General features: G+C 45.0%; 1 protein-coding gene across 1 annotated transcript; it reads left to right on the plus strand.

Annotated features, from left to right (window-relative positions):
- The first annotated feature begins 7905 nt into the window (after positions 1–7905).
- NYAP1 (neuronal tyrosine phosphorylated phosphoinositide-3-kinase adaptor 1) lies at positions 7906–36320 on the plus strand. Its single transcript, XM_075206187.1, has 8 exons — positions 7906–8006; positions 22524–23454; positions 25800–25961; positions 26685–26965; positions 29895–30971; positions 31101–31289; positions 33526–33605; positions 35307–36320. The coding sequence occupies exons 3-8, from the start codon at positions 25840–25842 to the stop codon at positions 35556–35558; spliced, it is 2001 nt and encodes a 666-aa protein (XP_075062288.1). The 5' UTR covers positions 7906–8006; positions 22524–23454; positions 25800–25839; the 3' UTR covers positions 35559–36320.
- Positions 36321–72089: the final 35769 nt, after the last annotated feature.

Here is a 72089-nt window from a genome sequence, read left to right on the forward strand (position 1 = left end):
CTGAAAAGATGGTGACTCTGTAAACTCTGGAGATCTATGGACACTGCCGGTCCTGAGTACATACAGACTGCAGGATTGGAACCACGTTGTTCCATCGTTGAACGAGATTTTTAGTTCGATTTTAAAATCAAATGAAACGATACAATGAGCTTCGGGACAATAATCGTTCATCTTTGGAGAGTACACACTAATGCGATATCCGGTGGTAGTTAGCGTATCGATTCTGACTACCCCGGCAAGACTTCCCCCGACGTGTTCAGAGCAAATGTCTCCTTCCGACTGCTGTGACCAACGACTTGAAGGCATCGCGTCGAATGCGGGCATAGGCAATGTACTTTGCAAAGCGTTGTACATTGTCTGTGGGCGCATACTTACATTACCCCCTTAACAGCACCGATAACAGCGTTGCTGTCCCAGGTGACGTCATCAATTGTCGCGATGCCTTCAAGTCGTTGGCCGCAGCAGTCGGGAAGGAGCCGTTCGCTCTGAACACGTTGGGGGAAGTTTTGTCGGAATAATGATTATCGTTATTCCATATCCCAACCGTGATATCGGAGCGGACGGTTGTTTATTGTGTGATTGGCCCGATAATTGTCTGAAATCCCTGTAGTGGCTACGCAGCCTAACACTGCACTAACCACACTGCTCTGTATAATAATACTGAGTACACACTGCACTAACCACACTGCTCGGTATAATAATACTGAGTACACACTGCACTAACCACACTGCTCTGTATAATATTACTGAGTACACACTGCACTAACCACACTGCTCTGTATAATAATACTGAGTATACACTGCACTAACCACACTGCTCTGTATAATAATACTGAGTACACACTGCACTAACCACACTGCTCTGTATAATAATACTGAGTACACACTGCACTAACCACACTGCTCTGTATAATAATACTGAGTACACACTGCACTAACCACACTGCTCTGTATAATAATACTGAGTGTACACTGCACTAACCACACTGCTCTGTATAATAATACTGAGTATACACTGCACTAACCACACTGCTCTGTATAATAATACTGAGTATACACTGCACTAACCACACTGCTCTGTATAATAATACTGAGTATACACTGCACTAACCACACTGCTCTGTATAATAATACTGAGTACACACTGCACTAACCACACTGCTCTGTATAATAATACCGAGTATACACTGCACTAACCACACTGCTCTGTATAATAATACTGAGTATACACTGCACTAACCACACTGCTCTGTATAATAATACTGAGTACACACTGCACTAACCACACTGCTCTGTATAATAATACTGAGTATACACTGCACTAACCACACTGCTCTGTATAATAATACTGAGTATACACTGCACTAACCACACTGCTCTGTATAATAATACTGAGTACACACTGCACTAACCACACTGCTCTGTATAATAATACTGAGTATACACTGCACTAACCACACTGCTCTGTATAATAATACTGAGTATACACTGCACTAACCACACTGCTCTGTATAATAATACTGAGTATACACTGCACTAGCCACACTGCTCTGTATAATAATACTGAGTACACACTGCACTAACCACACTGCTCTGTATAATAATAATACTGAGTATACACTGCACTAACCACACTGCTCTGTATAATAATACTGAGTATACACTGCACTAACCACACTGCTCTGTATAATAATAATACTGAGTATACACTGCACTAACCACACTGCTCTGTACAATAATACTGAGTATACACTGCACTAACCACACTGCTCTGTATAATAATACTGAGTATACACTGCACTAACCACACTGCTCTGTATAATAATACTGAGTATACACTGCACTAACCACACTGCTCTGTATAATAATAATACTGAGTATACACTGCACTAACCACACTGCTCTGTATAATAATACTGAGTACACACTGCACTAACCACACTGCTCTGTATAATAATACTGAGTATACACTGCACTAACCACACTGCTCTGTATAATAATACTGAGTATACACTGCACTAACCACACTGCTCTGTATAATAATACTGAGTATACACTGCACTAACCACACTGCTCTGTATAATAATACTGAGTATACACTGCACTAACCACACTGCTCTGTATAATAATACTGAGTATACACTGCACTAACCACACTGCTCTGTATAATAATACTGAGTATACACTGCACTAACCACACTGTATAATAATACTGAATACACACTGCACTAACCACATTGCTCTGTATAATAATACTGAGTACACACTGCACTAACCACATTGCTCTGTATAATAATACTGAGTACACACTGCACTAACCACACTGCTCTGTATAATAATGCTGAGTATACACTGCACTAACCACACTGCTCTGTATAATACTGAGTACACACTGCACTAACCACACTGCTCTGTATAATAATACTGAGTATACACTGCACTAACCACACTGCTCTGTATAATAATACTGAGTATACACTGCACTAACCACACTGCTCTGTATAATAATACTGAGTACACACTGCACTAACCACACTGCTCTGTATAATAATGCTGAGTATACACTGCACTAACCACACTGCTCTGTATAATAATACTGAGTATACACTGCACTAACCACACTGCTCTGTATAATAATACTGAGTATACACTGATAATGATCACACTGCTCTGTATAATAATACTGAGTATACACTGATAATGATCACACTGTATAATAATACTGAGTATACACTGATAATGATCACACTGTATAATAATACTGAGTATACACTGATAATGATCACACTGTATAATAATACTGAGTATACACTGATAATGATCACACTGTATAATAATACTGAGTATACACTGATAATGATCACACTGCTCTGTATAATAATACTGAGTATACACTGATAATGATCACACTGTATAATAATACTGAGTATACACTGATAATGATCACACTGTATAATAATACTGAGTATACACTGATAATGATCACACTGCTCTGTATAATAATATTTTATTTCTGTTAGACTTTAGCCACTTTAGCTTGTCTTTTGTGGTCATAGAAGTCACTGTAAGGAGTTAAAGTTTGGAGATCACTAAAGAACATTTTTTCCCTGGGGTAGTGGTATAAACAGTATAGTCGATGCAGTACCACCCTTGTCCAGCAGATGGCTATGTAGCACTGTTCTGTTGCCTATGTCAGCCATTCACCAGCTGACACAGGGCCTCACCCTGAGTGATGTCCATTCATTGCAGAGCGTACAGTGGCAGGTGTGCACAGCATTGCCAGGGTTTTCTTAGGGTAAGGCCAGGGGGTCACCACACCACTAATGTTACATGGCATGCCCCCTTCCTGAGCCGGCCCCACGGCAAAACTCATTCTGAGACCAGGTCTCTTACAGTTCATTTAATTGGTTGCGGAGGTGTTTCCAATGAGTGAAGCACAGGCAGTATATTGAGGTATGGTAGAGGAATTTCTCAGGTGCATTGGGGCAAAACGAAGCTGTGAATTGCAGAGAACATCCACTATTAATGAGACAGTGTCTTTCCCCTGATGCCAGCTACTTGTCACAACGGGAATCTTCATCCAAAGCTGTACGCAACCATGGAGTGCAGCTAGCTGGTCATGGTAGTGTAATACAGGACCTGGAGGCCTATGGATGGTGGAGGAGGGGATTCAGCCGGGGTCCGTAGATGGTGGATCGGGGTACAGCTGGGATCTGTAGATGGTGTTAGGGGATACACCCGGGCTCCGTAGATAGTGGATCTTGGAGTACAGCCGAGGTCCGTAGATGGTGCATCAGGGGGTACAGCCGAGGTTCATAGATGCTGGGTCAGGGGGTACAGCCAGGGTCCGTAGGTGGTAGATCAGGGGATACAGCCAGGGTTCATATATGGTGTATCAGGGGATACAGCCGAGATCCATAGATGGTTGATCAGGGAGTACAGCCGAGGTCCGTAGATGGTGGATCAGGGGGTACAGCCGGTCTCCTTAGATGCTGGTCAGGGGTTACAGCCGGGGTCCTTAGATGCTGGGTCAGGGGTTACAGCAAGGGTCCGTGGATGGGAGATCAGGGGGTACGGCCAGGATCCGTAAAATAGATCAATGGGTACATCCAGGGTCCATAGATGGTGGATCAGGGGGTACAGCTGGAGTCCGTCGATGGTGGATCATGGGATACAGCCAGGATCCATAGATGTTGGACCAGAGGATACAGCTGCAGTCTGTAGATGGTTGATCAGGGGATACAGCCAGGGTTCATACATGATGGATCAGGGATACATCTGGGGTCCGTAGATGGTTGTTACAAAACTTACCTGCTTCACATTCCTGTGCTGCTGATTTCCTCTGCCTCTGTGTGCAGGTCAGCACTTCCTGGTTTGGGCAGTCACATGATCGTGTCTGGGAGGCGGCATATTCACACCTGCAGAGTATTTACTCTGACATTGCAGCTGTGTCAGACCAACAGCTTTTCATACCCAGACTAACTCCCTGTTATGCTGTATTGCTGCTGACCTTGGCTTTCCGTGTGATTCCGTTTTGAATAGTACTTCTGCCAGTTACCCTTCGTCTACCAGTCATTGCTTGTTTTGACCACTCATTCTCGGATCCTGATTTTGCGCTGCACTATTGACTGTGTACCAGGTCCCGGCCTGTTATTGGACTTCCCTTCTGTATACTGATTTTGTACCTCACTACTGCCGGTGTACCAGTCCTCAGCTAGATGACCTGCTTTCGGATTTCCTTTTCTCTCTGCTGTGTTATGCCTAGTGGTCGATCAGAGGGCTGCGACCTTCATATACCTGTCCGCAAAAGTCCATCCTGCCTTGCTGCGGTTCTTAAGGGTAAAGCCTGACAGACCCGTTAGATTCCGCGCCTCTGTTTTTCCAGCGCTAAACCAGGCTAAGACATGTATACATCACTCCATGGCTCTCTTCATTACAGATAAAGAGACAATCGTTACAATGGTGGATCAGTGGATACAGCTGTGTACCATAGATGGTGGAGCATGGAATACAGCTGGGATTTGTAGATGATGAAACAGCTGGTCCAGAAATGGTGGATGAGATAATGTAGCCGGGGGTCCATAGATGGTGAATAAGGGGATACAGCTGGGGTCTGTAGATGGTGGATAAGGGGATACAGATGGGGTCTGGTACCAAAGTGGCAGAAGACCCCCTGCCTGGACTATGTGTCTTCAGATTATGAGAGAGGGCTGAGCCCCCAGTCTTTGGACTGTACTCGTACAGGTGGGTATATACACACCCGTGGGACTATAGTTAATGGACCCTCATGGACAGATAAGATGAGTTAGCATGGATCGGACAAGAGGGTTTAGGGCTGGTCTACTTTCTCTCAGATCTGTGTAAAAAAACAAGGTAAAAGAGGGCTTGTAGCCCATGTAACCTGCTACGTTTTGTGGTATACTTGTATATTCTAGAAGACTAATTGAGCCAATTAACGCAATTCTTGTACATCAAAGCCACCTCCACGACAATTCAATTGACTACAACCTAAAAATAAGTCCAAGAAAATTTAAAAAAAATCGGTATAGCCTCTGAAAAATATTGCTAATAAACCTTCATCCATAGTAACAAATTAGGAATAGAATGTGACTTTCTAGAGAGCATTCAGCTTTGGATACCTTCTGTTAAACTGGGGTCTAGCAACCACTCTAGTAAAGGGACACCATGAATATAAAGACCAGGGAATCTTGAATTCTGTTTTTCATTGAAGCAGACCCCCAGCTCTGTACCTTCCTGTGCCTTGAGGTGCTGGATCCTCACACATCAAAAGGTCTCATTACATGAGATTAACATGGGTCCTTTTTTCAGACAGATGCAGAATACACATTTCTAAAGAAAGTCACAACACCCCAAACAAGTCACTTACCCACATCAGGATACACAAAGGTTTATTATATCAGATATATACCTCAGACAAGAGTGCATTTCCTCTAGCAAGGTTAAAACAAACGAGTTTCTTCCCTGGTCTCAGAAATAAAGATTTCCTTTACCAATATATACACAATATCAAAAATAAGTGCATTTGCAATGATATAAATAAGCGCCCTATGCTATTTCCTTTAAATAACTTTATACCATAAGTTACGTATACGTGATCCAGTCACAGCTAACCTCTTTGCCGTGCCAGTCTTAGCAGATTTGCTAGTTAAAGTAATAAAATTATATACTTTAAAAATAGATACAAATTATTTCAAATTTATTTAATTTTTATTTGAAAAAATGAAAAACATGTTGTTTAAAACCTTTAGCATTTTATTATGATTTTCACCTGTTATCGCCATCACCAGATGGTGAGACCACAGCAGGTATTGTGGCAGTAGGAGTACGAACGGGCTAGTGCTAAATAGGCTTCCTCAAGGTTTGTTCACATGGATTTACCACACTTTTAACACACAAATACACAGTGACACACAGGTACACAAATATTGACAATGCAGGTGCACATGATAGTAACACTGGTACACGCAGACACACACACTGGTACTCAGGTACACACACTGATTGGTACACACACTGATACACACACAGGTAACACTGAAACACAGGTACACACACTGATTCGTACACACACACACACTGGTACACATACACATCCACTGATACACACGAATACACACTGATACACATATGCACACACATACACTGATACACAGGTACACACACACACAGGTAACACTGATACACAGGTACACACACTGATGATGGGTACACACACACACTGATACACAGACACATTCACTGATATGTACACAAACACACACTGATACACAGGTACACACACACACTCTGATACACAGGTATACACACATACACAGGTGCACATACACTGATACACACAGGTAACTCTGATACACAGCTACACACACTGATACACACACACACACACTGATACCAAGGTACACATGCACTGACACACAGGTACACACACACACTGATACACGGGTACACACATACACACTTCCACTGATACACAGGTACACACACACACTGATACACGGGTACACACATACACACTTCCACTGATACACAGGTACACACACACTGATACACAGGTGCACACACTGATACACATGTGCACACACACTGATACATAGGTGTGCACACACACAGGTGCACGCACACACTGATACACAGGTGTGCACACACACACTCACTGATACACAGGTACACATGCACACACACACACTGATACACAGGTGCACACCACACAGGTGCACACACATACACACACACTGATACACAGGTGTGCACACACTCACTGATACACAGGTACACACACATACACACACACTGATACACAGGTGCACACACATACACACACACTGATACACAGGTACACACATACACACTTCCACTGATACACAGGTACACACACACACTGATACACAGGTACACACACTGATACACAGGTACACACTGATACACAGGTGCACACACTGATACACAGGTACACACATACACTGATACACATGTGCACACACACTGATACATAGGTGTGCACACACACAGGTGCACGCACACACTGATACACAGGTGTGCACACACACACTCACTGATACACAGGTACACATGCACACACACACACTGATACACAGGTGCACACCACACAGGTGCACACACATACACACACACTGATACACAGGTGTGCACACACACACTCACTGATACACAGGTACACACACATACACACACACTGATACACAGGTGCACACACACACACACAGGTACACACACTGATACACAGGTGCGCACACACACACACACACACACACACACACTATGCGTGGAGATCAGACAGCCGCAGTGTGCTCCATCTCCCCCTCCCTTCATGCTCTCCCCACACCCTCCTTCACACATCTCCCTCCCTCCCCCCTCATCCCTGCTTCCATCTCTCCGCCTGCCGGTAACGGAGGTAAGAGGAAGGGGGGAGACCAGAAGGAAAATGGGGGAGAGCAAGCACTGGGAGGAGACAGACAGACAGAGAGGTGCGTGAATGGAGAGCAATCTGCTTTATTAATGATAGTCTGCCAGGCCTGTGTGATCAGTGGGGGGAGACTGTGTTATTCTGGAGGTCACCTGCTCTCTCTCTCTCTATATATATATATATATCTGTATAATACTGTGTGTGCTGTGTGCAGAGACGTGTGTGAGGGTGGGTATACGTGTTCCTCTATACAACGTGTGTCTATGTCTATATATGTATTTATTATAGAAACAATTACATGAGAGTCATCAATAGACCTCTATGCCACTTCTTGTTTACCACACTGGCGCAAAGCCCAACGCATCTCAGGGTGGCGATTTCACAACAAAATATTTATCTTTTAAATGTTGTATTGCTTTTTGGGCGTATATATGTTTTATGTGTTTTTTTACATATTTCAAATCATTTGTTTATCTCTTTTGGGGGGGGGGGGGGGGGACAAACGGCTCCAATCTCAATTTTGCGCACAACTCTGAAAAGTGGCCCCGACGAAGAGATAAATGAATGTTTGCCGCTCCAATATTTTTTGTTAAATAAAGGTGATAAATAATAATCACCGCTATTAGGGCACACATGCTAAATAGACTCTCATGCCCCCCCTTTTCTCACACATCCCCCCCACAGTACCCTCCTGTTGGCATATGACCCCCGATTCCCCAACATAGATGTTGAGCGGTAGACATTTTACAAAAGATGCCTAATTCGGAGAGCATAGCGATTTCTTTTTAATGTTTTTGTGCTGTTGATGTCATCGCAGGATGATGTAAATATGACAATAGCATTAAAATATCAAGGTATCGCCGCTGTACTATTTATATAGATTTCCCCATGTAAAGGGGATGTTATCACCCCTAGAAACCCTTTCCATGTCACCGCCCCCCCTTTAATGTGGTAAATGGCTCTGTGTAAAGCGCCAGTAGCTCCCACCGGCGCTCTGCACCAACCACCCACATCATGGAACAGCAGATTGTGTCGGACAGTTCAGCACTCTCCTCCACCGGATGCCGCTGCAAGGTAAGACAAGATGAGGGTGGATTGAGAGAGTAGCGTGAAGCGGGACATACCGCCCAACAAAGTGCCAAATAGATAGGGCTCTGGTCAGATTCAAACCCATAACTTTAGTGCTGTGAAGTAGTAATGCTAACTACTGTGCTACCGCCCATGTTTTAATATTTAGGCCTCCTCCCTTCCCACCAGTCCGACATTAATCTATAGCACCGTCACATAATAAATAGGCCTCCATTCCCCTAACCAGCCCTGGATTTATGTCTTTAAATTATTATCCTCTACAATTCATACAGAGACCCCCACATTGCATTATTAGCCCCTAAAATATATTAGTAGACCCCACCAGCTTCTACATTATGTTAATTCCCCAATATTTAATCAAACAGAAACACCATATTACATTAGTAGCCCCACCACTTCCACATTACATTAATACCCCCACTACATTACTTTACTAGCCCAGCAATACCACACCTATCATCATCATCATTTATTTATATAGCGCCAGCAAATTCCGTAGCGCTTTACAATTGGGAACAAACACTGATAAGACAATACTGGGTACATACATACAGACAGAGAGGTAAGAGAACCCTGCTCACAAGCTTACAATCTATAGGACAATGGGAGTTAGAAACACAAGGGCATGTGCTACATAATATTGCACAATGGACCAGTCAGACTGCAAAGATAAAAGTACTGAGTGGGCTGTGTCTGTTGCAATGTTGGTCAGAAGGTTGTTGTCTTGCGTTAGCAGTGTAGAGGATGGCAATAGGGTAATCTAGGGAAATTAAGATGATGGTTGAGGAATATCATAACCTTGTCTGAAGAGGTGGGTTTTCAGTGAACGCTTGAAGGTTTGAAGACTAGAGGAAAGTCTTACTGTACATGGGAGGGAATTCCACAAATTAGGTGCAGCCCGGAAAAAAATCCTGTAACCGAGAATGGGTCACCTACCTGCTCTGCAGATGCTTGAATGCTGTGAGAGGCCTCTGTCTGGTTCCTGGGCAGTCTGAAGCCAAGAACAGTAGCCACACATGTGCTAAAGGATGTAGAGTGGGGTTGGCCCACATGGAGAAGAGGAACGGGAAGGTAAGGGGAGGAGCAAATGGTAAGGAAAGAAGTACGGAGGAGGTGTGAGCAACATAGTCCAGCAGGTGGAGCGGGTGAGACCTTTGCACTAACCGGCTGGTTGTATACCATATCTGGGAAGGAGCTAAGGTCTGGGTAGAGGGCTGCTCCTTCCTGTCATCAGTAGGATATTTGACACAGTACCTGGTGTATAAGGAGGAAAGACCAGGTAAGACCCCTGAAGGCAAGGGTCAGCCCCCACACTTCCCATGCCAGTAATGGAAAAGAAAGTTTAAAAAAGAAAACAAACAGGGCCGGTGGGACATAAACTGGAGGCTAAGCATCACAGCTGTTACCGCTAGTTCCAAGACATACCTCCGTCCCGATTTTGGCTGGACTGTCCTTTTTTTTTTTTTTACCTCAAAAGGAGAGTGGCCTTGTGACAGCATGTTGTTTGGGTGGCTCTGGGGCGTGGTTTAGGTGGAACATGAGAGGACCTTATTTGTGTCTCGATGTTGTTCTTAAAATGGAAGTTATGACAAGATGATGTTAAAGTCTGAACCCTTTGAATGTTGAATAAGCCCTGCAAGGCCTCATAAATAAGTGAACCTTTAAAGGACTGTAGGACTGTTAAACCATTATATTGAAATGCTTCGATATGAACCATGAAGGTAACATCAAGGTACAATATGCTGTTCGTTGTTCCACTCCAGGGCAGTGTAAAATCGGCTGTCGTGGTTCGGGCCTAATCACGAGTTATTAAAATAAAAAATGAAATTATAAATGTTCCCTCCCTCAAGAGAGAGGTACCTGTGACGTGTCTGGGTGCAGGTATATCAGGGGTTAATCTAACTATGCTAACATCACCAATGGCCATTTACCCTCTGCTAGGGATGTGCTCTGCCTGGGTCCTGAGTGTTATGTTCAGGTGACTTACTGACTCCAGACTCAGCACCAGCTCTCCAAGATAAGAGTTTATTGCCCTGTCTTCAGAGGGTCAGAGTCCTATAATATCACTAGTAAGGAGATGTATACATCAAAGCAATATTTATATTTGCTAAAGTCTCTACACCACTGTATGATTAGTGCGATAAGGCACATCTAAAATATCAAACATCATCAACATTTATTTATACAGCGCCAACATAATCCGTAGCGCTTTACAATTGGGTGCAAACACAGTAAACTAATAAACAAACTATGTAAAACAGACAAAGAGGTGAGAAGGCTGCTCGCAAGCTTACAATCTATGGGACAATGGGAGTTTGATACATGAGGTTAAGTCTACATTTTGCATTTCGGCCCAGCCAGACTGCAAAGGTAAAAGTGACTCATAAGATAAATGATCCTGTCACACAACAATGTTGGTCAGGGGTAGTTGTCTTGTGTGAAATTGTGTAACAGGTGGTAATAGGGTAATGTAGTGAGGTTAAGAGGGTGGTTGAGGAATATTATAAGCTTGTCTGAAGAGGGGTTTTCAGAGAACGCTTGAAAGTTTGTAACCCAGAAGAGAGTCTTATTGTGCGAGGGAGAGAATTCCATAGAGTGGGCGCAGCCCGAAAAAAGTCCTGTAACCGGGAATGGGAGGATGTAATGAGGGTGGATGAGAGACGCAGATCTTGTGCAGAACGGAGTTGCCGAGTCGTGAGATATTTTGAGACAAGAGAGGAGATGTATGTTGGTGCAGCTTTGTTGATGGCCTTGTAGGTTAGTAAAAGTATTTTATATTGGATTTGGTAGAAAACAGGCAACCAGTGTAGAGACATACAGAGTGATTCAACAGAGGAATAGCTATTTGCAAGGAAAATCAGTCTTGCCGAAGCATGCAAAATAGATTGTAGGGGTTTGAGTCTGTTTTGGGGAAGACCAGTAAGGAGGGAATTGCAGTAGTCAATGCGGGAGATGATAAGTGCATGAATTAAGGTTTTTACAGCGTCCTGTGTGAGATATGTGCGAATTCTGGAAATGTTTTTTAGTATGTAACATGATTTAGATATAGAGTCAATGTGGGGAACAAAGGATAGGTGTGAGTCAAGGATTATACCTAAGCAGCGAGCTTGTGGGGTGGGATTTATGGTCATGTTATCAACAGAAATAGAAATGTCAGGTATGCTCTTGTTGGTGGGTGGGAATATTATTAACTCTGTTTTAGAAAGATTGAGTTGAGTTGGTTTGAGTTTCATCCAAGATGAAATGGCAGAAAGACAGTCAGTTACACGGGACAACACAGATGTCAAGAGATCAGGAGAGGATAGATAAATTTGGGTATCATCCGCATAGAGATGATACTGAAATCCAAAGGAACTTATTAGATTTCCAAGAGAAGCGATATAGATAGAGAACAGCAGAGGACCTAGCACAGAGTCTTGCGGTACTCCCAACTGATAAAGGAAGCGGAGCCCCAGAGAAACTAACAGTGAAAGAGCAATTAGAAATGTAGGATGAGAACTAGGATAGAACAGTGTCTTGAAGACCTAGGGATTGCAGCGTTTGTATGAGAAGAGAGTGGTCAACAGTGTCAAATGCAGCCGAGAGATCCAGGAGAATTAGGAGAGAGTAATGGCGTTTAGTTTTTGCAGTGATCAGATCATTGACAACCTTAGTCAACACTGTCTCTGTGGAGTGTTGAGAACGAAAGCCAGACTGAAGAGGATCAAACAGGTTGTTTGCGGAAAGGAAGCGTGTGAGGCGAGTGTAGGCAAGTCTCTCTAGAAGCTTGGAGGGGCATGGGAGCTGAGAGATGGGACGGTAATTTGAGAGAGTTTGAGTCGGAATCTTGTTTTTTTTAGAATAGGAGTAATCACTGCATGCTTGTATAGTGATGGAAAGATGCCAGTATAAAGTGAGAGATTACAGATTTTAGTTAGAGGTGAAATGAGCCCAGGAGACAGGGATCTACCAATTTGCAAGGGAATAGGATCAAGAGGACAGGAGCTAGAGTAGGAAGATAAGAAGTGAGTAGAAATGTCCTCTTCATTTGTGGGGTCAAATGAAGAGATGGTGTCAGTGGGTAATGAGAAGGAATTGAGCTGATTGCTTGTCGAGGAAGAGAATACCATTTCTAGTCTGATCTTATCAATCTTGTCCTTAAAGTAGAAAGCAAGATCCTGGGCACTGATAGTAGACGGAGGGTTTGGGGTGGGAGGATTGAGAAGAGATTTAAATGTGTTAAAAAGGCGTTTGGGGTTAGAAGCCTGAGCATAGATAATGGATTAGAAGTATGTTTGTTTTGCAGTGTCCAGAGCATTTTGATATAAAATATATGTGAAGAAGTCATTAGAGGTGCAAGATTTACGTCAGTGACGTTCTGCTTTACGGGAAAGTTTTTGAAGATTTTGCGTTGTTGTAGTGTGCCACGGCTGACACCGAAGTCGACGTGTAGTATGTAGTGTCGCTGGAGCCATTTGATCAAGGGCTGTTGCTAAGGTTTGGTGAAAATGAGGTACTGCCAACTCAGGGGAGGAGAATTTAGAGATAGGGGAGAGAAGGTGTTGGAGAGAGATGGAAAATTGTTGAAGAGTAATAGAATTAAGATTTTTGCGGGTATGATGAGCCTTGGTAGAGTTAGACAGTAGAGAGGTTAGAGCAGTGGGGGTGAGCGTGTAGCTGATAAGGTGATGATCTGAGAGGGGGAAGGGTGTGTGAAGGAAATTAGAAACTGAGCATAGTCTAGAGAAAACAAGATCAAGGCAGTGGCCATCCTGATGAGTAGATGATTCAATCCACTGGCAGAGGTCAAGTGAGGAGGTTAGAGAGAGTAGTTTGGAAGCAGCTTTGGAAGGTGGGTTATCAATGGGGATGTTGAAATCACCCAGGATGAGGGTGGGGATGTCTGACGATAAGAAGTGAGAGAGCCATCAGAGAAATCCTCAATAAATTGTTGGTGTGCTCCAGGGGGACGATAGATCACCGCAACATGTAGAGAGAATGGATTAAAAATGCGAATAGCATGTACTTCAAAAGATGTGAATGTGAGTGATGGGACATTTGGTAGGACTGTGTATGTGCACTGTGGGGAGAGAAGTAGTCCAACCCCACCTCCTTGTCTGCCTTCAGGTCTGGAGGTGTGGGTGAGATGGAGGCCACCATGTGAAAGTGCTGCAGGTGAGGCAGTGTCTGATTGCGTGAGCCATGTTTCTGTTATTGACAGAAGGTTGAGGTTTTTTGAGAGGAAGAGATCATGAATGGAGGTAAGTTTGTTACAAACAGAGCGTGCATTCCAAAGGGCACATTTAAAGGACTTTGGAAGAGAGGGGAGACAGGCGATGTGTTTGAGGTTTGCTATAGAGCGGTAGTGTTCTGATGTATGTGTGTGTGAGGAGTGTGGGGGACCTGGATTAGGTGATATATCACCAGCTAATAGAAGCAGAGTGAGAGAAAGATAGGGAAGGGGATTGTAAGATGTGTGACCTTTTATTTTCTGGCGACAGGTGGAGGCTGTACTTGTTAGAGATAATAAATAGGACAACAGTTCATGGGTGTTAACTAGAGGTGAGTGGAGTAATGAAGCTGCAATGTGGACAAATGTTTGTGTTGGGGGAGGGGTGAAAGATGACACAGTCCTAAAGATAATGCCATGAAAAGAGACCATAAAAAGGAATTTGTTAAACATTTTGATAAAAGAGTTAAAGCCAAAAAGTTAGGGGATTTTTAAAAATTACTTATTTGCAGTGTTCCGTATAGATAGACAAATAATGCAGAAATAGGCTGTGGTAGACATAGCTTATTCCTGGAAGTAATCCAATGTTGTCCAATGTTTGTCCATGTGTGTTATCTAACTGTGCATTTTCATACACTTTGTGAGAAAACCCACTTAGTGCAGAAAACACACATACGTCTCACCCCACATACGTCACCCCATAGACTGAAGCTAATATGTAGTCAGGCTAATTTAGGAATACACTAAATTATCTCCAAGGGAAACCATAGTAACCTAATATCTCCCTTATAGATTTATATTTTATAGTGGTGTTTCATATCTACATGTAGATAAACCTGTACTCTGTAAATTGTATATATTATTATGATTTTGTGATATTCAAAAAGAAGCTTATGGTCGGTATAAGAATTTCTGGTTATTCTTGACTATACTGTGTGTCATACCTAGGTGTGAAGTTTGCCCCTATTAACATATACACTATCCATCTAGGTGACCTCTGAGGGGAAAGGGGGTGATCTTTGAAAACCATCACCAGGGTAGAGTATCTTTGTTCATTTTACCTGGAGACCAGTCTGATTGGGTTTATTACCCATATTTCTACGTTCTTCAAAAACAGAAATAAGAAATTTAGTGCGTTTTTCAGTTTCTGTATTCTCTCCCTTTTTATTTTAAGAAACTGTTATACATAATGTTACTGTATGCAGTTTTGTTGTCTTATTTGTTATATACCTTATGCATTGTGACAATTCTGCCATATTAAATTCAATTTAATAAATTTTCTGGGGGGTATTCAATTGTTAGCGAGACCGCTAAAATACTCGCGCTACAAAAATATTACCGTTAATACGGTAATATTGTGTGTAAATACCGTTAATACGGTAATTTACTCGCTGGATTTCAGCAAGATATTACCGTATTAACGGTAATATTTTTGGAGCGTGAGTATTTTAGCGGTCTCGCTAACAATTGAATACCACCTCTGTGTTCTTCACAATTTCATGTGCTAGTTAAGCTTGGTCATTAATAACGCTACATAACTGAAACACAGGTTATTATTTGGTTAATGAAAACTCTTGTTTGATTTAAGCTATGATCATAGTTTTAGATATTTCAGGGAGCAACCCAAGGCTTCCTGCAAGAGTATCAGCTCTTGAAACAAACCTTGGTGGTTGCAGTATGTGAAATTAGTAGTGAGCATGTGATATAAAAAGGGGATTGTAGCTAGTGTTTGACAGACCATGTAGGTTTGCTGTGATTAATTTAAAATATTTTAAAGACACACAGTGCATGCAGATACCCCCCCCCCCTTTTTCCCTCATTTTTTTTGTTATTTGGCATAATACCGTGGAATTTGGCATAATACCGTGTGAATACAAATGCCAAACAAAGGATTTACTTATTGCACAATGTGAGGAGAGAGGAATTCCAAGCACTGTCAAAATCAAGGATCAATTAATAGAGGCCCTCTTGCACAAGGATTGCACCCAAACAGGGGACTTGTGCCAGGAAGCCCTACTGCAGAGAATGGCCTTACAGTGGAAATTACACCAGGCACTTAAATGTTGCTTTCAGAGGATTCAAACAGGTCAACTACAGACATTTATTTACAAACTGCTCTAAAATATTTGGGGTCCACTAACATTACAACATACACAGCAGTTTAAGGAAAGAGAGATTGCAGAGATACAAGTTGCAGTGGGCTACAGAGAGACAACCAGAGGATAGAAGAAGATACTAGTTAGACGTTACTAAACTCTCCGGCCAGCGAGAAGCAAGGGAGGTCATTAGTGCCAGGCCTCATCTAGAACATTTCACTGTTCTGGAAAGAGATGAGGATTTTTACATTTTTCTGCAGGAATTTAAAAGAACCTGCAAACAGGACAAACTGTTCCCTAGACAGTGGTCCCAATAATTGACCCCTGGAATGAGAGGTCAAGCCATGAAGACATTTGCAGATCTTCCAGAGATTATGAGGCTATAAGAAGAGACCTACTAATGTGCTTTAACATCACCCCTGAGGTGCATCTACTAATGTTTTTGGATTTGAAATACAATGCTTCTGACACCTAATCAGGACTTCTGGCTCAATTGCAGACTACTTTTCAACAGTGGATTGGAGGGTTAACAATTGACAACTTTTAGGGTCTAAAGTATTTCATGATGTACCAGAAGTTTCTCATGGTGTGCTCAACAGATGTGTAGGAATGGGTGATGGATTGTGACCCTGTATCATCTCGGGAGGCAGGTGCTTTGGCTGAAGTTACTCAGGCGTCGGCAGCTAAACACATCCTCCTCTGTCATGTCACCTGATGTTTCTTCTGCTTCTCCTGGTAGGGCAGCGACAAAGCCAGTTTTTGGGAGACACCTGACGGTGTTTTTTTTGCACCTAGGTGGGGCAGTTCAGTACCACCTGTCCCATTGTGGATATACCTTCCTTAAGATCTTCCCCAAATTACAACCTGCAATTAGTCACCAAATTACTGTGGGGTTTAGAGACATGGGCCCTGCGGTTACACTTGTGAGATCATTGGACATAATTCTGGAGAAGGCTATTATTGTCGCCCTGCAGTGCCCACAGCCCGGATAAAACTAGATTGGTGTGCTGGGAAAGGTCTGCAAGAAGTAGGCTTATTGGAAAATATTCCTACAAATGTTTTGCTGGGCAATATGTTTCTGGTAACAATGCTATTGTTTCTGTTGTGTTGTTAGACAGGAAGGTAGGGCAAAGGGAATTGTATTTCCATCTGGGCCAAAACTCGCTGTGTTGTCCAAAGCTGTAACAGATGAGGTGGGTCCCACATCACTGAGTCCAGTGGGGAGGGAGGTGTTTTCCCAGCTAGCCCCAACAAGGAGACCCAGGTAGGGGGTAACTGGGAGGTTCACAGGGGTGTGACCCCAGGCTTAAACCTGGACATCTGTATTCTGGGGCCTGGACGTCTGCACTTGTGTCTTAGGATGCTTTGTCTACTGCCTTTCGAGGTTCACAGGGATTCCGGGTCTGTGGGTACTCTTTTTAGGTGTGGTGTCTCCGTTGGCGCAACTGTGTTTTTATTACTTTATTGCTTTCTTGTTGTTGCTTGTGATGAGATAGTCATTTTTTCCCCATGACCGTCTCTTTATCTGTTTGGGAAAAAAAGAGGGAAGGTGTGGGATGGGAGAGGATTTGGAGACTGTTAAGATTTATGCGGATGGATTAAGCAGTATACCTAATAGCTGCTCCTTTTAGGTAGCTGGTGTTTATAGTTCTTTTGCGGTTTTGTAGGGGTTGTAGTTCTTTTGCCTCTTTGGTATACTGTTGAACCGCTGTAGCAATATACCTCAGTGTTTGTAGCTCTGGTAGTTTATGCTCTTGGCGATAGCCCTTGTATTATATAGTGATTATAGCTCTAGTGTGATAACTCTTATGTCTTGTTTGGGTTTAATGCTCATGGTGTGTCTGGTATGCTCATATGCTTAATGTACATGTATACTTGAGTGGTGATATGGTGTTAGTGAGGTATGATGGGTGGAGGTGGTTGTGGGTGGTGTGTGTGCGGTGGCTTGTGGTTTCAGCTGTGTGTGTGTTAAGCGCGGTGCAAAGATCTGAGTTTGCTCTTATAAGAGCACTTTGTTATGTAGATTTGGTGGCCCCACTCGGTGGTCTTTTTTGGGGAGGAGAGAGGGTACTACTCTATTGAACCTGGACATGCCACGGAAGGTGTGGCAGTGGTACTGTCAGAATGTTGGGAGACTATGACACTGGGAGGTAGGGCAGAGTGTGTGGAAGTACTTCTGTACCACAACTGGTGGGTTCCTATGTAACTTAGTGTAGGAGGGAGGCAGTAGTATTCCAGCTAGACCTCTAGAAGAATCTACGGTAATGATAGGACAGGAAGGTAACTCCTGTGTTAACCTTGTACATGCCAAGGAAAGGGTGGAAGAAACATTACATCACCCTGTTGAGCAGACTAAGGTGCCAAGGTTAGCTGGTTCTGGGATTCAGGGTCATTTCCTCTCCGCATATCTCAGAGACAGCTATGTGCCCACCTCGCCACATGGGACAACGGACCAGGCAGCTCCCAGCTGCCTTCCACTGTCCCCAGACACTGATCAGCAGGTGAGCAGTCCAACCTTCCCTCAGGCTCAGCAATTAGACCCTAGTGTACACAATCCTTTCTTCACTACGGTACATCACGGTGCAGGAGTCCTGAGTGGTATAAAGGACCAGTCAAAGTTTCCTAAAAGAGATGGACATAGATCAGAGAATTCTGGGTATGGGTCAGTGGTCTCGAGATACTGGGGACCATCAGAGCTCTGTCCTCTCTGTAATGTTTGCGCACCACAAGCAATAAATATAAACACATGGACAACACTGTATATAATATACACTATATGGACAAAATTATTTGGCCACACCTGTTAATTATTTATTTGAGGTGGTTCAATATGACTCGTTGCCAGAGGTGTATAAAATCAAGCTCCTAGCCGTGCAGTCTCCACTTACAAACATTTGTCATACAAAATGTTTATTTTGGAAGCACTCGGTGACACCAAGCGTGGTACTGTGATAGGATGCCACCTTTGTAATAAGACCGTTCATGAAATTTCATCCCTGCTGGAAATTCCACGGTCAACTGTAAGTGATATTATTAGACAGTGGAAGTGTTTAGGAACAACAGCGACTCAGCCACAATGCGGAAGACCACGTAAAATCACAGAGCAGGGTCAACGACTGCTAAGGCGCATGGTGCGTAAAAGTCGCCAACGCTCTGCTGATTCCATAGCTGAAGAGTTCCGAACTTCCACTGGCATTAATGTAAGCACAAAAACTGCGGCGGGAGCTTAATGGAATGGGTTTCCATGGCCAAGCAGCTGCTTGCAAGCCTCACATCACTAAGACCAATGCCAAGCGTCGGATGGAGTGGTGTAAAACACACCAACATTGGACTGTGGAGCAGTGGAAACGTGTTCTTTGGAGTGAGAAATCACACTTCTCTGTTTGGCAGTCAGATGGGCGAGTCTGGGTTTGGCGGATGCCAGAAGAACACTATCTGCCTGACTGCATTATGCCAACTATGAAGTTTGGTGGAGGAGGGATAATGGTATGGGACTGTTTTTCAGGGGTTGGACTAGGCCCCTTATCTCTAGTGAAGGGCAATCTTAATGCTTCAGAATACCAAGTCATTTTGGAGAATGCCATGCCTCCAGCTTTGTAGTAACAGTTTGGGGAAAGCTCTTTTCTAATCCAACATGACTGTGCCGCAGTGCACAAAGCAAGAACTACAAAGACATGGTTTGATGAGTTCGGTGTGGAAGAACTTGACTGGCCTGTACAGAGCCCTGACCTCAACCCCTTTGAATACCTTTGTGATGAACTGGAACGGAGATTACGAGCCAGGCCTTCCAACATCAGTGGCTGAACTCATAAATGCTCTACAGACTGAAGTGGCACAAATTCCCACAGAAACACTCCAAAATCTTTTGGAAAGCCTTCCAAGAATAGTGGAAACTGGTAGCGCTGTAAAAGGGGGACCAACTCCATATTAAAGTATATGTATTTGAATACAGTGTCATTACAGTCCCTGTTGGTGTAATGGACAAGCGTCTGAATACTTTGTCCATATAGTGTATAGCCTATATATGTTTTTGTACATAAATTGCTAAATATTGTTTTATTGATTGTATTAATTAAATATTATTTAAACAGTATCCAATTTATTTAAAGTACAGTGCATTGATTTATTTAAAGATTAAATGATTTTTTTAATGCTTATGTTCTGGTAACACTATTCTGAGATATAATACATATTATAACCAGTATTACCCCCATTTTGATAGATAGGGCAATGTGGTAATGAGTAGCTGCTCCACTGTTCTTCTACTCACCGACTTCTCTTTTCTCAGCCATTACTCTTCTTCCGAGCTACTTCTGTTATCTGCCCCAATCCTCTTCTACCCAAATACTCCTCTCTTCCATTAATCTCCTCCTCAACTACTTCTCTCAGCTGCCCACTCCTCTTCTACCCAACTATTCCTCTCCTCTCTTCCATTACTCATCTCCTCAACTACTTCTCTTAGCTGCCCAATCCTCTTCTACCCAACTACTCCTCTCTTCCATTACTCTCCTCCTCAACTACTTCTCTCAGCTGCCCACTCCTCTTCTACCCAACTACTCCTCTCCTCTCTTCCATTACTCATCTCCTCAACTACTTCTCTTAGCTGCCCAATCCTCTTCTACCCAACTACTCCTCTCCTCTCTTCCATTATTCTCCTCCTCAACTACTTCTCTCAGCTGCCCACTCCTCTTCTACCCAACTACTCCTCTCCTCTCTTCCATTACTCATCTCCTCAACTACTTCTCTTAGCTGCCCAATCCTCTTTTACCCAACTACTCCTCTCCTTTCTTCCATTACTCTCCTCCCCAACTACTTCTCTCAGCTGCCTACTCCTCTTCTACCCAACTACTCCTCTCCTCTCTTCCATTACTCATCTCCTCAACTACTTCTCTTAGCTGCCCAATCCTCTTCTACCCAACTACTCCTCTCCTCTCTTCCATTACTCTCCTCCCCAACTACTTCTCTCAGCTGCCCACTCCTCTTCTACCCAACTACTCTCCTCTCTTCCATTACTCATCTCCTCAACTACTTCTCTTAGCTGCCCAATCCTCTTCTACCCAACTACTCCTCTCCTTTCTTCCATTACTCTCCTCCTCAACTGCTTTTCTCAGCTGCGTCACTCCTCTTCTACCCACCTACTTATTTTGTTGCTTCCATTCCTCTTCTTCTATGCTACCTCTCTTAGCTGCTCCACTCTTCTACCCAACTACTCTTCTCTGCTCTGTCGCTATTCTCCTCACCAACTACTTCTCTTAGCTGCACCTCTCTTCTTCTACACAACTTCTCTCTTCCATTACTCTCCTCCCCAACTACTTCTCTTACTCCTCTTCTACAAACCTACTTTTCTTGTCTCTTCCATTACTCTTCTTCCCAGCTACTTCTCTGTGTTCTGTTTTTATTCTCCTCCCCAACTACTTCTTTCAGCTGCTCCACTTCTCTTCTACCCACCTATTTCTCTTGTCTCTTCGATTACTCTACTTCCCAGCTAGTTTTCTTAGCTGCTCCACTCCTCTTCTACCCAACTTCTCCTCTCCTCTCTTCCATTACTCTCCTCCCCAACTACTTCTCTCAGCTGCCCACTCCTCTTTTACCCAACTACTCCTCTCCTCTCTTCCATTACTCTCCTCCCCAACTACTTCTCTCAGCTGCCCACTCCTCTTTTACCCAACTACTCCTCTCCTCGCTTCCATTACTCTCCTCCCCAACTACTTCTCTCAGCTGCCCACTCCTCTTTTACCCAACTACTCCTCTCCTCTCTTCCATTACTCTCCTCCCCAACTACTTCTCTCAGCTGCCCACTCCTCTTTTACCCAAATACTCCTCTCCTCTCTTTCCATTACTCTCCTCCCCAACTACTTCTCACAGCTGTTTACCAATTTTCCTTCATCATCATCAACAATTATTTATATAGCGTCAACAAATTCCGTAGTGCTTTACAATTGGGGAAAACAGTAATAAACAATACTGGGTAAAACAGACAAAGAGGTGAGAGGACCCTGCTTGCAAGCTTTCAATCTATAGGTCAATGGGAGTCAGATATATGAAGTTAAATCTACATTGCATCTGCATATTGGTCCCTTTGAGAAACATTCTGCATTGTCTTTATCATTATTTTGTTGTTCTTATTATAAGTATAATATGTCATGCTGCCTCTTCGTAATAGTGTTTTTTTTTCTTCTTCTAGAGTGCTTTATTTGAAGATGTCTTCCATCCTCCACATCTCGTGACCCTATGTTGATATGAACTAGATGACCTCTACCAAATATTTCTAGACCTGCTTCAGGCCCTTTATGAAAACCTTGTTATGAGAAATCAGAAGAAGAGATGCACCATCAATCAAGAAGATATCTTCTTATTCCCACCGAAGTGATTTATATGACCTCCCTGAAGGCTTCTCATCAGCTTTTCTGTGGTAGTTAGAAGACCATTGGCTATCGATAAGGTTGTTCCATGAACTGGAGTCATGAAAGGAGATCTTCCCTTTATTCCATCTGAAATGTTCTCTCAGCGTCCTCTTAGTCTTGGGGTATTAACTGGGTTCAATGTATAATTTATTTTCGGTACGTTTTGTAGGGACAGAACTCTTTGATCCTTAATTTTTGTTCTCAAGGCCATTGATTCGGTGTATGATAACCAGTTAACACTGTTTATCTCTCGCTTCCTTGGTAACAAGTCACTCTGGATAAGGTCTTCCTTGTTACGTCATTACAGACTCGGGGAAGCTATTCGTATGCTTCAAAAGACGAGGGAAGGATGCATGATCGATAGCATCTTTCATTCTCATGGTAATTTTGATGAACCTGCATTGATAGTTGTTTTTGTATAGTGCCAATGTGAAACCCACCATGTCTTCATAGGAGGAAAGATCTCCTTCTTCCGATAGCTGCGAAATGCAGAACTGAGCTCTAAGACTTTTGGGATTAAACTCTGTTGGTGAAACAGACTTTATGGATTGATTAGGTTATTCCTGCTTGGAGGTGTGGAAAGGACTCCCAAGACCACACCCTAGTCCTTATGTGACTTTGCTAGAGGTGGTCAGTTTATTCAACTTGACCCAGATGCAGTATCGGGAGATATGGCTGTGGGATGAAGTCACCGGAGTAAGGCGCCTCAAGGTGAGATGGTATCAACGTCTGCTCACAAGTTTATGTATCAATTCAACAAGTGAGAGGCCGGGGGCCACAAATTGTGCTTGTTGTGAGTTAGACTTTTCTACAAGGAGTAGCATAACACGTATGGCCGAATGTAAGAGCTTCGTTCATGGTTTAAATAAATAAAAATGAGGAGACGTTAGGGGCACATTTTGGGCATACACATGGCCATCTTCAAAGAGTGGATGTAAAAGATACGCCTGAATAAGGCTCTAACAGACAATACACTATGGAGTACATCCAGTACATTTGTGGAATAAAAGGACGCACAGAAAAAAAATAATATATATATATATATCAGTGGTAGTCAGTTTCACGGTACTGACTACCCCGACACAGAACAGAACGACATGAGGATTCCGAATGAATAGTACATCGACCTGTGAAAAAAACCTACTTACCGGAATGTAGATTACTTCACATCACGGCAAGTAGGTTTTTAAACAGGTCGATGTACTATTCATTCGGAATCCTCATGTCGTTCTGTTCTGTACCGGGGTAGTCAGTACCGTTAATAGGTACTACACCTATATATATATATATATATTTATTTATATCACCTGTCAATAATGTAATCATAAAAGAACTAACTTTCGTTTTCCATAACATACATTTGAGGATGTTACTAATGTCTACTTTACATAAGATACATTGTTACAGCTGCTCCTGATTGTAATCACATGTACTAGCTGCATACACAGCCGTCATCACTAGTAATCACTTACACCCGACCGGTAGCTGGTTCAAGGGATATACAACAGAACAACACGTACCTTTGAGATGCCCAAGGGCTTGAATCGGACTCTGATGAGTGCGCACAACCGCGCCCTTACCCCTTACTATATATTGACTACGTGCATACGCCAGGTCCCCTCCCCGTTCCGCCCATGAAATTGCAGGCTGCGGTGAGGGGCCTTTGCCCTTGAAGATGAATTGGGTGGTGCTACGTTCACTGGTATATAGTCTGGTTCTGGGCAACTCAGCACATACCGGCATTTATGTTCCTCATTGAATCAGACCCCAGATCTCTATGTTTTATAGGACCCGTTCAAGAGAACAGAGCATTTGCTATTGTCACACGTAATAAAACCTACATTCAGTCCCTATATACAGTCTTAAAATACATGCAATCAAAGTAATGAAGTAAAGAGTGCAATTTTGCGGCCTGCATCTTAAGTGTACATTTTGGACGCAAATTGTCATGAACGCTAAGGGCATGATTGATGTTAGAAAGTAAATCCGTTGCGTTCCGTATCTTATGTAAATTGGCTCTGCACATGGTCCGAAACAGAACTTACGGCGATGAACGAAATTGTTTGTAATTCATGTCCGAATGCAAATGACACTAACGACTACTACGACTTAAAGGTTGAAACCGGGGTGGTATGGGCAGACGAACATAGGCAATGTACAGTAATGGTGGGCTGAGGGTGTCCCGACACAAATGCTCTTTCTTGTAAGTACGCTTGCTTCAGCCGTGTCATTTACACCAGCTACAGCGCAGGTGTGAGTCATAGGCAAACCGAGGGGGGTTTCCTAGTCCCTGGAAAACCCCCTACAAGCCTGGGGCACTGTATGATTGAGGTGCTGGACCCTGCCCCCGCTTCACACGGCTCTGCTTGAAAAGAGAGAGCAGCATGCACTTAACAGTAGTGCACGTAGCATTGCCCATGTATATTACGTGGATAGGGAGAGTTGGATAGCAGACAAGCACTCTCTAAAATTATAGCCATGCCCCCATGCTTGCTGGTCACACCCACTGGTGGCATGGTGTGGAAACCCCCCTCTGCAAATCCTGCGTTTGCACAGAACATGACTATAAAACTATAAAAACTTCAACATTGTATGTACAGTACGCATCCTGATTTTTGTATTTAATGTTAAAAAATATAGATATAGATATAGATATTTTTTAACTACATTTTTATTTTATTGATTATAGTGTTAAAAGTTTTTAATCTATTTTAGAAAAAAAAATATTTTTGTATGCGTTGTGATATTGCAGTCTGGTGTGTCTGTTAACATACGGAAAGTAACATTTAATCAGAGAGTACTTACACCCAGACTCAAATCGAATCGTATATTGAGATCCGCTATGATTTGAATACAAGCGGGAATAGGCTCAAGTTCCATACTCTCTTTGTAACTTGCATGCAACTTGCGTTTGGCCTTCAATCACGCCCTAAAGTAGTTTTTTTTATGGCTGAAGTAAAAACAATAAAAAATAAAAATTGCATTGTTTCTTCAACCTATCCTTAAACCCATAAATGTCAACCTGAGAGTGACGTATCCTGTTTTGTCTCCCACAGTGTCCATCTTCACGGGGGTCTAGAGGTCGGACTCCAGAAGATGACCCCCAGCTCCTCTGACACTGTGACATTTCTTGGGATAGAAAAGGGTGGAGCCATGAATCTGCTGTACAGGAAGAGTCGGGTGGAGTGGAGACAGAAAGAAGAGGAGCCCAAGAAGAGGTAGGAGGACAGAGAATGGTGGACAACACCAGATGTCAGGTTGAATATAGTAGGTGGAGAGTGTGTTGAATATTGTAAGGTTATCTGCGACCTGGTTGAAGACATGGCCAACGTCAGAGGTGTATTCACTTTATTATAGGCTCAGAGAGAGTGGTGAGTGGCATGAGATCAATGAAGTGGTTGGGTATGATGGCTCTAGGTTCGGAAGTCCATTCATGTTTTCCTCAGCGCAGATGGAGATCCTTGGAACAAGATAAGGTGGTGAAGGAGGGGTCCCTTGCTTTGAAGAAGGGCGCTCGAACATTTCCACTCTGAAATTGTGTGACTAGTATTTTTTATTTGCTCTGTTGCCTCAATATTTTGCGTTCCTCTCGTAGACTCTTCATCTGTGTCAAGAGGAATACGTAATATCGAGCTAATAAATAAAACGGTTAGTCATATAATTTCAGGTGACCTTTTAGGTCAATTTACCATGTATGAACATTGAGTCCCGTGCATAGCAAAAGTACCTTAGAAATAACCATCAGGGCCTAGATACGGGGCCCCCTTCACCAGGAGGCCCCATCTGGTAATGTGGCTTCCTTGGACATGGGAAAACCTGGAAGAAGGGGCAGGAGACAATATTCTAGGAAGAGAAACTGGGACTCAGTGTATCTCTCTTCGCTCAGTGACCATGTCGGTGTTGGATATGAGATTGACACTGTTCTCTATAATCCTTTTTAGTTTGGCTAAGGTCCGGGACATGGCCTCATTCCGTCGCCATTTCCGAATGGGCTTCATGACGATGCCAGCCTCTCAGGAGCGGGCTCCTCTCCCTTGTGCCAGTGCGATGGCCCCTCGATCTCTTTCCTGTCACTCAGTGGGCAGCGCACCGGAAGATAGTGGAAATGAAGTGGGTCCTCCTGGGAGGAGACCACCAGCTAAACCCAAGAGAAATCCCAGCACAAAGCTCAGCCTCGGTGGAGAGGGGAGAACAGCAGAGGAACGTAGGATCAGAAAGGAAGGTAAGAATGGTTGCCGTGAATCTTCTGTATTAGCTTAGAGGTTCTAGAGTGTGAAGGTATCCTAATATTACCGAACTGGTTATAGAAATGCTATAGACTTTTATTACCAAACTCTGGATCCCCCCATTAAAGTCCAAGATGCTGGTCCTGCTCAGTGATGGTTTGATAAAAAAAGAGCAGGACCAGCGAAAGGGTAACATGACCTAGGTCCTGAGCTGCTGGAGGTCCCAGGAACCCCATGGTCATTACTAAGTATAATAAGCTGAGCACTGCTGGTGATCACATGCTGGTCATTACTAAGTATAATAAGCTGAGCACTGCTGGTGATCACATGCTGGTCATTACTAAGTATAATAAGCTGAGCACTGCAGGTGATCACATGCTGGTCATTACTGAGTATAATAAACTGAGCACTGCAGGTGATCACATGCTGGTCATTACTGAGTATAATAAGCTGAGCACTGCAGGTGATCACATGCTGGTCATTACTGAGTATAATAAGCTGAGCACTGCAGGTGATCACATGCTGGTCATTACTGAGTATAATAAGCTGAGCACTGCAGGTGATCACATGCTGGTCATTACTGACTATAATAAGCTGAGCACTGCAGGTGATCACATGCTGGTCATTACTGACTATAATAAGCTGAGCACTGCAGGTGATCACATGCTGGTCATTACTGAGTATAATAAGCTGAGCACTGCAGGTGATCACATGCTGGTCATTACTGAGTATAATAAGATGAGCACTGCAGGTGATCACATGCTGGTCATTACTGAGTATAATAAGCTGAGCACTGCAGGTGATCACATGCTGGTCATTACTGAGTATAATAAGCTGAGCACTGCAGGTGATCACATGCTGGTCATTACTGAGTATAATAAGCTGAGCACTGCTGGTGATCACATGCTGGTCATTACTGAGTATAATAAGCTGAGCACTGCAGTTGATCACATGCTGGTCATTACTGAGTATAATAAGCTGAGCACTGCAGGTGATCACATGCTGGTCATTACTGAGTATAATAAGCTGAGCACTGCAGGTGATCACATGCTGGTCATTACTGAGTATAATAAGCTGAGCACTGCAGGTGATCACATGCTGGTCATTACTGAGTATAATAAGCTGAGCACTGCAGGTGATCACATGCTGGTCATTACTGAGTATAATAAGCTGAGCACTGCAGGTGATCACATGCTGGTCATTACTGAGTATAATAAGCTGATGCCTGCAGGTGATCACATGCTGGTCATTACTGAGTATAATAAGCTGATGCCTGCAGGTGATCACATGCTGGTCATTACTGAGTATAATAAGCTGAGCACTGCAGGTGATCACATGCTGGTCATTACTGAGTATAATAAGCTGAGCACTGCAGGTGATCACATGCTGGTCATTACTGAGTATAATAAGCTGAGCACTGCAGGTGATCACATGCTGGTCATTACTGAGTATAATAAGCTGAGCACTGCAGGTGATCACATGCTGGTCATTACTGAGTATAATAAGCTGAGCACTGCAGGTGATCACATGCTGGTCATTACTGAGTATAATAAGCTGAGCACTGCAGGTGATCACATGCTGGTCATTACTGAGTATAATAAGCTGAGCACTGCAGGTGATCACATGCTGGTCATTAATGAGTATAATAAGCTGATGCCTGCAGGTGATCACATGCTGGTCATTACTGAGTATAATAAGCTGAGCACTGCAGGTGATCACATGCTGGTCATTACTGAGTATAATAAGCTGAGCACTGCAGGTGATCACATGCTGGTCATTACTGAGTATAATAAGCTGAGCACTGCAGGTGATCACATGCTGGTCATTACTGAGTATAATAAGCTGAGCACTGCAGGTGATCACATGCTGGTCATTACTGAGTATAATAAGCTGAGCACTGCAGGTGATCACATGCTGGTCATTACTGAGTATAATAAACTGAGCACTGCAGGTGATCACATGCTGGTCATTACTGAGTATAATAAACTGAGCACTGCAGGTGATCACATGCTGGTCATTACTGAGTATAATAAGCTGAGCACTGCAGGTGATCACATGCTGGTCATTACTGAGTATAATAAGCTGAGCACTGCAGGTGATCACATGCTGGTCATTACTGAGTATAATAAGCTGAGCACTGCAGGTGATCACATGCTGGTCATTACTGAGTATAATAAGCTGAGCACTGCAGGTGATCACATGCTGGTCATTACTGAGTATAATAAACTGAGCACTGCAGGTGATCACATGCTGGTCATTACTGAGTATAATAAACTGAGCACTGCAGGTGATCACATGCTGGTCATTACTGAGTATAATAAGCTGAGCACTGCAGGTGATCACATGCTGGTCATTACTGAGTATAATAAGCTGAGCACTGCAGGTGATCACATGCTGGTCATTACTGAGTATAATAAGCTGAGCACTGCAGGTGATCACATGCTGGTCATTACTGAGTATAATAAACTGAGCACTGCAGGTGATCACATGCTGGTCATTACTGAGTATAATAAGCTGAGCACTGCAGGTGATCACATGCTGGTCATTACTGAGTATAATAAGCTGAGCACTGCAGGTGATCACATGCTGGTCATTACTGAGTATAATAAGCTGAGCACTGCAGGTGATCACATGCTGGTCATTACTGAGTATAATAAGCTGAGCACTGCAGGTGATCACATGCTGGTCATTACTGAGTATAATAAGCTGAGCACTGCAGGTGATCACATGCTGGTCATTACTGAGTATAATAAGCTGAGCCCTGCAGGTGATCCCAGGTTATTAAACAGAAATCACCCTTTACATATATCTGGAGATCTGTAAACAATGACAATACATTAAATTAGGTACCCGACACTGTATCATGAATTAAATGGCATAAGGCTACATCAGCAATCTCCTTGTTATTTTATCATTCTTTTATAGGGTCCCTAAAAAGTGCCTCTGACTCTCGCCGGATGCCCCCACAGAAGCCACAGCGCAGCCCTCATACACATCTCTCTGCCTCCTTCGATGAGGCCTATGCGAACCGCCCTGCCTCCTCCTCTGCCATCCTCAGTCCCTCCACTCGGAGTACTTCGCCGTCCCTTGAAGAACCCGTGTACATTGAGATGGTAGGCAATGTCTCTCGAAGACCTCCTCCACCTCCCACCCCAGCTCCCCCTGAGGAAGAGTCAGATGGTGAAGAGGAAGCTATTTATGAAGAAATGAAATACCCACTTCATGAAGAGCACCCGTCCCATCTGCGCCATCCTCAGCGCCGACGACCTCCACCACCTAGAACTCCTGAGGTTGACATTCCTCCACCATTTCCTAATCTCCTACAGCATAGACCTCCTCTTCTAGGTGCACCATCTGGGAAGGCCCAAAAAATCCCAAAGCCTTCACAGCCTGTCTCGTCCAAGCTGCCAGTCCCCCATAAAGAGATGCCATCCACAGCTTCCTCGTCCTCTGTTCACCTGCCTCCATCTGGTCGTGCCCGCAGCCACTCAACACCGTTGCCCCCTCAGACCTCTTCCCAACGCCGACCAGACTCTGAAACCCCAAGAGGGTCAGGGTGCTCACATGAAAAAGGGGCATCGATGTTGCCCGTTCCCCATGGACACACTCGGGACAAAGCCCTGTCTTACACCATGGTCTATTCTTCCGTCAAGGTGACACATTCTCTTTTACCAGCCTCGCAAATGGAGGAAACAGAGAGGGAGATCTCAGTCTTAGCTGGACTTATCTGCCCAGCATCTCGTGCCGCAGGAACACAACTCCCCAGTCGGCCTCCTTCAGCACACCTCCACCAGGTACAAGGAGAGCAGGCTTCTCCTGCCGTCTGGACATACCCTACAGGCAAGAGACCACCAGCATATGAAAACAGCATCAAGGGCTCAAGGACACCATTAGTTCAGGCCTCAGACCCTCGTACAGGGGCTGCTGAGGAGGAGAGAGCTGGGTTAGTATGGGAGTTACAGAGGAGGATGTCCTGTGGACGGAGGAGCCAACTTGGAGAACGTAAGTGAATATATTCCGCTTTTGGTGGTGGAGGAGTAATGGATCTTCTAGCAGTGTTTTATGTGTCACCTTGTATCAGTGAATCCATGCTATGTATAGATGTAAGTATGATGGTTTGTGTTTACCCAGCATTGACAGATGGATCCCGCATCTGGAATGGAAATCCTGTAAGATCAGAGAAAGCGAGTCATGGGACGCCAGTGTCCGGTATTCCCGTTCGGAGTCAGCAAAGCCTGGACAGCGCGATTGGCCGTGGGGTGGCTCGGACTGGTCTTCCAATGCCATGCCAGACCTTCCCAGCATGTCATCGGAGCACAGGTAGAGGCATTATAATGTGGGCTCTTCTCAGTAAGGTACTAAGAGAAATGTAAGTTCAGTACAGTAAGGACTTTCATTTAAGTCCCTCTCCCTCTAGATTGGAAGCTCTGGTGAGCTGCGTCTGCCCTCTGCACATTCTCCGACCTATGTCTTTGTTCTGTTTCTATGTATGGTTTGTTATATCCACTGTCCGGCTCTGCAAAGTTTTTTGGTGCCTTATAAGTAGATGATAATGATAGTGATGGAGACGATGATGACAGTGATGATGATACTGATGAGGATGATGATGACAGTGATGATGATACTGATGAGGATGATGATGACAGTGATGATGATACTGATGAGGATGATGATGACAGTGATGATGATACTGATGAGGATGATGATGACATTGATAAGGATGATGACAATGGTGACAGTGATGATAGTGATGACATTAATGATGATACTGATGACATTGATGAGGATGATGATGGCAGTGATGATGACAGTGATGATGAAGATGATGACATGATGATAGTGATGACATTGATGATGATAGTGATGGCGACGATGATAACAGGATGATGATAGTGATGATGACAGTGATGATGAAGATGATGACATGATGATAGTGATGCAATTGATGATGATAGTGATGGCGACGATGATAACAGGATGATGATAGGGATGACAGTGATGATGAAGTTGATGACATGATGATAGTGACGACATTGATGATGATAGTGATGATGACGATGATGACAGTGACGATGATGATACCGATGAAGATAAAGAGGACAGTGATGATGATAGTGATAAAGATGATGACAGTGAAGAGGATAATGATGACAATGATGATAGTGATGATGATGACAGTGATGATGATAGTGAAGGTGCCGATGATCACAGTGATAATGACAGTGATGAGAGATAATGATGACAGTGATAATGACAGTGATGAGTGATAATGATGACAGTGATGATGACAGTGATGAGAGATAATGATGACAGTGATACTGACAGTGATGAGAGATAATGATGACAGTGATAATGACAGTGATGAGTGATAATGATGACAGTGATGATGACAGTGATGATGACAGTGATGAGGATAATGATGACAGTGATGATGATAATGATGACAGTGATGATGACAGTGATGATGACAGTGATAATGACAGTGATGAGGATAATGATGACAGTGATGATGATAATGATGACAGTGATGATGACAGTGATGATGACAGTGATGAGGATAATGATGACAGTGATGAGGATAATGATGACAGTGTTGAGGATAATGATGACAGTGATGATGACAGTGATAATGACAGTAATGAGGATAATGATGACAGTGATGATGACAGTGATAATGACAGTGATGAGGATAATGATGACAGTGATGAGGATAATGATGACAGTGATGATGACAGTGATAATGACAGTAATGAGGATAATGATGACAGTGATGATGACAGTGATAATGACAGTGATGAGGATAATGATGACAGTGATGAGGATAATGATGACAGTGATGAGGATAATGATGACAGTGTTGAGGATAATGATGACAGTGATGATGACAGTGATAATGACAGTAATGAGGATAATGATGACAGTGATGATGACAGTGATAATGACAGTGATGAGGATAATGATGACAGTGATGAGGATAATGATGACAGTGATGATGACAGTGATAATGACAGTAATGAGGATAATGATGACAGTGATGATGACAGTGATAATGACAGTGATGAGGATAATGATGACAGTGATGAGGATAATGATGACAGTGATGAGGATAATGATGACAGTGATGATGACAGTGATAATGACAGTGATGAGGATAATGATGACAGTGATGATGACAGTGATGAGGATAATGATGACAGTGATGATGACAGTGATGATGACAGTGATAATGACAGTGATGAGGATAATGATGACAGATCCCTGGATTCAGCTTTGTCATTGTTTACATTTGGTGCCTTTAACGTAAATGGCAACTATAGGCACAGAGGGCCCAGGATTATCTTAACCCATTTTTATGTTTGGGGGGAGAATTACAGGGGAGCCCAGATTAGATTTTTGGGTTAGACGGAGACCCAAACGAGTTTCTTTCCTGGAGCCCCCGTAATCAGACTCTGCTTTGTATTATCGCCTTCAAAATGTTTTTCTGCCTTCTGCTGCCATCTAGTGGTCAGTAGGAACAACTACATGCCTATAGAACTGAATTATTTCCCCCCTGCAGATTTTGGAGGTAGTCATCGCCTCGGCCGATCAGCCTCCACTTCTGGAGTGCGACAAACATCTTCCCAAAGACCAAATCAGGTATTTCACAAACCGCCCTGACTCTGTGAATAACACTCACCACCTGTATGCAGATCATCTCACCCTCTGCAGAGCATTACTCTCGCTACTTCTCTGTGTGCAAATCATCTCACCCTCTGCAGAGCATTACTCTGTCTGCTTCTCCCTGTCGCCCTACATGCAGATCATCTCAGCTCCCCGAAGAGCGTTACTCTGTCTGCTGCTCCCTGTCGTCCTACATGCAGATCATCTCAACTCTCTACAGAGCATTACTCTCTCTGCTTCTCCCTGTCACCCTACATGCAGATCATCTCACCCTATGCAGAGCATTACTCTGTCTGCTTCTCCCTGTCACCCTACATGCAGATCATCTCAACTCTCTACAGAGTATTACTCTGTCTGCTTCTCCCTGTCACCCTACATGCAGATCATCTCACCCTCTGCAGAGCATTACTCTGTCTGCTTCTCCATGTCGCCCTACATGCAGATCATCTCACCCTCTGCAGAGCATTACTCTGTCTGCTTCTCCCTGTCACCCTACATGCAGATCATCTCAACTCTCTACAGAGTATTACTCTGTCTGCTTCTCCCTGTCACCCTACATGCAGATCATCTCACCCTCTGCAGAGCATTACTCTGTCTGCTTCTCTCTGTCGCCCTACATGCAGATCATCTCAGCTCCCCGCAGAGCGTTACTCTGTCTGCTGCTCCCTGTCGTCCTACATGCAGATCATCTCAACTCTCTACAGAGCATTACTCTGTCTGCTTCTCCATGTCGCCCTACATGCAGATCATCTCACCCTCTGCAGAGCATTACTCTCTCTGCTTCTCTCTGTCGCCCTACATGCAGATCATCTCAGCTCCCCGCAGAGCGTTACTCTGTCTGCTGCTCCCTGTCGTCCTACATGCAGATCATCTCAACTCTCTACAGAGCATTACTCTGTCTGCTTCTCCATGTCGCCCTACATGCAGATCATCTCACCCTCTGCAGAGCATTACTCTCTCTGCTTCTCCCTGTCGTCCTACATGCAGATCATCTCAACTCTCTACAGAGTATTACTCTCTCTGCTTCTCTCTGTCGCCCTACATGCAGATCATCTCACCCTCTGCAGAGCATTACTCTCTCTGCTTCTCCCTGTTGTCCTACATGCAGATCATCTCACCCTATGCAGAGTATTACTCTCTCTGCTTCTCCCTGTCACCCTACATGCAGATCATATCAGCTCCCCGCAGAGCATTACTCTCTCTGCTTCTCCCTGTTGTCCTACATGCAGATCATCTCAACTCTCTACAGAGTATTACTCTCTCTGCTTCTCTCTGTCGCCCTACATGCAGATCATCTCACCCTCTGCAGAGCATTACTCTCTCTGCTTCTCTCTGTCGCCCTACATGCAGATCATCTCACCCTCTGCAGAGCATTACTCTGTCTGCTACTCCCTGTCGCCCTACATGCAGATCATCTCACCTCCCCGCAGAGCGTTACTCTGCTTTTCCCTGTCGCCCCCTACATGCAGATCATCTCACCTCCCTGCAGAGCATTACTCTGTCTGCTTCTCCCTGTCCTCCTACATGCAGGTCATCTCACCTCCCTGCAGAGCATTACTCTGTCTACTTCTCCCTGTCCTCCTACATGCAGGTCATCTCACCTCCCTGCAGACCATCACTCCTGTTGTTCTCCAGGTTCTATACTAACATCTCACATTGTCTCCTTCCTTCTGCCAGGCTGCCCCGTCTCCCACCCCGACAGGGCCTGCAGGGGGCAGGGAGCGGGACGGGAAGCTGCAGGAGGTGATTGAGAGGAAGAGATTTCTGTGCCATGAGATCAAGTCCAGGCAGCCCAGGGCCGAGAGGGGCCTATGCAAGCAGGAAAGCCTGCCCATTCTGCCCAGCTGGCGGCGGGGGTCCGAGGTCCGGAAAGGGGGCACCCCACCCTGCCATCGCCAACAAGCTGTTTTGTGGGACACTGCCATCTGATAGCATTCACCCCCTCTCTTTACCCAGGGGCGCTGGCCGAAACCCTGCGGTGAAGGAAGGGAGTAGAAGATAAGGGTAGGAGAGGAGGGGGAAGATGTTCTGCAGATGCGGAGATGGCGATCATCTGCAAGAACGAGCAGCTGACAACCTATAGGAGGAGAGATATATTTTACACTGGATGACGGAAATGTCTTATTTGAAAAAGAAAATTAGAGGGGTTGTTGTAAAGTTAACAATAGCTTCACGGAGGTGGGAAGGGCCCCATCTGGGTCCTCAGAGATAATATAGATTATTAAGAGCTAAAGACCATGAGAAAGGTCTCAGTGAAAGAGACAATACAGAGCTTTAGGGTCACATCCGACCCTTCAAGTATGGTCAAGGGCTAATTAGGCAGGAAACTGCGGAGCTATCGGTATTGTACACAATAGATGCTCTGACCCGGCTTCCTGCATATATGGGAGGATCGTTCTATAGAGCGTTCTATACGATGATAGTCACACAGCGGAAGGACTAATGCTCAGCACGTCACAGAACTGTACAAGTAGCTGTGGGATAAAGATTCATAGCGATTACTGTACTACTAGCCAGCGGTCAGTGTAATCCAAGGGGGTCACTGACCCTATAACTTATAGGTATCCTGTGTGTGAGACACTATTATCCCATCAGAGGGGTCACTGACCCTATAACTTATAGGTATCCTGTGTGTGACACTATTATTCCATCAGAGGAGTCACTGACCCTATAACTTATAGGTATCCTGTGTGTGAGACACTATTATCCCATCAGAGAGGTCACTGACCCTATAACTTATAGGTATGCTGTGTGTGAGACACTATTATCCCATCAGAGGAGTCACTGACCCTATAACTTATAGGTATCCTGTGTGTGAGACTATTATCCCATCAGAGGGGTCACTGACCCTATAACTTATAGGTATCCTGTGTGTGTGACACTGTTATCCCATCAGAGGAGTCACTGACCCTATAACTTATAGGTATCCTGTGTGTGACACTATTATCCCATCAGAGAGGTCACTGACCCTATAACTTATAGGTATCCTGTGTGTGAGACACTATTATCCCATCAGAGAGGTCACTGACCCTATAACTTATAGGTATCCTGTGTGTGAGACACTATTATCCCATCAGAGGGGTCACTGACCATATAACTTATAGGTATCCTGTGTGTGACACTATTATCCCATCAGAGGGGTCACTGACCCTATAACTTATAGGTATCCTGTGTGTGACACTATTATCCCATCAGAGGGGTCACTGACCCTATAACTTATAGGTATCCTGTGTGTGACACTATTATTCCATCAGAGGAGTCACTGACCCTATAACTTATAGGTATGCTGTGTGTGAGACACTATTATCCCATCAGAGGAGTCACTGACCCTATAACTTATAGGTATCCTGTGTGTGAGACACTATTATCCCATCAGAGGGATCACTGACCCTATAACTTATAGGTATCCTGTGTGTGTGAGACACTATTATCCCATCAGAGGAGTCACTGACCCTATAACTTATAGGTATCCTGTGTGTGACACTATTATCCCATCAGAGGGGTCACTGACCCTATAACTTATAGGTATCCTGTGTGTGTGACACTATTATCCCATCAGAGAGGTCACTGACCCTATAACTTATAGGTATCCTGTGTGTGAGACACTATTATCCCATCAGAAGGGTCACTGACCATATAACTTATAGGTATCCTGTGTGTGACACTATTATCTCATCAGAGGGGTCACTGACCCTATAACTTATAGGTATCCTGTGTGTGACACAATTATCCCATCAGAGGGGTCACTGACCCTATAACTTATAGGTATCCTGTGTGTGACACTATTATTCCATCAGAGGAGTCACTGACCCTATAACTTATAGGTATCCTGTGTGTGAGACACTATTATCCCATCAGAGAGGTCACTGACCCTATAACTTATAGGTATCCTGTGTGTGAGACACTATTATCCCATCAGAGGGATCACTGACCCTATAACTTATAGGTATCCTGTGTGTGAGACACAATTATCCCATCAGAGGGGTCACTGACCCTATAACTTATAGGTATCCTGTGTGTGTGACACTATTATCCCATCAGAGAGGTCACTGACCCTATAACTTATAGGTATCCTGTGTGTGAGACACTATTATCCCATCAGAGGAGTCACTGACCCTATAACTTATAGGTATCCTGTGTGTGAGACACTATTATCCCATCAGAGGAGTCACTGACCCTATAACTTATAGGTATCCTGTGTGTGTGACACTATTATCCCATCAGAGGGGTCATTGACCCTATAACTTATAGGTATCCTGTGTGTGTGACACTATTATCCCATCAGAGAGGTCACTGACCCTATAACTTATAGGTATCCTGTGTGTGACACTATTATCCCATCAGAGGTGTCACTGACCCTATAACTTATAGGTCTCCTGTGTGTGAGACACTATTATCCCATCAGAGGAGTCATTGACCCTATAACTTATAGGTATCCTGTGTGTGTGACACTATTATCCCATCAGAGGAGTCATTGACCCTATAACTTATAGGTATCCTGTGTGTGTGAAACTATTATCCCATCAGAGGGGTCATTGACCCTATAACTTATAGGTATCCTGTGTGTGTGACACTATTATCCCATCAGAGAGGTCACTGACCCTATAACTTATAGGTATCCTGTGTGTGACACTATTATCCCATCAGAGGGGTCACTGACCCTATAACTTATAGGTATCCTGTGTGTGACACTATTATCCCATCAGAGGGGTCACTGACCCTATAACTTATAGGTATCCTGTGTGTGAGACACTATTATCCCATCAGAGGAGTCACTGACCCTATAACTTATAGGTATCCTGTGTGTGTGACACTATTATCCCATCAGAGGGGTCACTGACCCTATAACTTATAGGTATCCTGTGTGTGTGACACTATTATCCCATCAGAGGGGTCACTGACCCTATAACTTATAGGTATCCTGTGTGTGAGACTATTATCCCATCAGAGAGGTCACTGACCCTATAACTTATAGGTATCCTGTGTGTGTGACACTATTATCCCATCAGAGAGGTCACTGACCCTATAACTTATAGGTATCCTGTGTGTGTGACACTATTATCCCATCAGAGGGGTCACTGACCCTATAACTTATAGGTACCCTGTGTGTGTGACACTATTATCCCATCAGAGGGGTCACTGACCCTATAACTTATAGGTATCCTGTGTGTGTGACACTATTATCCCATCAGAGAGGTCACTGACCCTATAACTTATAGGTATCCTGTGTGTGTGACACTATTATCCCATCAGAGGGGTCACTGACCCTATAACTTATAGGTATCCTGTGTGTGTGACACTATTATCCCATCAGAGGGGTCACTGACCCTATAACTTATAGGTATCCTGTGTGTGTGACACTATTATCCCATCAGAGGAGTCACTGACCCTATAACTTATAGGTATCCTGTGTGTGAGACTATTATCCCATCAGAGAGGTCACTGACCCTATAACTTATAGGTATCCTGTGTGTGTGACACTATTATCCCATCAGAGGGGTCACTGACCCTATAACTTATAGGTATCCTGTGTGTGTGACACTATTATCCCATCAGAGGGGTCACTGACCCTATAACTTATAGGTATCCTGTGTGTGTGACACTATTATCCCATCAGAGGGGTCACTGACCCTATAACTTATAGATATCCTGTGTGTGAGACACTATTATCCCATCAGAGGGTTTACTGACCCTATAACTTATAGGTATCCTGTGTGTGTGACACTATTATCCCATCAGAGGGGTCATTGACCCTATAACTTATAGGTATCCTGTGTGTGAGACACTATTATCCCATCAGAGGGGTCACTGACCCTATAACTTATAGGTATCCTGTGTGTGTGACACTATTATCCCATCAGAGAGGTCACTGACCCTATAACTTATAGGTATCCTGTGTGTGACACTATTATCCCATCAGAGGGGTCACTGACCCTATAACTTATAGGTATCCTGTGTGTGAGACACTATTATCCCATCAGAGGAGTCATTGACCCTATAACTTATAGGTATCCTGTGTGTGTGACACTATTATCCCATCAGAGGAGTCATTGACCCTATAACTTATAGGTATCCTGTGTGTGTGACACTATTATCCCATCAGAGGGGTCATTGACCCTATAACTTATATGTATCCTGTGTGTGTGACACTATTATCCCATCAGAGAGGTCACTGACCCTATAACTTATAGGTATCCTGTGTGTGACACTATTATCCCATCAGAGGGGTCACTGACCCTATAACTTATAGGTATCCTGTGTGTGACACTATTATCCCATCAGAGGGGTCACTGACCCTATAACTTATAGGTATCCTGTGTGTGTGACACTATTATCCCATCAGAGGGGTCACTGACCCTATAACTTATAGGTATCCTGTGTGTGTGACACTATTATCCCATCAGAGGGGTCACTGACCCTATAACTTATAGGTATCCTGTGTGTGAGACACTATTATCCCATCAGAGGGGTCACTGACCCTATAACTTATAGGTATCCTGTGTGTGTGACACTATTATCCCATCAGAGGGGTCACTGACCCTATAACTTATAGGTATCCTGTGTGTGAGACACTATTATCCCATCAGAGGGGTCACTGACCCTATAACTTATAGGTATCCTGTGTGTGAGACTATTATCCCATCAGAGAGGTCACTGACCCTATAACTTATAGGTATCCTGTGTGTGACACTATTATCCCATCAGAGAGGTCACTGACCCTATAACTTATAGGTATCCTGTGTGTGTGACACTATTATCCCATCAGAGGGGTCACTGACCCTATAACTTATAGGTATCCTGTGTGTGAGACTATTATCCCATCAGAGAGGTCACTGACCCTATAACTTATAGGTATCCTGTGTGTGTGACACTATTATCCCATCAGAGGGGTCACTCACCCTATAACTTATAGGTATCCTGTGTGTGTGACACTATTATCCCATCAGAGGGGTCACTGACCCTATAACTTATAGGTATCCTGTGTGTGTGACACTATTATCCCATCAGAGGGGTCACTGACCCTATAACTTATAGATATCCTGTGTGTGAGACACTATTATCCCATCAGAGGGGTCACTGACCCTATAACTTATAGGTATCCTGTGTGTGTGACACTATTATCCCATCAGAGAGGTCACTGACCCTATAACTTATAGGTATCCTGTGTGTGACACTATTATCCCATCAGAGGGGTCACTGACCCTATAACTTATAGGTATCCTGTGTGTGTGACACTATTATCCCATCAGAGAGGTCACTGACCCTATAACTTATAGGTATCCTGTGTGTGACACTATTATCCCATCAGAGGGGTCACTGACCCAATAACTTATAGGTATTCTGTGTGTGTGACACTATTATCCCATCAGAGAGGTCACTGACCCTATAACTTATAGGTATCCTGTGTGTGACACTATTATCCCATCAGAGGGGTCACTGACCCTATAACTTATAGGTATCCTGTGTGTGTGACACTATTATCCCATCAGAGAGGTCACTGACCCTATAACTTATAGGTATCCTGTGTGTGACACTATTATCCCATCAGAGGGGTCACTGACCCAATAACTTATAGGTATTCTGTGTGTGTGACACTATTATCCCATCAGAGAGGTCACTGACCCTATAACTTATAGGTATCCTGTGTGTGACACTATTATCCCATCAGAGGGGTCACTGACCCTATAACTTATAGGTATCCTGTGTGTGTGACACTATTATCCCATCAGAGAGGTCACTGACCCTATAACTTATAGGTATCCTGTGTGTGACACTATTATCCCATCAGAGGGGTCACTGACCCTATAACTTATAGGTATCCTGTGTGTGACACTATTATCCCATCAGAGGAGTCACTGACCCTATAACTTATAGGTATCCTGTGTGTGTGACACTATTATCCCATCAGAGAGGTCACTGACCCTATAACTTATAGGTATCCTGTGTGTGACACTATTATCCCATCAGAGGGGTCACTGACCCTATAACACTATAACAATTTGCAAAGAACCTTAGCAGACAGTGCTCGCTATCCGCACCAATTTGAACTTCCCATCTCTCATCCAATAATTTCTGTACCAGAAGAACGTGGCTGAGGGTTTATAGAATATTTCGGATGCACTCCACTGGTCTGCGGTGGTTTTGCTCCTCGCCGCCCCTTTTGTTATATGAAAAAAGAGACAGGTATCAGAGTTTTTAGCCTGCACTCATTTAGGCAGATTAAGGTGGGCACCTTGTTACCCTGGGTAAGAATACTACCCTAGCAGGGGCAGGAGGAGATATGGAAGTTGGGGGGGGGGGGGTGTTTGGAGATCACTACACATTGCAGTTTGGTAGAGAGTAGCCCCCCTGTCTCTTGTCAGTTTGGGGTCCATACAGACAGCTAAGGAAGAGATAAAACATGCAACAGACGTAAATGCTAAAATAGTTTCTTTTTTTGTTGTTTTTTTTAGGAAAAAATCCTACATTTTTATTAACAATATCCGTCAAATCCGAGTCTTACTAAGAATACATAAACTCCATTTATTTATAGGGAGATTTTTCTGAACTGTAATAACACAATTTCAAATATTTATTCAATGTATATAAACATTTTTTTGTATATAGAAGGAAAAGGCAAGGGATAGAAGATTGTAAGGATCGTAGCTTCAATGTCATTCTTGTATGTAGATTATGATTTTGCAACACTTTGCATTCCATTTTCCATTGACATTAAATTTTATGCTATATAGATTTTTTTTCTCAAGTGCATTATAACTTATTGCTTCTTATTTTTCTTTGCGGTTGATATTTGTTATACATTTTTGAAAAATAATGTTAATATTTTCTATTTTGTTGCTAAAGAAATTTATGTTGTCTATTTACATTTTTTGTCCTCCGGGGTTTTTTTTTTTACGTTTAATATATTTTATATTATATTTTTTCCTTTTAATAAATTTTTTTAATTGCTAATTTTATTATTTTTAAATTGTTTATTTTTTAATTTATTTTCAATATATTTTTATCTATTTATATTTATTTATGTATGTATGTATTGAAATTTGTGTTTCTGATCATCTCATAAGTTAACAATCTAATTTAATTAAATAGGCTGCGTCTCATTATTGGATGCCCATCGCATCTTAAACTACCTTTTAATGTAATAATTTAATATTATATGGCTGTTTTCATACAAATTGGTTAATCTGCCAACTGATTTATTTTTTATTATTATTATTATTATTTTATTTGTTTTATTCTTTAGTTAAAAATCCTTTCTTTTTTGATACTTTATAGAATGTATTTATGGTTAAGCACCTTGGATTAATGCATAAAATCCTTCTGAATGTAATTTATATAATATATATATATTTTATCATTTATTTAAGTCTTCTTATGAGGATTTTTTTTAACATTTCACTTCATTAAGCGCTTTAATATTATCCTTTAATTTATACAATCGACTAGATTGTGTTTTTTTTTTAATTACATTTTTATATTCTTATAGCTGAATATATATATATATTTGTGTCTGTGGTAAAGTACTCTGTTGTTAAAAGAAACATTTTATTTATGAGTTTTTACCAGTCTATTTTTTGTTTTTCTCTCATTATCTTATGTTGCTCTAGAAGGAAAATTAATTGTACCGTTTAGGGCAAAAAAAATAAATAAAACGGAAGAATGTGTAACCGAGATAAATAATAAAAATCAGTTTTACAGATAACGTCAATCGTTCGTTGTACATTTTTACCGGCGCATCGGAAATTGATAAATATCTGGTGTAAGCGAATCAGGGATGATATATGGATGGGAGTAATGGATACGGGAAAGTGTGGAGAATAACACAACACAGCACAAATTGCAGTAAAGTTAGTAATAGTGGCAGTAGTATAAGTATACATAGGCCAGGCCTTGTCCCACTTGAAACACCCACATCTGACCAATGGCAAACCCAAATAGATCTTGCCCTACGGTATTTCAGCTGACGTGTATTCCACGCTGACGCACTATTACCTCCCCGTAGCGAGTCCTCGCTGGACAGTTTTGGGCCCATTGCAGTTATTCAGTCAGTCTGAAAGGCAATATGATGGTGCATCGGTATTAGTCCAGAGGTGGCCTGTAACTTGGACCAAACAGTGTCTTCGTATTGTATTTACAAGGTGGTAAGGCAGCTCTGCGCTGTAACTGACTGCCTGTATGGAGAGGACTACGTCTAACTACATTCAATCGCGTGGAAGACCGGTCTAACCCTGATGGGCTCAGACTTTTCCTCTCTCCAGGTGTCACTCAGCAGTATAGGCTGCAGCAGAAAACCCTCTCACTGGCATAAAAATAGGCCAGAGAGGAACCATCCACAGCACCCTGATCTACCGGAAGAGGACAGGGGCACCAGCCCAGGTGCACAATGAGGAGATACACTAGAAGCGACAGGTACCCAGGAGAAAGCAGTTCTAGGTGCCGGTGTAGGAGTCTAGTGGTGGCATCATCATCATCATCATCATCATCATCATTTATTTATATAGCGCCAGCAAATTCTGTAGCGCTTTACAATTGGGAACAAACATTAATAAAACAATACTGGGTAGTACATACAGACAGAGAGGTAAGAGAACCCTGCTCGCAAGCTTACACTCTTACATAAGCCCCTCCTATTGCGGTTACAGGGCGCAATTTGGAAGAAAGAAAGGGGACAGTGGCTAAGTAAGCCCAGCCGGTTCCCAGCAACAACAGACAGGGCGGCATAGACGATCCATCCTGTCACACCACTCTCTGTCCCCCTCTCTCCTCCTCTATTACCTCTCTCTTCCCCAGTCTTCTCCTCCATTACCCCCTCTATCCTCTTCTATTACCTCCTCACTCTTCTCCTCTTTCACCCTATCTACTCATCTATTATACTCTATTACCACGCTCTCTCCCCCTCTGTTCAACTCTATTACTACTTTATCTCCCCGTTCCCCCTTCTCCTCCTCTATTACTTCATCTATCTCCCTCTCTCCTCTATTACACCCTCTCTCCCCCTCTCTCATACTCTATTACCACTCTCTCTCCCCCTCTGTTCAACTCTATTACCCCCTCTATCCTCATCTATAACAACTCTCTCTCCCCCTATTCCCCCTCTATCCTCCTCTATTACCTTTCTCTCTCCCCCTCTTCCCCCCTCTCCTCCTCTATGTCAGGCGCCGCCCGCGATATCTGATATTGCTAGGCAACCAGACGCGTCACTTCCGGACGGCTACAGCTACTAACAGCGTTCCCATTGCCTAGCAACGGGACGCAATACTGAGCGCGCTAGGCGCTAATTATGACAGCGCATAGCGAAGACTTCTCATTGGCCCATAGGAGTATTTAACCCCTCCTGGCTCTTTCCCTCCAGTGCCAGAGTTTCAGGTCCATTCCTGTCTCCAGTGTTTCCCTCAGTGTCCCTGTTATTTGCCTGTCTGCCTGTGACCCGTGTGACCCAGATTGCCTTTGACTACCCCTTTTGATCTTCCTTTGTACCACGCTGCCAGAACACTACCGACCCGGCTTGACTCACCTTCCCTTCGGATTCTCCTTGTGCGCCTGCGTTGCCGGCACTGTTACCGAACCGGCTTGTCTGACAATTCTTCTCGTGCTTCGCTATCTGACTCGTGTAAGGACCGCAACCTGCGTGTTTCCTGCAGCTGAGTCCATACCTCCTTGCGGGGGTCCCTGGTGAACCAGGGGCACGTTGGATTCCGCACCTTCCTTCGAGTAGTGCCAACAATAGCAGGTACGCTATACTAAGTCGTGACACTCTATTACCACTTTCTCCTCCTCCTCTCTCCTTCTATATTACTACTTTCTCTCCCCCTTCCCACCTCTCCTCCTCTACTTCTCCCTCTCTCCTCCTCTACTACTCCATCTATCTCGCTCTCTCCTCTATTACTCACTCTCTCCCCCCCTCTCTCCTCCTCTTTCCCCTTCTCCTATATTACCCCCTCACTCCCCCTCTCTCCTCCTCTATTACCCCCTCACTCCTTTTCTATTACCACTCTCTCTCAACTCTCCTCCTCTATTACCACTCTCTACCCCTGTTCCCCTCTCTCTCCTCATCTATTACCCTCTCCTCCTCCTCTATTACCTCTCTCTCTCCCCCTCTCTCCTCCTCTATTACTACTTTCTCTCACCCTTCCCCCCTCTCTAATCCTCTTTTACCACTCTCTCACTCCCCCTCTGTTCAACTCTATTACCCCCTCTATCCTCATCTGTTACCACTCTCTCTCCCCCCTCTCTCCTCCACTACTACCACTCTCTCTCAACTCTCCTCCTCTATTACCACTCTCTACCCCTGTTCCCCTCTCTCTACTCATTTATTACCCCCACCCTCCTCCTTTATTACCATTTTCTCTCCCCCCTTCCCCCTCTCACCTGCTTTATTACCCCACACTCTCTCCCTCTCTCCTCCTCTATTAACACTCTCTCTCACCTGCTTCCCCCTATCTCCTCCTATATTACAGCTCTCTCTCTCCCTCTTTCCTCTTCTGTTACAGCTCTCTCTCCTCTATTACCCATACTTGCCAACTTGCTAAAGTTGGCTTCTGGGAGCGGTGGGTGTGATGGGGACGGGGCTCCAAAATTTGCGTCATGTAGGCCCAGCCCCCGTGACGTAATGACGCAAACGCGTCATTTGACAACAGGGGACGTGGCCAAACGCCGCCATTCCTGGTGAATCGCGGCGTTTTGGACCTAATTCTGCCCACTTCACTAGGAAGTGGGTAGAATTCTGCCAGATGCGGGAGACTGACATACTCTCCTGGGAGTCCGTGAGACTCTTGCGAAATGCGGGAGTCTCCCGGACATTCCGGGAGAGTTGGCAAGTATGCTATTACCACTCTCTCTCTCACCCTCTTCCCCTTCTCTCCTCCTCTATTACCACTCTCTCACCCGGTTCCTGCCTCTCTCTCTCCCGTCACTTGGAACATTTTCCAAAAAAGCAAGATGGGCATCAGACGCCCCCTTTTCAGTTCTCCTGGGAGGCCTCTTGTACCAGAGTATGGTGAGAAAACTGTAGGATCGTATAACACTATCTAACTCAGGCTGTGCTGTGATGTGTCCACAAGGGGGCAGAGAGAGACTGGGCTCCTAAAAGGCATATAATAACCTCATATCAGACATGCACTCTGCTCATTATATACCAAGGGGGACGTTAGAGGCAACCTGCATGTCTTCTACTGCGATCATCTGACGGTATCACCGGTCCCTCCGTAGACTCTCTTTATCATCTGACGGTATCACTGATCCCTCCGTAGACTCTCTCTTTATCATCTGGCGGTATCACCGATCCCTCCGTAAACTCTCTTTATCATCTGACGGTATCACCGGTCCCTCCGTAGACTCTCTCTTTATCATCTGACGGTATCACCGGTCCCTCAGTAAACTCTCTCTTTATCATCTGACAGTATCACTGGTCCCTCAGTAAACTCTCTCTTTATCATCTGACGGTATCACCGGTCCCTCAGTAAACTGTCTCTTATCATCTGACGGTATCATCGGTCCCTCCGTAGACTCTCTCTTATCATCTGACGGTATCATCGGTCCCTCCGTAGACTCTCTCTTTATCATCTGACGGTATCACTGATCCCTCCGTAAACTCTCTCTTTATCATCTGACGGTATCACCGGTCCCTCAGTAAACTGTCTCTTATCATCTGACGGTATCATCGGTCCCTCCGTAAACTCTCTCTTTATCATCTGACGGTATCACCGGTCCCTCAGTAAACTGTCTCTTATCATCTGACGGTATCATCGGTCCCTCCGTAGACTCTCTCTTATCATCTGACGGTATCATCGGTCCCTCCGTAGACTCTCTCTTATCATCTGACGGTATCACCGGTCCCTCAGTAAACTCTCTCTTTATCATCTGACGGTATCACTGATCCCTCCGTAGACTCTCTCTTTATCATCTGACGGTATCACTGGTCCCTCCGTAAACTCTCTTTATCATCTGACGGTATCACCGATCCCTCCGTAAACTCTCTCATTATCTGACGGTATCACCGGTCCCTCAGTAAACTCTCTCTTTATCATCTGACGGTATCACCGATCCCTCCGTAGACTCTCTCTTTATCATCTGACGGTATCACCGATCCCTCCGTAAACTCTCTCTTTATCATCTGACGGTATCACCGGTCCCTCCGTAAACTCTCTCTTTATCATCTGACGGTATCACCGATCCCTCCGTAGACTCTCTCTTTATCATCTGACGGTATTACCGATCCCTCCGTAAACTCTCTCTTTATCATCTGACGGTATCACCGGTCCCTCAGTAAACTGTCTCTTATCATCTGACGGTATCATCGGTCCCTCCGTAGACTCTCTCTTATCATCTGACGGTATCATCGGTCCCTCCGTAGACTCTCTCTTTATCATCTGACGGTATCACCGATCCCTCCGTAAACTCTCTCTTTATCATCTGACGGTATCACCGATCCCTCCGTAGACTCTCTCTTTATCATCTGACGGTATTACCGATCCCTCCGTAAACTCTCTCTTTATCATCTGACGGTATCACCGATCCCTCCGTAAACTCTCTCTTTATCATCTGACGGTATCACCGGTCCCTCAGTAAACTCTCTCTTTATCATCTGACGGTATCACTGATCCCTCCGTAGACTCTGTCTTATCATCTGACGGTATCACCGATCCCTCCGTAAACTCTCTCTTTATCATCTGACGGTATCACCGGTCCCTCCGTAGACTCTCTCTTTATCATCTGACGGTATCACTGATCCCTCCGTAGACTCTCTCTTTATCATCTGGCGGTATCACTGATCCCTCCGTAAACTCTCTCTTTATCATCTGACGGTATCACTGATCCCTCCGTAGACTCTCTCTTTATCATCTGGCGGTATCACCGGTCCCTCCGTAGACTCTCTCTTTATCATCTGACGGTATCACTGATCCCTCCGTAGACTCTCTCTTTATCATCTGGCGGTATCACTGATCCCTCCGTAGACTCTCTCTTTATCATCTGACGGTATCACTGATCCCTCCGTAGACTCTCTCTTTATCATCTGGCGGTATCACCGGTCCCTCCGTAGACTCTCTCTTTATCATCTGACGGTATCACCGATCCCTCCGTAGACTCTCTCTTTATCATCTGGCGGTATCACCGGTCCCTCAGTAAACTCTCTCTTTATCATCTGACGGTATCACCGGCCCCTCAGTAAACTCTCTCTTTATCATCTGACGGTATCACCGGTCCCTCAGTAAACTCTCTCATTATCATCTGACGGTATCATCGATCCCTCCGTAGACTCTCTCTTATCATCTGACGGTATCATCGGTCCCTCCGTAGACTCTCTCTTATCATCTGACGGTATCACCGGTCCCTCAGTAAACTCTCTCATTATCATCTGACGGTATCACCGGTCCCTCAGTAAACTCTCTCTTTATCATCTGACGGTATCACCGATCCCTCCGTAGACTCTCTCTTATCATCTGACGGTATCATCGGTCCCTCCGTAGACTCTCTCTTATCATCTGACGGTATCACCGGTCCCTCAGTAAACTCCCTCTTTATCATCTGACGGTATCACCGGTCCCTCAGTAAACTCCCTCTTTATCATCTGACGGTATCACTGATCCCTCCGTAGACTCTCTCTTTATCATCTGGCGGTATCACCGATCCCTCCGTAAACTCTCTTTATCATCTGACGGTATCACCGGTCCCTCCGTAGACTCTCTCTTTATCATCTGACGGTATCACCGGTCCCTCAGTAAACTCTCTCTTTATCATCTGACAGTATCACTGGTCCCTCAGTAAACTCTCTCTTTATCATCTGACGGTATCACCGGTCCCTCAGTAAACTGTCTCTTATCATCTGACGGTATCATCGGTCCCTCCGTAGACTCTCTCTTATCATCTGACGGTATCACCGGTCCCTCAGTAAACTCTCTCATTATCATCTGACGGTATCACCGGTCCCTCAGTAAACTCTCTCTTTATCATCTGACGGTATCACCGATCCCTCCGTAGACTCTCTCTTATCATCTGACGGTATCATCGGTCCCTCCGTAGACTCTCTCTTATCATCTGACGGTATCACCGGTCCCTCAGTAAACTCCCTCTTTATCATCTGACGGTATCACCGGTCCCTCAGTAAACTCCCTCTTTATCATCTGACGGTATCACTGATCCCTCCGTAGACTCTCTCTTTATCATCTGGCGGTATCACCGGTCCCTCCGTAGACTCTCTCTTTATCATCTGACGGTATCACTGATCCCTCCGCAGACTCTCTCTTTATCATCTGGCGGTATCACTGATCCCTCCGTAAACTCTCTCTTTATCATCTGACGGTATCACTGATCCCTCCGTAGACTCTCTCTTTATCATCTGACGGTATCACTGATCCCTCCGTAAACTCTCTCTTTATCATCTGGCGGTATCACCGGTCCCTCCGTAGACTCTCTCTTTATCATCTGACGGTATCACCGATCCCTCCGTAGACTCTCTCTTTATCATCTGACGGTATCACCGGCCCCTCAGTAAACTCTCTCTTTATCATCTGACGGTATCACCGGCCCCTCAGTAAACTCTCTCTTTATCATCTGACGGTATCACCGGTCCCTCAGTAAACTCTCTCATTATCATCTGACGGTATCACCGGTCCCTCAGTAAACTCTCTCTTTATCATCTGACGGTATCACCGGTCCCTCAGTAAACTCCCTCTTTATCATCTGACGGTATCACCGGTCCCTCAGTAAACTCTCTCTTATCATCTGACGGTATCATCGGTCCCTCAGTAAACTCTCTCTTTATCATCTGACGGTATCACTGATCCCTCCGTAGACTCTCTCTTTATCATCTGACGGTATCACCGGTCCCTCAGTAAACTCTCTCTTTATCATCTGACGGTATCACCGGTCCCTCAGTAAACTCTCTCTTTATCATCTGACGGTATCACTGATCCCTCCGTAGACTCTCTCTTATCATCTGACGGTATCACTGGTCCCTCAGTAAACTCTCTCTTTATCATCTGACGGTATCACCGGTCCCTCCGTAGACTCTCTTTATCATCTGACGGTATCACCGGTCCCTCAGTAAACTCTCTCTTTATCATCTGACGGTATCACCGGTCCCTCAGTAAACTCTCTCATTATCATCTGACGGTATCACCGGTCCCTCAGTAAACTCTCTCTTTATCATCTGACGGTATCACCGGTCCCTCAGTAAACTCTCTCTTTATCATCTGACGGTATCACTGATCCCTCCGTAGACTCTGTCTTATCATCTGACGGTATCACCGGTCCCTCCGTAGACTCTCTCTTATCATCTGACGGTATCACCGGTCCCTCCGTAAACTCTCTTTATCATCTGACGGTATCACCGGTCCCTCCGTAGACTCTCTCTTTATCATCTGACGGTATCACTGATCCCTCCGTAGACTCTCTCTTTATCATCTGGCGGTATCACTGATCCCTCCGTAAACTCTCTCTTTATCATCTGACGGTATCACTGATCCCTCCGTAGACTCTCTCTTTATCATCTGGCGGTATCACCGGTCCCTCCGTAGACTCTCTCTTTATCATCTGACGGTATCACTGATCCCTCCGTAGACTCTCTCTTTATCATCTGGCGGTATCACTGATCCCTCCGTAGACTCTCTCTTTATCATCTGGCGGTATCACCGGTCCCTCCGTAGACTCTCTCTTTATCATCTGACGGTATCACCGATCCCTCCGTAGACTCTCTCTTTATCATCTGGCGGTATCACCGGTCCCTCAGTAAACTCTCTCTTTATCATCTGACGGTATCACCGGCCCCTCAGTAAACTCTCTCTTTATCATCTGACGGTATCACCGGTCCCTCAGTAAACTCTCTCATTATCATCTGACGGTATCACCGGTCCCTCAGTAAACTCTCTCTTTATCATCTGACGGTATCACCGATCCCTCCGTAGACTCTCTCTTATCATCTGACGGTATCATCGGTCCCTCCGTAGACTCTCTCTTTATCACCTGACGGTATCACCGATCCCTCCGTAGACTCTCTCTTATCATCTGACGGTATCATCGGTCCCTCCGTAGACTCTCTCTTTATCATCTGACGGTATCACCGGTCCCTCAGTAAACTCCCTCTTTATCATCTGACGGTATCACCGGTCCCTCAGTAAACTCCCTCTTTATCATCTGACGGTATCACCGGTCCCTCAGTAAACTCCCTCTTTATCATCTGACGGTATCACTGATCCCTCCGTAGACTCTCTCTTTATCATCTGGCGGTATCACCGGTCCCTCCGTAGACTCTCTCTTTATCATCTGACGGTATCACTGATCCCTCCGTAGACTCTCTCTTTATCATCTGGCGGTATCACTGATCCCTCCGTAAACTCTCTCTTTATCATCTGACGGTATCACTGATCCCTCCGTAGACTCTCTCTTTATCATCTGGCGGTATCACCGGTCCCTCCGTAGACTCTCTCTTTATCATCTGACGGTATCACTGATCCCTCCGTAGACTCTCTCTTTATCATCTGGCGGTATCACTGATCCCTCCGTAGACTCTCTCTTTATCATCTGGCGGTATCACCGGTCCCTCCGTAGACTCTCTCTTTATCATCTGACGGTATCACCGATCCCTCCGTAGACTCTCTCTTTATCATCTGGCGGTATCACCGGTCCCTCAGTAAACTCTCTCTTTATCATCTGACGGTATCACCGGCCCCTCAGTAAACTCTCTCTTTATCATCTGACGGTATCACCGGTCCCTCAGTAAACTCTCTCATTATCATCTGACGGTATCACCGGTCCCTCAGTAAACTCTCTCTTTATCATCTGACGGTATCACCGATCCCTCCGTAGACTCTCTCTTATCATCTGACGGTATCATCGGTCCCTCCGTAGACTCTCTCTTATCATCTGACGGTATCACCGGTCCCTCAGTAAACTCTCTCATTATCATCTGACGGTATCACCGGTCCCTCAGTAAACTCTCTCTTTATCATCTGACGGTATCACCGATCCCTCCGTAGACTCTCTCTTATCATCTGACGGTATCATCGGTCCCTCCGTAGACTCTCTCTTATCATCTGACGGTATCACCGGTCCCTCAGTAAACTCCCTCTTTATCATCTGACGGTATCACCGGTCCCTCAGTAAACTCCCTCTTTATCATCTGACGGTATCACTGATCCCTCCGTAGACTCTCTCTTTATCATCTGGCGGTATCACCGGTCCCTCCGTAGACTCTCTCTTTATCATCTGACGGTATCACTGATCCCTCCGTAGACTCTCTCTTTATCATCTGGCGGTATCACTGATCCCTCCGTAAACTCTCTCTTTATCATCTGACGGTATCACTGATCCCTCCGTAGACTCTCTCTTTATCATCTGGCGGTATCACCGGTCCCTCCGTAGACTCTCTCTTTATCATCTGACGGTATCACCGATCCCTCCGTAGACTCTCTCTTTATCATCTGGCGGTATCACCGGTCCCTCAGTAAACTCTCTCTTTATCATCTGACGGTATCACCGGCCCCTCAGTAAACTCTCTCTTTATCATCTGACGGTATCACCGGTCCCTCAGTAAACTCCCTCTTTATCATCTGACGGTATCACCGGTCCCTCAGTAAACTCTCTCTTATCATCTGACGGTATCATCGGTCCCTCAGTAAACTCTCTCTTTATCATCTGACGGTATCACTGATCCCTCCGTAGACTCTCTCTTTATCATCTGACGGTATCACTGATCCCTCCGTAGACTCTCTCTTTATCATCTGACGGTATCACCGGTCCCTCCGTAGACTCTCTTTATCATCTGACGGTATCACCGGTCCCTCAGTAAACTCTCTCTTTATCATCTGACGGTATCACCGGTCCCTCAGTAAACTCTCTCTTTATCATCTGACAGTATCACTGGTCCCTCAGTAAACTCTCTCTTTATCATCTGACGGTATCACCGGTCCCTCAGTAGACTCTCTTTATCATCTGACGGTATCACCGGTCCCTCAGTAAACTCTCTCTTTATCATCTGACGGTATCACCGGTCCCTCAGTAAACTCTCTCTTTATCATCTGACAGTATCACTGGTCCCTCAGTAAACTCTCTCTTTATCATCTGACGGTATCACCGGTCCCTCAGTAAACTGTCTCTTATCATCTGACGGTATCATCGGTCCCTCCGTAGACTCTCTCTTATCATCTGACGGTATCATCGGTCCCTCCGTAGACTCTCTCTTTATCATCTGACGGTATCACTGATCCCTCCGTAAACTCTCTCTTTATCATCTGACGGTATCACCGGTCCCTCAGTAAACTGTCTCTTATCATCTGACGGTATCATCGGTCCCTCAGTAAACTCTCTCTTTATCATCTGACGGTATCACTGATCCCTCCGTAGACTCTCTCTTATCATCTGACGGTATCATCGGTCCCTCCGTAGACTCTCTCTTTATCATCTGACGGTATCACTGATCCCTCCGTAAACTCTCTCTTTATCATCTGACGGTATCACCGGTCCCTCAGTAAACTGTCTCTTATCATCTGACGGTATCATCGGTCCCTCCGTAGACTCTCTCTTATCATCTGACGGTATCATCGGTCCCTCCGTAGACTCTCTTATCATCTGGCGGTATCACCGGTCCCTCCGTAGACTCTCTCTTATCATCTGACGGTATCACTGATCCCTCCGTAAACTCTCTCTTTATCATCTGACGGTATCACCGGTCCCTCAGTAAACTGTCTCTTATCATCTGACGGTATCATCGGTCCCTCCGTAGACTCTCTCTTATCATCTGACGGTATCATCGGTCCCTCCGTAGACTCTCTCTTTATCATCTGACGGTATCACTGATCCCTCCGTAAACTCTCTCTTTATCATCTGACGGTATCACCGGTCCCTCAGTAAACTGTCTCTTATCATCTGACGGTATCATCGGTCCCTCAGTAAACTCTCTCTTTATCATCTGACGGTATCACTGATCCCTCCGTAGACTCTCTCTTATCATCTGACGGTATCATCGGTCCCTCCGTAGACTCTCTCTTTATCATCTGACGGTATCACCGGTCCCTCAGTAAACTGTCTCTTATCATCTGACGGTATCATCGGTCCCTCCGTAGACTCTCTCTTTATCATCTGACGGTATCATCGGTCCCTCCGTAGACTCTCTCTTTATCATCTGACGGTATCACCGGTCCCTCAGTAAACTGTCTCTTATCATCTGACGGTATCATCGGTCCCTCCGTAGACTCTCTCTTTATCATCTGACGGTATCACTGGTCCCTCAGTAAACTCTCTCTTATCATCTGACGGTATCATCGGTCCCTCCGTAGACTCTCTCTTTATCATCTGACGGTATCACTGATCCCTCCGTAGACTCTCTCTTATCATCTGACGGTATCATCGGTCCCTCCGTAGACTCTCTCTTTATCATCTGACGGTATCACCGGCCCCTCAGTAAACTCTCTCTTTATCATCTGACGGTATCACCGGTCCCTCAGTAAACTCTCTCATTATCATCTGACGGTATCACAGGTCCCTCAGTAAACTCTCTCTTTATCATCTGACGGTATCACCGATCCCTCCGTAGACTCTCTCTTATCATCTGACGGTATCATCGGTCCCTCCGTAGACTCTCTCTTATCATCTGACGGTATCACCGGTCCCTCAGTAAACTCTCTCATTATCATCTGACGGTATCACCGGTCCCTCAGTAAACTCTCTCTTTATCATCTGACGGTATCACCGATCCCTCCGTAGACTCTCTCTTATCATCTGACGGTATCATCGGTCCCTCCGTAGACTCTCTCTTATCATCTGACGGTATCACCAGTCCCTCAGTAAACTCCCTCTTTATCATCTGACGGTATCACCGGTCCCTCAGTAAACTCCCTCTTTATCATCTGACGGTATCACTGATCCCTCCGTAGACTCTCTCTTTATCATCTGGCGGTATCACCGGTCCCTCCGTAGACTCTCTCTTTATCATCTGACGGTATCACTGATCCCTCCGTAGACTCTCTCTTTATCATCTGGCGGTATCACTGATCCCTCCGTAAACTCTCTCTTTATCATCTGACGGTATCACTGATCCCTCCGTAGACTCTCTCTTTATCATCTGGCGGTATCACCGGTTCCTCCGTAGACTCTCTCTTTATCATCTGACGGTATCACCGATCCCTCCGTAGACTCTCTCTTTATCATCTGGCGGTATCACCGGTCCCTCAGTAAACTCTCTCTTTATCATCTGACGGTATCACCGGCCCCTCAGTAAACTCTCTCTTTATCATCTGACGGTATCACCGGTCCCTCAGTAAACTCCCTCTTTATCATCTGACGGTATCACCGGTCCCTCAGTAAACTCTCTCTTATCATCTGACGGTATCATCGGTCCCTCAGTAAACTCTCTCTTTATCATCTGACGGTATCACTGATCCCTCCGTAGACTCTCTCTTTATCATCTGACGGTATCATCGGTCCCTCCGTAGACTCTCTCTTTATCATCTGACGGTATCACCGGTCCCTCAGTAAACTGTCTCTTATCATCTGACGGTATCATCGGTCCCTCCGTAGACTCTCTCTTTATCATCTGACGGTATCACTGGTCCCTCAGTAAACTCTCTCTTATCATCTGACGGTATCATCGGTCCCTCCGTAGACTCTCTCTTTATCATCTGACGGTATCACTGATCCCTCCGTAGACTCTCTCTTATCATCTGACGGTATCATCGGTCCCTCCGTAGACTCTCTCTTTATCATCTGACGGTATCACCGGCCCCTCAGTAAACTCTCTCTTTATCATCTGACGGTATCACCGGTCCCTCAGTAAACTCTCTCATTATCATCTGACGGTATCACAGGTCCCTCAGTAAACTCTCTCTTTATCATCTGACGGTATCACCGATCCCTCCGTAGACTCTCTCTTATCATCTGACGGTATCATCGGTCCCTCCGTAGACTCTCTCTTATCATCTGACGGTATCACCGGTCCCTCAGTAAACTCTCTCATTATCATCTGACGATATCACCGGTCCCTCAGTAAACTCTCTCTTTATCATCTGACGGTATCACCGATCCCTCCGTAGACTCTCTCTTATCATCTGACGGTATCATCGGTCCCTCCGTAGACTCTCTCTTATCATCTGACGGTATCACCAGTCCCTCAGTAAACTCCCTCTTTATCATCTGACGGTATCACCGGTCCCTCAGTAAACTCCCTCTTTATCATCTGACGGTATCACTGATCCCTCCGTAGACTCTCTCTTTATCATCTGGCGGTATCACCGGTCCCTCCGTAGACTCTCTCTTTATCATCTGACGGTATCACTGATCCCTCCGTAGACTCTCTCTTTATCATCTGGCGGTATCACTGATCCCTCCGTAAACTCTCTCTTTATCATCTGACGGTATCACTGATCCCTCCGTAGACTCTCTCTTTATCATCTGGCGGTATCACCGGTCCCTCCGTAGACTCTCTCTTTATCATCTGACGGTATCACCGATCCCTCCGTAGACTCTCTCTTTATCATCTGGCGGTATCACCGGTCCCTCAGTAAACTCTCTCTTTATCATCTGACGGTATCACCGGCCCCTCAGTAAACTCTCTCTTTATCATCTGACGGTATCACCGGTCCCTCAGTAAACTCCCTCTTTATCATCTGACGGTATCACCGGTCCCTCAGTAAACTCTCTCTTATCATCTGACGGTATCATCGGTCCCTCAGTAAACTCTCTCTTTATCATCTGACGGTATCACTGATCCCTCCGTAGACTCTCTCTTTATCATCTGACGGTATCACTGATCCCTCCGTAGACTCTCTCTTTATCATCTGACGGTATCACCGGTCCCTCCGTAGACTCTCTTTATCATCTGACGGTATCACCGGTCCCTCAGTAAACTCTCTCTTTATCATCTGACGGTATCACCGGTCCCTCAGTAAACTCTCTCTTTATCATCTGACAGTATCACTGGTCCCTCAGTAAACTCTCTCTTTATCATCTGACGGTATCACCGGTCCCTCAGTAGACTCTCTTTATCATCTGACGGTATCACCGGTCCCTCAGTAAACTCTCTCTTTATCATCTGACGGTATCACCGGTCCCTCAGTAAACTCTCTCTTTATCATCTGGCGGTATCACTGATCCCTCCGTAGACTCTCTCTTTATCATCTGACGGTATCACTGATCCCTCCGTAGACTCTCTCTTTATCATCTGGCGGTATCACCGGTCCCTCCGTAGACTCTCTCTTTATCATCTGACGGTATCACCGATCCCTCCGTAGACTCTCTCTTTATCATCTGGCGGTATCACCGGTCCCTCAGTAAACTCTCTCTTTATCATCTGACGGTATCACCGGCCCCTCAGTAAACTCTCTCTTTATCATCTGACGGTATCACCGGTCCCTCAGTAAACTCTCTCATTATCATCTGACGGTATCATCGATCCCTCCGTAGACTCTCTCTTATCATCTGACGGTATCATCGGTCCCTCCGTAGACTCTCTCTTATCATCTGACGGTATCACCGGTCCCTCAGTAAACTCTCTCATTATCATCTGACGGTATCACCGGTCCCTCAGTAAACTCTCTCTTTATCATCTGACGGTATCACCGATCCCTCCGTAGACTCTCTCTTATCATCTGACGGTATCATCGGTCCCTCCGTAGACTCTCTCTTATCATCTGACGGTATCACCGGTCCCTCAGTAAACTCCCTCTTTATCATCTGACGGTATCACCGGTCCCTCAGTAAACTCCCTCTTTATCATCTGACGGTATCACTGATCCCTCCGTAGACTCTCTCTTTATCATCTGGCGGTATCACCGGTCCCTCCGTAGACTCTCTCTTTATCATCTGACGGTATCACTGATCCCTCCGTAGACTCTCTCTTTATCATCTGGCGGTATCACTGATCCCTCCGTAAACTCTCTCTTTATCATCTGGCGGTATCACTGATCCCTCCGTAAACTCTCTCTTTATCATCTGACGGTATCACCGATCCCTCCGTAGACTCTCTCTTTATCATCTGACGGTATCACCGGCCCCTCAGTAAACTCTCTCTTTATCATCTGACGGTATCACCGGCCCCTCAGTAAACTCTCTCTTTATCATCTGACGGTATCACCGGTCCCTCAGTAAACTCTCTCATTATCATCTGACGGTATCACCGGTCCCTCAGTAAACTCTCTCTTTATCATCTGACGGTATCACCGGTCCCTCAGTAAACTCCCTCTTTATCATCTGACGGTATCACCGGTCCCTCAGTAAACTCTCTCTTATCATCTGACGGTATCATCGGTCCCTCAGTAAACTCTCTCTTTATCATCTGACGGTATCACTGATCCCTCCGTAGACTCTCTCTTTATCATCTGACGGTATCACCGGTCCCTCAGTAAACTCTCTCTTTATCATCTGACGGTATCACCGGTCCCTCAGTAAACTCTCTCTTTATCATCTGACGGTATCACTGATCCCTCCGTAGACTCTCTCTTATCATCTGACGGTATCACTGGTCCCTCAGTAAACTCTCTCTTTATCATCTGTCGGTATCACCGGTCCCTCCGTAGACTCTCTTTATCATCTGACGGTATCACCGGTCCCTCAGTAAACTCTCTCTTTATCATCTGACGGTATCACCGGTCCCTCAGTAAACTCTCTCATTATCATCTGACGGTATCACCGGTCCCTCAGTAAACTCTCTCTTTATCATCTGACGGTATCACCGGTCCCTCAGTAAACTCTCTCTTTATCATCTGACGGTATCACTGATCCCTCCGTAGACTCTGTCTTATCATCTGACGGTATCACCGGTCCCTCCGTAGACTCTCTCTTTATCATCTGACGGTATCACTGATCCCTCCGTAGACTCTCTCTTTATCATCTGGCGGTATCACTGATCCCTCCGTAAACTCTCTCTTTATCATCTGACGGTATCACCGGCCCCTCAGTAAACTCTCTCTTTATCATCTGACGGTATCACCGGCCCCTCAGTAAACTCTCTCTTTATCATCTGACGGTATCACCGGTCCCTCAGTAAACTCTCTCATTATCATCTGACGGTATCACCGGTCCCTCAGTAAACTCTCTCTTTATCATCTGACGGTATCACCGGTCCCTCAGTAAACTCCCTCTTTATCATCTGACGGTATCACCGGTCCCTCAGTAAACTCTCTCTTATCATCTGACGGTATCATCGGTCCCTCAGTAAACTCTCTCTTTATCATCTGACGGTATCACTGATCCCTCCGTAGACTCTCTCTTTATCATCTGACGGTATCACCGGTCCCTCAGTAAACTCTCTCTTTATCATCTGACGGTATCACCGGTCCCTCAGTAAACTCTCTCTTTATCATCTGACGGTATCACTGATCCCTCCGTAGACTCTCTCTTATCATCTGACGGTATCACTGGTCCCTCAGTAAACTCTCTCTTTATCATCTGTCGGTATCACCGGTCCCTCCGTAGACTCTCTTTATCATCTGACGGTATCACCGGTCCCTCAGTAAACTCTCTCTTTATCATCTGACGGTATCACCGGTCCCTCAGTAAACTCTCTCATTATCATCTGACGGTATCACCGGTCCCTCAGTAAACTCTCTCTTTATCATCTGACGGTATCACCGGTCCCTCAGTAAACTCTCTCTTTATCATCTGACGGTATCACTGATCCCTCCGTAGACTCTGTCTTATCATCTGACGGTATCACCGGTCCCTCCGTAGACTCTCTCTTTATCATCTGACGGTATCACTGATCCCTCCGTAGACTCTCTCTTTATCATCTGGCGGTATCACTGATCCCTCCGTAAACTCTCTCTTTATCATCTGACGGTATCACCGGTCCCTCCGTAGACTTTCTCTTTATCATCTGACGGTATCACCGGTCCCTCCGTAGACTCTCTCTTTATCATCTGACGGTATCACTGATCCCTCCGTAGACTCTCTCTTTATCATCTGGCGGTATCACCGGTCCCTCCGTAGACTCTCTCTTTATCATCTGACGGTATCACTGATCCCTCCGTAGACTCTCTCTTTATCATCTGGCGGTATCACTGATCCCTCCGTAGACTCTCTCTTTATCATCTGACGGTATCACTGATCCCTCCGTAGACTCTCTCTTTATCATCTGGCGGTATCACCGGTCCCTCCGTAGACTCTCTCTTTATCATCTGACGGTATCACTGGTCCCTCCGTAGACTCTCTCTTTATCATCTGGCGGTATCACCGATCCCTCAGTAAACTCTCTCTTTATCATCTGACGGTATCACCGGCCCCTCAGTAAACTCTCTCTTTATCATCTGACGGTATCACCGGTCCCTCAGTAAACTCTCTCATTATCATCTGACGGTATCACCGGTCCCTCAGTAAACTCTCTCTTTATCATCTGACGGTATCACCGATCCCTCCGTAGACTCTCTCTTTATCATCTGGCGGTATCACCGGTCCCTCAGTAAACTCTCTCTTTATCATCTGACGGTATCACCGGCCCCTCAGTAAACTCTCTCTTTATCATCTGACGGTATCACCGGTCCCTCAGTAAACTCTCTCATTATCATCTGACGGTATCACCGGTCCCTCAGTAAACTCTCTCTTTATCATCTGACGGTATCACCGATCCCTCCGTAGACTCTCTCTTATCATCTGACGGTATCATCGGTCCCTCCGTAGACTCTCTCTTATCATCTGACGGTATCACCGGTCCCTCAGTAAACTCTCTCATTATCATCTGACGGTATCACCGGTCCCTCAGTAAACTCTCTCTTTATCATCTGACGGTATCACCGATCCCTCCGTAGACTCTCTCTTATCATCTGACGGTATCATCGGTCCCTCCGTAGACTCTCTCTTATCATCTGACGGTATCACCGGTCCCTCAGTAAACTCCCTCTTTATCATCTGACGGTATCACCGGTCCCTCAGTAAACTCCCTCTTTATCATCTGACGGTATCACTGATCCCTCCGTAGACTCTCTCTTTATCATCTGGCGGTATCACCGGTCCCTCCGTAGACTCTCTCTTTATCATCTGACGGTATCACTGATCCCTCCGTAGACTCTCTCTTTATCATCTGGCGGTATCACTGATCCCTCCGTAAACTCTCTCTTTATCATCTGACGGTATCACTGATCCCTCCGTAGACTCTCTCTTTATCATCTGGCGGTATCACCGGTCCCTCCGTAGACTCTCTCTTTATCATCTGACGGTATCACTGATCCCTCCGTAGACTCTCTCTTTATCATCTGGCGGTATCACTGATCCCTCCGTAGACTCTCTCTTTATCATCTGGCGGTATCACCGGTCCCTCCGTAGACTCTCTCTTTATCATCTGACGGTATCACCGATCCCTCCGTAGACTCTCTCTTTATCATCTGGCGGTATCACCGGTCCCTCAGTAAACTCTCTCTTTATCATCTGACGGTATCACCGGCCCCTCAGTAAACTCTCTCTTTATCATCTGACGGTATCACCGGTCCCTCAGTAAACTCTCTCATTATCATCTGACGGTATCACCGATCCCTCCGTAGACTCTCTCTTATCATCTGACGGTATCATCGGTCCCTCCGTAGACTCTCTCTTATCATCTGACGGTATCACCGGTCCCTCAGTAAACTCTCTCATTATCATCTGACGGTATCACCGGTCCCTCAGTAAACTCTCTCTTTATCATCTGACGGTATCACCGATCCCTCCGTAGACTCTCTCTTATCATCTGACGGTATCATCGGTCCCTCCGTAGACTCTCTCTTATCATCTGACGGTATCACCGGTCCCTCAGTAAACTCCCTCTTTATCATCTGACGGTATCACCGGTCCCTCAGTAAACTCCCTCTTTATCATCTGACGGTATCACCGATCCCTCCGTAGACTCTCTCTTTATCATCTGGCGGTATCACCGGTCCCTCCGTAGACTCTCTCTTTATCATCTGACGGTATCACTGATCCCTCCGTAGACTCTCTCTTTATCATCTGGCGGTATCACTGATCCCTCCGTAAACTCTCTCTTTATCATCTGACGGTATCACTGATCCCTCCGTAGACTCTCTCTTTATCATCTGGCGGTATCACCGGTCCCTCCGTAGACTCTCTCTTTATTATCTGACGGTATCACCGATCCCTCCGTAGACTCTCTCTTTATCATCTGGCGGTATCACCGGTCCCTCAGTAAACTCTCTCTTTATCATCTGACGGTATCACCGGCCCCTCAGTAAACTCTCTCTTTATCATCTGACGGTATCACCGGTCCCTCAGTAAACTCCCTCTTTATCATCTGACGGTATCACCGGTCCCTCAGTAAACTCTCTCTTATCATCTGACGGTATCATCGGTCCCTCAGTAAACTCTCTCTTTATCATCTGACGGTATCACTGATCCCTCCGTAGACTCTCTCTTTATCATCTGACGGTATCACTGATCCCTCCGTAGACTCTCTCTTTATCATCTGACGGTATCACCGGTCCCTCCGTAGACTCTCTTTATCATCTGACGGTATCACCGGTCCCTCAGTAAACTCTCTCTTTATCATCTGACGGTATCACCGGTCCCTCAGTAAACTCTCTCTTTATCATCTGACAGTATCACTGGTCCCTCAGTAAACTCTCTCTTTATCATCTGACGGTATCACCGGTCCCTCAGTAGACTCTCTTTATCATCTGACGGTATCACCGGTCCCTCAGTAAACTCTCTCTTTATCATCTGACGGTATCACCGGTCCCTCAGTAAACTCTCTCTTTATCATCTGACAGTATCACCGGTCCCTCAGTAAACTCTCTCTTTATCATCTGACGGTATCACCGGTCCCTCAGTAAACTGTCTCTTATCATCTGACGGTATCATCGGTCCCTCCGTAGACTCTCTCTTATCATCTGACGGTATCATCGGTCCCTCCGTAGACTCTCTCTTTATCATCTGACGGTATCACTGATCCCTCCGTAAACTCTCTCTTTATCATCTGACGGTATCACCGGTCCCTCAGTAAACTGTCTCTTATCATCTGACGGTATCATCGGTCCCTCAGTAAACTCTCTCTTTATCATCTGACGGTATCACTGATCCCTCCGTAGACTCTCTCTTATCATCTGACGGTATCATCGGTCCCTCCGTAGACTCTCTCTTTATCATCTGACGGTATCACTGATCCCTCCGTAAACTCTCTCTTTATCATCTGACGGTATCACCGGTCCCTCAGTAAACTGTCTCTTATCATCTGACGGTATCATCGGTCCCTCCGTAGACTCTCTCTTATCATCTGACGGTATCATCGGTCCCTCCGTAGACTCTCTTATCATCTGGCGGTATCACCGGTCCCTCCGTAGACTCTCTCTTATCATCTGACGGTATCACTGATCCCTCCGTAAACTCTCTCTTTATCATCTGACGGTATCACCGGTCCCTCAGTAAACTGTCTCTTATCATCTGACGGTATCATCGGTCCCTCCGTAGACTCTCTCTTATCATCTGACGGTATCATCGGTCCCTCCGTAGACTCTCTCTTTATCATCTGACGGTATCACTGATCCCTCCGTAAACTCTCTCTTTATCATCTGACGGTATCACCGGTCCCTCAGTAAACTGTCTCTTATCATCTGACGGTATCATCGGTCCCTCAGTAAACTCTCTCTTTATCATCTGACGGTATCACTGATCCCTCCGTAGACTCTCTCTTATCATCTGACGGTATCATCGGTCCCTCCGTAGACTCTCTCTTTATCATCTGACGGTATCACCGGTCCCTCAGTAAACTGTCTCTTATCATCTGACGGTATCATCGGTCCCTCCGTAGACTCTCTCTTTATCATCTGACGGTATCATCGGTCCCTCCGTAGACTCTCTCTTTATCATCTGACGGTATCACCGGTCCCTCAGTAAACTGTCTCTTATCATCTGACGGTATCATCGGTCCCTCCGTAGACTCTCTCTTTATCATCTGACGGTATCACTGGTCCCTCAGTAAACTCTCTCTTATCATCTGACGGTATCATCGGTCCCTCCGTAGACTCTCTCTTTATCATCTGACGGTATCACTGATCCCTCCGTAGACTCTCTCTTATCATCTGACGGTATCATCGGTCCCTCCGTAGACTCTCTCTTTATCATCTGACGGTATCACCGGTCCCTCAGTAAACTGTCTCTTATCATCTGACGGTATCATCGGTCCCTCCGTAGACTCTCTCTTATCATCTGACGGTATCATCGGTCCCTCCGTAGACTCTCTCTTTATCATCTGACGGTATCACTGATCCCTCCGTAAACTCTCTCTTTATCATCTGACGGTATCACTGATCCCTCCGTAGACTCTCTCTTTATCATCTGACGGTATCATCGGTCCCTCCGTAGACTCTCTCTTTATCATCTGACGGTATCACCGGTCCCTCAGTAAACTCTCTCTTTATCATCTGACGGTATCACTGGTCCCTCCGTAAACTCTCTCTTTATCATCTGACGGTATCACTGGTCCCTCCGTAAACTCTCTCTTTATCATCTGACGGTATCACCGATCCCTCCGTAGACTCTCTCTTTATCATCTGACGGTATCACCGGTCCCTCAGTAAACTCTCTTTATCATCTGACGGTATCACCGATCCCTCCGTAGACTCTCTCTTTATCATCTGACGGTATCACCGATCCCTCCGTAGACTCTCTCTTTATCATCTGGCGGTATCACTGATCCCTCCGTAGACTCTCTCTTTATCATCTGACGGTATCACTGATCCCTCCGTAAACTCTCTCTTTATCATCTGACGGTATCACCGATCCCTCCGTAAACTCTCTCTTTATCATCTGACGGTATCACTGGTCCCTCCGTAAACTCTCTCTTTATCATCTGACGGTATCACCGGTCCCTCCGTAGACTCTCTCTTTATCATCTGACGGTATCACCGATCCCTCCGTAGACTCTCTCTTTATCATCTGGCGGTATCACTGATCCCTCCGTAGACTCTCTCTTTATCATCTGACGGTATCACCGGTCCCTCCGTAGACTCTGTCTTATCATCTGACGGTATCACCGATCCCTCCGTAGACTCTCTCTTATCATCTGACGGTATCACCGGTCCCTCCGTAGACTCTCTCTTATCATCTGACGGTATCACTGATCCCTCCGTAGACTCTCTCTTTATCATCTGACGGTATCACCGGTCCCTCAGTAAACTCTCTCTTTATCATCTGACGGTATCACCGGTCCCTTAGTAGACTCTCTCTTTATCATCTGACGGTATCACCGGTCCCTTAGTAGACTCTCTCTTTATCATCTGACGGTATCACCGGTCCCTTAGTAGACTCTCTTTATCATCTGACGGTATCACCGGTCCCTTAGTAGACTCTCTTTATCATCTGACGGTATCACCGGTCCCTCAGTAAACTCTCTCTTATCATCTGACGGTATCACTGATCCATCCGTAAACTCTCTCTTTATCATCTGACGGTATCACCGGTCCCTCAGTAAACTCTCTCTTATCATCTGACGGTATCACCCGTCACTCAATAAACTCTCTTTATCATCTGACGGTATCACCGGTCCCTCAGTAATCTCTCTCTTTATCATCTGACGGTATCACCGGTCCCTCAGTAAACTCTCTCTTTATCATCTGACGGTATCACCGGTCCCTCAGTAAACTCTCTCTTTATCATCTGCCGGTATCACCGGTCCCTTAGTAGACTCTCTCTTTATCATCTGACGGTATCACCGGTCCCTTAGTAGACTCTCTCTTTATCATCTGACGGTATCACCGGTCCCTTAGTAGACTCTCTCTTTATCATCTGACGGTATCACTGGTCCCTCCGTAAACTCTCTCTTTGTCACCTGACCATCACGGGTCACACAATATATTTGGGTCCCCTCTTGTACACTGTTTGTCTTATATCATAAAAGACCATTTTGTAACACAAATACAATTTTGTAATTATTGTCAAGGTAATACAAACAACAAAATGATAAAGCATGTGACACCCCCATTAATATAACACTGTTTTGCACCCCAAAAATTATTTTGTAAAAAAAACAGTTAATCTGTTGTGTTTACAAAATATGTTATATCCACAAATATAAACTATTAAAAAACATGTGATTCACAGCTGCACATCAGGGTCATATAAAGTGGATATTCCTACTGCCAGACATCATCGTATAATAATTTGTGTACATTATACTATAAGTGATTTCTACTTAATGGGTTTAATTCACAGGTTAGCAACAATATTCCACAAAATAGGTTTTGTGCAAACAGTATATTAATCAATACAAGGAATCAATGAAAACCTACTTTCATTAGCTCTGGTGCCTCCAAACTACTCACCCCTGTCTGTCACTGTGTCACCCTGCAGCGGGAGGGATAAACTCATAGCTCCCTTCTGTCTGTGTCACTGTGTCACCCTGCAGTGGGAGGGACAGACTCATAGCTCCCTTCTGTCTGTGTCACTGTGTCACCCTGCAGCGGGAGGGATAAACTCATAGCTCCCTTCTGTCTGTGTCACTGTGTCACCCTGCAGTGGGAGGGACAGACTCATAGCTCCTTTCTGTCTGTGTCACTGTGTCACCCTGCAGGGGGAGGGACAGACTCATAGCTCCCTTCTGTCTGTGTCACTGTGTCACCCTGCAGGGGGAGGGACAGACTGATAGCTCCCTTCTGTCTGTGTCACTGTGTCACCCTGCAGGGGAAGGGGCAGACCCATAGCTCCCTTCTGTCTGTGTCACTGTGTCACCCTGCAGGGGGAGGGGCAGACTCATAGCTCCCTTCTGTCTGTGTCACTGTGTCACCCTGCAGGGGGAGGGACAGACTCATAGCTCCCTTCTGTCTGTGTCACTGTGTCACCCTGCAGGGGGAGGGACAGACTCATAGCTCCCTTCTGTCTGTGTCACTGTGTCACCCTGCAGGGGAAGGGGCAGACCCATAGCTCCCTTCTGTCTGTGTCACTGTGTCACCCTGCAGGGGGAGGGGCAGACTCATAGCTCCCTTCTGTCTGTGTCACTGTGTCACCCTGCAGGGGGAGGGGCAGACCCATAGCTCCCTTCTGTCTGTATCACTGTGTCACCCTGCAGGGGGAGGGGCAGACTCATAGCTCCCTTCTGTCTGTGTCACCCTGGAGGGGTAGGGACAGACTCATAGCTCCCTTCTGACTGTGTCACCCTGGAGGGGGAGGGACAGACTCATAGCTCCCTTCTGTCTGTGTCACTGTGTCACCCTGCAGGGGGAGGGACAGACTCATAGCTCCCTTCTGTCTGTGACACCCTGGAGGGGGAGGGACAGACTCATAGCTCCCTTCTGTCTGTGTCACTGTGTCACCCTGCAGGGGGAGGGACAGACTCATAGCTCCCTTCTGTCTGTATCACTGTGTCACCCTGCAGGGGGAGGGACAGACTCATAGCTCCCTTCTGTCTGTGTCACTGTCTATATAATAACTGTAGGTATCTTTATGTGGGTTTCTTTACAGTTTTATGATCATAATTATATGTATCTATTTATACTTGTAGCTGTGACATGATGACGGTGAGTATCTCTCATGGTATTGTAGATATGTGACACATAACTCAGATTTACGTTTACAGGAAACACTTTGTATCACCATTGGTTTGTGTGTAAATATGGAAATGATTTGCACCTCTCACGATAAGGTGTCACTCAGCCCCGGGGTCACTCACAATACGTTTACTATTGTCATAATAATCTGTTTTTAAACTGCAATAACCTGGTTTTATAACCAACTTGCCTATCAAAGATTTTGTTCAGCTCTGGCTATTGGAATTAAGAAATAAGTGGGACACGCTGGAATAGAATATGTTACAATGTGAAATAACTAAACTGCACGCACGGCAAGATTGGGGTACGACGTAGTAATCTTGGTACTATTGTGATAATAGTGACAATCCACGTCAGAGTGATATAAGTGTCAATGTCTTCATAGCCCCTGCCTTTATAATCCTTTATATATACAGTCACTCCGTATGTAAGGCCAACACTGTATGATCCCGTCCCTATAATCTGTAGTGTATAAACCCAGCACTGTGTGACCCTGTCCCTATAATCTGGAGTCACTCTGTATGTAATCCAACACAATATGACCCTGTCCCTATAATCTGGAGTCACTCTGTATATAATCCCAGCACTGTGTGACCTTGTCCCTATAATCTGGAGTCACTCTGTATGTAATCCCAGCACTGTGTGATTCTGCCCCTAAAATCTGGAGTCACTCTGTATGTAACCCAGCACTGTATGATCCTGTCCCTATAATCTGGAGTCACTCTGTATGTAACCCAACACAGTATGACCCTGTCCCTATAATCTGGAGTCACTCTGTATATAATCCCAGCACTGTGTGACCCTGTCCCTATAATCTGGAGTCACTCTGTATATAACCCCAGCACTGTGTGACCCTGTCCCTATAATCTGGAGTCACTCTGTATATAACCCCAGCACTGTGTGACCCTGTCCCTATAATCTGGAGTCACTCTGTATATAACCCCAGCACTGTGTGACCCTGTCCCTATAATCTGGAGTCACTCTGTATATAACCCCAGCACTGTGTGACCCTGTCCCTATAATCTGGAGTCACTCTGTATATAATCTCAGCACTGTATGACCCTGTCCCTATAATCTGGAGTCACTCTGTATATAATCCCAGCACTGTGTGACCCTGTCCCTATAATCTGGAGTCACTCTGTATATAATCCCAGCACTGTGTGACCCTGTCCCTATAATCTGGAGTCACTCTGTATATAATCCCAGCACTGTGTGACCCTGTCCCTATAATCTGGAGTCACTCTGTATATAACCCCAGCACTGTGTGACCCTGTCCCTATAATCTGGAGTCACTCTGTATATAACCCCAGCACTGTGTGACCCTGTCCCTATAATCTGGAGTCACTCTGTATATAACCCCAGCACTGTGTGACCCTGTCCCTATAATCTGGAGTCACTCTGTATATAACCCCAGCACTGTGTGACCCTGTCCCTATAATCTGGAGTCACTCTGTATATAACCCCAGCACTGTGTGACCCTGTCCCTATAATCTGGAGTCACTCTGTATATAATCCCAGCACTGTATGACCCTGTCCCTATAATCTGGAGTCACTCTGTATATAATCCCAGCACTGTGTGACCCTGTCCCTATAATCTGGAGTCACTGTGTATATAATCCCAGCACTGTGTGACCCTGTCCCTATAATCTGGAGTCACTCTGTATATAATCCCAGCACTGTGTGACCCTGTCCCTATAATCTGGAGTCACTCTGTATATAACCCAGCCCTGTATAACCCTGTACCTATAATCTGGAGTCACTCTGTATATAACCCCAGCACTGTGTGACCCTGTCCCTATAATCTGGAGTCACTCTGTATATAACCCCAGCACTGTGTGACCCTGTCCCTATAATCTGGAGTCACTCTGTATATAACCCCAGCACTGTATGACCCTGTCCCTATAATCTTGAGTCACTCTGTATATAATCCCAGCACTGTGTGACCCTTTCCCTATAATCTGGAGTCACTCTGTATATAACCCCAGCACTGTATGACCCTGTCCCTATAATCTGGAGTCACTCTGTATATAACCCCAGCACTGTGTGACCCTGTGCCTATAATCTGGAGTCACTCTGTATATAACCCAGCACTGTATGATCCTGTCCCTATAATCTGGAGTCACTCTGTATGTAACCCAGCACTGTATGATCCTGTCCCTATAATCTGGAGTCACTCTGTATATAAACCCAGCACTGTGTGACCCTGTCTCTATATTATGGAGTCACAATATATATCATCCCAGCACTGTGTGACCCTGTCCCTATAATCTGGAGTCACTCTGTATATAACCCCAGCACTGTGTGACCCTGTCCCTATAATCTGGAGTCACTCTGTATATAACCCCAGCACTGTATGACCCTGTCCCTATAATCTGGAGTCACTCTGTATATAATCCCAGTACTGTGTGACCCTGTCCCTATAATCTGGAGTCACTCTGTATATAACCCCAGCACTGTGTGACCCTTTCCCTATAATCTGGAGTCACTCTGTATATAACCCCAGCACTGTATGACCCTGTCCCTATAATCTGGAGTCACTCTGTATATAAACCCAGCACTGTGTGACCCTGTCCCTATAATCTGGAGTCACTCTGTATATAACCCCAGCACTGTGTGACCCTGTGCCTATAATCTGGAGTCACTCTGTATATAACCCAGCACTGTATGATCCTGTCCCTATAATCTGGAGTCACTCTGTATGTAACCCAGCACTGTATGATCCTGTCCCTATAATCTGGAGTCACTCTGTATATAAACCCAGCACTGTGTGACCCTGTCTCTATATTATGGAGTCACAATATATATCATCCCAGCACTGTGTGACCCTGTCCCTATAATCTGGAGTCACTCTGTATATAACCCCAGCACTGTGTGACCCTGTGCCTATAATCTGGAGTCACTCTGTATATAACCCAGCACTGTGTGATCCTGTCCCTATAATCTGGAGTCACTCTGTATGTAACCCAGCACTGTATGATCCTGTCCCTATAATCTGGAGTCACTCTGTATATAAACCCAGCACTGTGTGACCCTGTCTCTATATTATGGAGTCACAATATATATCATCCCAGCACTGTGTGACCCTGTCCCTATAATCTGGAGTCACTCTGTATATAACCCAGCACTGTATGATCCTGTCCCTATAATCTGGAGTCACTCTGTATATAACCCAGCACTGTATGATCCTGTCCCTATAATCTGGAGTCACTATGTATGTAACCCAGCACTGTATGATCCTGTCCCTATAATCTGGAGTCACTCTGTTTATAACCCAGCACTGTATGATCCTGTCCCTATAATCTGGAGTCACTCTGTATGTAACCCAGCACTGTATGATCCTGTCCCTATAATCTGGAGTCACTCTGTATATAATCCCAGCACTGTGTGATTCTGCCCCTAAAATCTGGAGTCACTCTGTATATAAACCCAGCACTGTGTGACCCTGTCTCTATATTATGGAGTCACAATATATATCATCCCAGCACTGTGTGACCCTGTCCCTATAATCTGGAGTCACTCTGTATGTAACCCAGCACTGTATGATCCTGTCCCTATAATCTGGAGTCACTCTGTATGTAACCCAGCACTGTATGATCCTGTCCCTATAATCTGGAGTCACTCTGTATATAGACCCAGCACTGTGTGACCCTGTCCCTATAATCTGGAGTCCCTCTGTATATAATCCCAGCACTGTGTGATTCTGCCCCTAAAATCTGGAGTCACTCTGTATATAAACCCAGCACTTTGTGACCCTGTCCCTATAATCTAGAGTAAATTTGCATATAAATGCAGCACTGTATGACCTTGTCCTATAATATAGAGTCACTCTGTATATAATACCCAGCATTGTATGACCCTGTCCTATAATATGGAGTCACTCTGTATATAAACCCAGCACTGTATGACCCTGCCCCTATAATCTGGAGTCACTGTAGTGAGTAGGGTCGGATTCAGATTCTGATTTATCCAGTTATCCTAATCTGTGTTTTTGTAGAACTCTTTGCGTTTACCG

This window comes from Mixophyes fleayi, chromosome 4 (genome assembly GCF_038048845.1).
Source record: "Mixophyes fleayi isolate aMixFle1 chromosome 4, aMixFle1.hap1, whole genome shotgun sequence".
Classification (NCBI taxonomy): domain Eukaryota; kingdom Metazoa; phylum Chordata; class Amphibia; order Anura; family Limnodynastidae; genus Mixophyes; species Mixophyes fleayi.

Bases quoted from the DNA above. Each gene is read 5' to 3' on its own strand.
- NYAP1 (XM_075206187.1), top strand. From the start codon at position 25,840: ATGACCCCCAGCTCCTCTGACACTGTGACATTTCTTGGGATAGAAAAG. The intron at 26,966-29,894 runs GTAAGAATGGTT...ATTCTTTTATAG, and splicing joins ACGTAGGATCAGAAAGGAAG to GGTCCCTAAAAAGTGCCTCT. The intron at 30,972-31,100 runs GTAAGTGAATAT...GTGTTTACCCAG, and splicing joins GAGGAGCCAACTTGGAGAAC to CATTGACAGATGGATCCCGC.